This window comes from Zea mays, chromosome 3 (genome assembly GCF_902167145.1).
Source record: "Zea mays cultivar B73 chromosome 3, Zm-B73-REFERENCE-NAM-5.0, whole genome shotgun sequence".
NCBI classification, from domain to species: Eukaryota; Viridiplantae; Streptophyta; class Magnoliopsida; order Poales; family Poaceae; genus Zea; species Zea mays.
In genome coordinates, this window is record NC_050098.1 from 68,200,837 (window position 1) to 68,272,925 (window position 72,089).

A 72,089-nucleotide genomic window follows, 5' to 3' on the forward strand; every position below is an offset into this window, starting at 1 on the left:
AAGCATATTTCTATGCCCATCATAGAGATCACAAGGTCAAGGATTGGTATCTGATTAGATACGTAGGGAAAACAAGCACAAGGTTAAGTTGGTATGCCTTAGATAGGTTTGGGAAATTCAAAGGCATGAAATAAAGAAGATGATCAGGCATAACTTTCTTCATGTCTTGGAGCAAGTTGATGGCGGGATACGCCAATGGGTCCAGTAGATTTGCGCGCGGTCTTTCTGGTGCGCGGCAGCATTTCTCTAAGGGGGAAATCTTATTAGTATAGTTTTTAGCATGATGCATGTGTAATTACAGAATAAACCTTAGTTGATTCACACCTTCTATATGTTGCACTCTTACTATCTGGTCTTTAAGATAAACTCTACAGAAATACTTTAGGTAAGAAGGGAAGAGATTTTCTAGATAAGTCTTTAGAAAATTCTTTTTGAAGATGCCTCATAATATCTGCAGAGAAGGGCTTCGCTCCGATACCAGCTGTGACGGAACCTCCCAAGTCATTAGGACCACCTACAGTTGTCCTTGTCCAGAGGACCTCAGACAACCCTGCAGGTGTTCCCGAATCACTTGACAAGTTCGGTATATGCTTTTCTTACCTTTCCCAAGAGTGTTTCACCCGTCACGCAGACATTACAAGCATCGGAGTTACGAGAATGCGGAAGCAATTACATGAACTTACCTTTATTTAAAAGTAAGATAGAGTTGAATATTTATAGACCAGAATATAACCTACGAGTGCATAGTATTATTATTACATACCAAGGGAGGCAAAAACCCCTCCCGATAAGTATCAAACAAAAGTTTTTATGGAGGATCCATTCCTCGCGCAGCTTTACTCCTGGTTTTCTTATTTTGATACCACCTTAGAACAGAAGCAACAAATGTTGGTTGCTTCCTCACCTAAAAACAACATGGGACAAAGCTCTGAGTACGAAGTGTACTTTCGCAAGACTTACCCGACAAAGTAAAAGACTCTCAAGGATATGCTGGATTTGGGAATCAAGGAGAGGCTTTAGCAAGAATCAACTTAGATACTTTTGCAGAAATAGCTTACTAAAGTGAGTCCTTACTTTCAATATTTTAACGCCAGATTAAATATTAATAGACTCTGTTTTCACCTAGTCTAATTTCACCATCTCATCAATACAACATCATTTTTACTCATAATGTTCACATCCTGACTTAGGTTGTAGGGCAGTGACCAAGTCTTCATAACCGCGAAGGTACGGCGATCCGAATCGATTATACTCAGCTGAGGATCTCCGATCACACGACATATGTAGCACTTAACCCTTGCATATGTCAACTCGCCACCGGGGTTCTTAAGACCAGATCAGGTTCACGTCAACCGAGAGCACAGATACACCACAGTCCAGCCTCTTGCCACAGAGGGTACACGCTACTCCCACCACCGCTCCACTCCCATTGCGTGTTATCTTATTCTGGCCTTAGTCTGCCCGAGGCAAAGCTTACCCATGACGAGGCATGTGACCAGTTAAAGGGTCCTCGATCATCAAGCCTACATACGCATCCAATCCTTAATCAACCTGGGTAGAACATCACCTGTTCCTAGCCCAAGTCTCAATTTAAGTACTTCCATCCTTAGTATTGTTTGTGTTCCTTAGGATGAAAAGAGCATCATAGGGAACTTTGCAGTAAGATCCCACCATGCTCCCAATGAAAATATATTCTTGCAAGTAGAATCCATTCTTCCTCAGGATAACCCCTGAGCTAGGCAGTATTGCAAAAGACAACCTCTATCCACAAGATCTAAGCAGGGCTAAGCATTTTTGTAAATCATATTTTGATACTTCACCAGAAGTATCTATAAAGGTATGGATATCAAGGAAGGCAATGCATCAAAGGGTTTCCAAGCAACTCCTATAAACCTAATGCACATTTCACTAGACTTAAATTGTGCAAAAATTATTTAAAAACACAAGGAAGGGGTTGCATGCACCGGGGCTTGCCTTGGTTTACAGGTGAATAAGGCTCGGACCCGCAGATGTCAAAATAGAAACATCTGCCTGGCTGATGTTCATCAGGTGGTGGTGGCGAAGTCTTCTCTTCTTATACTTCAACTTCTTCCTCGTTTTCTAAATATAACCATATATATATAAGAATGAATGTCATGTAATGCTCATGAAAGTGCAAGAATAGTAGAAGTTGATTTCTAAGGTCTTGAATACAACTTTCCTTCACGGTTTTCCGGAAACAAGGGTTTCCGGAGTTAGTAAAGGAATTCAAAGGGCAGGTTAGGGTTTTGGGTTCTAAGCATCAAACAAGGTTCAAATCAAACCAAATTCTACCCAAGGCTTCTAAATGATGTTTAGAGTGCATATAAAAAGTTTGGGGATTTTTGGAATTATTATCTATTTTCTAAAAATCCAGAAACAAGGTTTTTGGCTATTTTAAATACTCTACAATTCCCTATTTGGACTACAAATTAAGTAATTATTTTTATTAAATACTATAGGAAATTAGAGACTTAGCAAAATTGGTTTGCCATTTTTACCATTTTTCTACAATTTTCTAGAATTGTTTTAGTTCTGGTAGAAAAAGAAAAAGAAAAATTGTGAATAGTGCTGGGCTGGAAGCAGCCCAAGTCGGCCCATGGATAGCAGAAGCGCGCGCCCGCGCTTACGCCTGCGCAACTTTGCAAAAATGCCCACACGATTTAACTATTTCATTAAGAGTCCTAGCTACTATTCCCTGTGTCGCTGACCTTTTCACAAAAACCCTCCACCTTTCTGTTCTTTACATGCCGAGATCCTCGACGGTGAACCGCGCGGGGAGCCGTGCTCCGGCGAGCTAGACTGGGCGGAGCACGCAAGTATTAGTGCTCACCGACGACTGACTCCAGATTCAGACCTAAACCGAGGTTTCCCCTCATTCAATTTCACGAATGGCTACTAGGTTTGCTCTCGCCGCAGTGACCGTGGACCTTGCGAACAGATGAACGTGTTCCCGATGATTCATGGTGGTCTAGTTCAATCCGAGGGGTCGAAGAGCTTGAGGAGGACCTAAGAACACTAGAATGAACGATCAAAGCGCTTGGACTGACCTGGAATAAGCTGGCCGCGGTGAGGCTAAACCGAGCAGAGTTCGGAAGTGAATTGGGGAGAATCCAAAATTAGATTTCTCTGGTGGAGGATTTGAGGTGCGGGTGAGTGCGTTAGCTGCTTGAATTCATGGCGGAGCTGAGGGGGTGCTCAATTTATAGGCCTAGTGAGCTGTGGCCGGGAATTTGGTTGAGCGCGGTGGTGGTCAGAGAAGAAGTGAGTCACCAGCATGGTGATTCGTGGCCCCTTACCGTGGCAGCCCTCCCGGCGATCATCGGATCAGTATGGCACCAGGGTTGCGACATGGTGACTACGGAGGCACGTGGCATTCGGTCGTCGGGCAGCCAACTCTGGCGAGGATAATTTCGACCGACCGCGCGGCAAGTGGGCATGATGGCCGGAATAGTTTACTGGCCGGAGTTATCCATGGCGATGATATTTGTGTGACCCTGAGCGCTATCCAAACAATCCGAGCACGAATCGCAGTGACGACGGCAAGAATCGCGCATGGCTCATCGGCGGCGAGCTGAGCTGTTGATCTGATCCTATTCAGAGTACTGTACCATGGTGAGCTGGGTTCAGACAGCTGACAGAGCGATTTGCAGGGAGATTTGCTCCCCGTTTTAAGTAATAACATGATCATCTCTCTTTAGCAAAGTTATAGCCCAATGATCCAGCTACCATTATGTCATAGCAACCCAAGACAAATTCTCACTAGATCAAGGTTGAATCTTAGTCCAAAGATGGCTCGGTTACACTGTCAGACTGGTTTCAGACTGAAGGCAGCCTGATAGCCTGACTTTGGGTGCATTTTTCTTCATATTTTTCATGACAACCATGTTGAAGCAAAGTTGTTCACCTTTGATAGGTCTATAATATTGATGTGGTGACCTAGGGCAAAAATTTTAAGAATTGGAAGTTACAAAGCTCCAAAGTTGAGTCAAAACACTAATTTTCAGACTTAGTCTATATAGGGTTCAAGTGGTCCTTTTTGCAAATAGACCCAAAACTTAGGGTTTAACTTGCAAATCCATATATTTGTGAACCATAAGACTTAGGATACCTTTTTGTCATGGTTTTTGTACTTTAGTCCAAAAGTGCACTGATTTTACACTTAGCCCCCTAGGGTTTAGGTTTAGAGTTTTTTAGGGTTCCAATTAGGGTTTCTGGTATCTCAGGGGTGTAAATGTAATGTCGGTCCATTCTTAGTAACATTTTATGACTATTTTTGGAGTTTTCTCTTGTTTAGGCCTTATTTGCTCTATTAAACCCAATCCAGGGTTGAGTTCCCTACTCTAAGGTTTGATTCACAAAATGTCATATCAACACAACTTGTTTGAAATTTTTGCCTAGTGAATGCACTCTAGGTGTAACAAACATATGGAATGCCAATTCTTATGATGTTATGCTCAATTTTTACTGACAGTAACACCAGGGGTGTTACAACGCTCGACCTCGGCAGCAACGTCCGTAGTCAAGGCACCCGACGCGATGAGATCGGCGAAGTCGACCGCCTGACAAACAAACCCATGAGATCCGAATCCTCATAAAAACAACAAATATCGAAGTCCAACACAACTTACTTGCTTCAGCTGCTGTGATAGCTGCTGTGACGCCTCCCTTAGTCGCTGAGACATGGAGCCCGCCACGTCCTTAGCGGCAGCGGCAGACACAATCTCGCCACTCACGCAGAAAGTGGCCCACGGGCCCCGCGCGGCACCCTTCGCCCCCACCACCACCGTTGGTGAAGTGGTCACCACCGGAGGCGGGACAACAGCCAGTTGCCCCTCACCCGAACCTGCACCATGATACTGGTTAAGGACTTCGTCGATAAAAAAAGGGGGGGAAGAAGAAGTTTTAACTTACCAACAAGATAATCGTCGACACTGATGTCTGTGCCGAAGTCGGCAATGCGTCGCACCGGCAAAAGTGGCCTTCGCCCTTTCACGACCCCGCCCGGGGGTGGCTTGCTCCCGCCAGGGGCGGCAACCTTCGTACTCACCGACTCGTTGCCGTGCCCGGGGGCAGCCGGTTTCGCAGCCGACACTGGCTTGCTACCGCCAGCGGCAGCAGCCTTCGCGCTCCCCCGCGCCTTTTTCGCCTCGCGCATTGGATCCGTGATCCTAACGACCGCCTGGCGTTTCTGCGCAGTGTCTTGACGGTCCCTCTCCATCACTGCCGATACAACAGCAACAACATTTCGCCCATAAGGAAAAACCTTCAAGTCGCGAGCCATGCAAGACGTAAAGAAGTCTTCGCCAGCCGCGCGGGGGATCGGAACATTCTTGGGCCATCGACCCCCGGTAACCACCATCATTCACGCCGAAGACTCTCGGAGCTCGGGCGAAGACATCCTTCCCCCGAGGGCTGCGCACGTCCCCCATCAAATCCACAGCAAAACTATCAGAGACCCCCACTCCCCCCACTACAGTACCTAATTTTCTCTTCTTAGTGGCCGAGGCAGCCTCCTGCGAAGGCCCTTCCTCAATCACGCCCACTGGTTTCTTCCCGCGGCGGTCGACAGCGTCTTCCCCGGGATAACCATCGTATGGCAAGCAGTTCAATTTGAAGACCCGATTCAATCAACCGTTGGACCCACGGATATCCTAGCTCCCAGACCCTCTGTCCTCGGCACATAGCGCCCCACAATCCTCGCCGCACCGTCTTCCGCTTCATGCACGAATGCGGCGGGATCCCGGCCATGCAAATCCAACGCGAAGGCTGGACTTTGCACCCGCTGCCCGCCCAGGGAGGGCATCTCGCGAGGGCATACTTCACCCAACGCCTAGCCATGTGCCAAGGGCCATACCCCATACCCGATAAATTCCTCAACTAAATCGCGCCCGCTACTCGTGCGGGCAGCGCACCGTAGGGCTCCTTCGTCTTCATCATCCTCTGCCACCTCAAATTGCGGGTACGCCACATAATAATGAGAGCACATCACGGCCACGGGGAGCCCTGGGTGACCTTTGACTTCGCCTTCGGAAACATAAAACCAGAAATCCCACCAGTTGCCCCACTTATTGCGGGCACTGGGAACTAACTCCACGACTTCGATCGAAGTCTTTCCGGTCCTCGGAGTAAACGTGCACGATCCGAACTATGCAATCTTATGTCCAATTTCCCTTTTCTGCCAATGCAGACAGTAATGTTTTGCGAAGACCTCCACCGAAGGCTGACCGCCATACGAGGTTGCCGCCTAGACATACTTCGCAAGGGCCACCACGACATTCGGAGTCAGCTGGTGGACCTGGACCTCAAATCTCTGCAGAACCTCCGCCACAAAGCGATGTGCAGGCAGACGAAGGCCAGCGGTGAAAAACGCCTCAAACACAACCAACTCGCCCTCGGGCTCGGGAACCTCCTCCGCCCCCGGGACACGCCCCACTCCGCTGCCAAAATATCCAAGCTGCTGCATGTCCTGCACGCGGATCGAGGAAATCTGTGAAACGCCAAACTCCACCATGTCACCCGGATGTAGCTCCTCTGTCGCCACGTTGCTCAAGGTATTCTCGGACGACGCGTCGGCCGGTGGCGTATTTGCAGCAGACGAGGAAGAAGACGGCATGGCTACGTACCGTCGGCGGCGGCGAGCGGTCTGCTTGACGCGGGCCAGATCTCCGACGAGCAGGAGCAAGGAGGGCAGGAGAGCGGGCGAACGGTTTCAAAAGGAGGCTAGGGTTTTGTGGCACGCAGAAAGAGAACCTAACCCGCGCCGCCCCACCCCCCTTTTTATACACAGGACGCGACGCTTCGGGAAACCCGCAGTCCAACAGAACCGCGTCCGTCAACGGTCACATCAAAAACCCCCGCGGAACCACTTCGAGCGAGGGCAGCGTCTCCACCATCTAGTGACGTCTTCGGCACCAGATGACTTAGTCGAACTGGTCCCTCGGAGGGCAATTGTTGGGGCGAAGGCAAAGACGCTACCCTTCGCTCCAGCCTTCGCCTTTCTCGCTGCACCAACGAAAGCAGAACGATCGGCGAGGTCCACCATTCGTCTTCTACACTACAAGACAAAGGCCTACGACGACGTCGCCCCATCCCACGTCCTCACCCGACCTAGAGGCCCATGTGGGATTCGACCCATTGTAACAGGCCCCGCACGGAGAAGTGTGTTACGGGCCTGATTTGTAATGGCTTTTCTGTAATGACAGTCTGTAACCCTCCTTTATAGGAATATTCCGGGGATAGTCTAGATGCCTGAGGGTACATGCGTCCTTACATCGAGACACTGGGCACTTAGGCACCTATAAATACCCCCGTACAGTGCCCTTGAGAGGATGGATTAACAGAGCAATTGCCATCTCGAGTTGAAACCTTGTTTACGTTGCTTTTACTCCCCCGTTGGATCAACTTGCCCAGGAGAGCAAGTTCCAACAATCGCTAAACGCCCTATGTCTAGTGATAGTGACAGGGACAACGACAAGAAGGGGAGGAAGAAGGAGAAGAAGAAATACTACAAGAAGAAGGGCGGCGATGCCCACGTGTGTCGGGAATGGGACTCCGACATGAGCTCCACCGACTCCTCCTCGGACGAGGATGCCACCAACATCCCCATCAACAAGGGACTTCTCTTCCCCAACGTTGGCCACAAATGCTTCATGGCAAAGGACGGCAAGAAAAAGAAGGTACAAGCTAGAACCACCCCCAAGTATACCACATCTAGTGATGAGGGTAGTTCTAGTGATGATGAAGATAACTTGCTTAGTCTTTTTGCCAACCTTAACATGCAACAAAAAGAAAAATTAAATGAATTGATAGGAGCTATTCATGATAAGGATGAACTCTTGGATAGCCAAGAGGAATTCCTTATTAAGGAAAATAAAAAGCATGTTTAGGTGAAAAATGCTTATGCTCAGGAAGTAGAGAAAAATAAAAAATTGACTAAGGAGCTTAGCATTTGCCATGACACTATATCCAACCTTAGAACTAAGAATGTTAGTTTAACTACTAAGGTTGAAAAATCAAATGTTTGTCATGATTCAACTGTCAATTTTAAAAATGAAAATACTAGTTTGATTGCTAAGATTGATAAATTGAATGAATCAATTTCAAGCCTTAAGGATGAAAATGCTAGATTAATTTCTAAGGCTAAAGATTTAAATGTTTGCAATGATGTTGTTTCCAATCTTAGAAATGAGAATGCTATTTTACATGCTAAGATTGATGAATTAAATATTTGCAAACCTTCTACATCTAGTGTTGATCATGTTACTATTTGTACTAGATGTGGAGACATTAATGTTGATGATATTCATGATCACCTAGCTTTAATTAAACAACAAAATGATCACATAGCTCAACTAACTGCCAAAATCAATGAGTATGAGATAGAAAATGAAAAATTTAAATTTGCTAGAAGCATGCTCTATAATGGGAGACGCCCTGGCATTAAGGATGGCATTGGTTTCCAATAGGGAAGCAATGTAAAAATTAATGCTCCTAAAAGATTGTCTAATTTTGTTAAGGGCAAGGCTCCCATGGCTCAGGATAACGAGGGTTACATTTTATATCCTGCTGGTTATCCTGAGCACAAGATTAGGAGAATTCATGCTAGGAAGTCTCATTATGTTTCCCATCATGCTTTTATGTACAAGAATGAGGCATCTAGCTCTAGGCATTCTAACCATGTTAAAATGCCTAAAAAGAAAACTCCTACTGCATCAAATGAACCTAATGTTTCATTTAAAACTTTTGATGCTTCTTATTGTACCCAAGGTGCTTGTTTCTAATGTGAAAGGACCCAAGACCGTTTGGGTACCTAAGAACAAGGCCTAAAATTGTTTTGCAGGTTTATGCATCCGGGGCACAAGTTGGATTATTGATAGCAGATGCACAAACCACATTACAGGGGACAAAAGGATGTTCTCCTCCTACGAGAAAAACAAATATCCCCAAAGAGCTATCACATTCGGGGATGGAAATCAAGGTTTGGTCAAAGGACTTGGTAAAATTGCTATATCACCTGACCATTCCATTTCCAATGTTTTTCTTGTAGATTCTTTAGATTACAATTTGCTTTCAGTTTCTCAATTATGCAAAATGGGTTACAACTGTCTTTTTACAGACTTAGGTGTTACTGTCTTTAGAAGAAGTGATGATTCAGTAGCATTTAAGGGAGCATTAGAGGGTCAGCTATACTTAGTTGATTTTAATAGAGCTGAACTTGATACTTGCTTAATTACTAAGACTAATATGGGTTGGCTCTGGCATCGCCGACTAGCCCATGTTGGGATGAAGAATCTTCACAAGCTTCGAAAGGGAGAACACATTTTGGACTAACCAATGTTCATTTTGAGAAAGACAGGGTTTCTAGCGCATGTCAAGCAAGGAAACAAGTTGGTACCCACCATCCACACAAGAACTTCATGATGACCGATAGGTCACTGGAATTACTCCACATGGATCTATTCGGCCCGATAGCTTACATAAGCATCGGCGGGAGTAAGTATTGTCTTGTGATTGTGGATGATTATTCTCGCTTCACTTGGGCATTCTTTTTGCAGGAAAAATCTCAAACCCAAGAAACTTTAATGGGATTCTTGAGACGGGCTCAAAATGTGTTCGGATTGTGAATCAAAATGATAAGAAGCGACAACGGGACGGAGTTCAAGAACTCTCAAATAGAAGGCTTTCTTGAGGAAGAGGGCATCAAGCATGAGTTCTCTTCTCCCTACACACCCCAACAAAATTGTGTAGTGGAGAAGAAGAATAGAACTCTACTGGACATGGCAAAGACCATGCTTGATGATTACAAGACTCCGGATCGATTTTGGGCTGAAGCGATTAACACCGCCTGCTACTCCATCAACCGGCTCTACCTTCATCGAATCCTCAAGAAGACATCATATGAACTCCTCACCGGTAAAAAGGCCAATGTTTCATATTTTAGAGTCTTTGGTAGCAAATGTTTTATTCTTATTAAAAGAGGTAGAAAATCTAAATTTGCTACTAAGGCTGTAGAAGGCTTTTTACTAGGATATGATTCAAACACAAGGGCATATAGAGTCTTCAACAAATCCACTGGATTAGTTGAGGTTTCTTGTGGCATTGTGTTTGATGAGACTAATGGCTCTCAAGTAGAGCAAGTTGATCTTGATGAATTAGATGATGAAGAGGCTCTGTGCGTCACGCTAAGGAACATGTCCATTGGGGATGTGTGTCCTAAAGAATCTGAAGAGCCTCCACAAGCACAAGATCAACCATCATCTTCAAATCAAGCATCTCCACCAACTCAATATGAGGATCAGGCTCAAGACATTGAAGAAGAAGATCAAGAAGATGAGCAACCTCAAGAGGAGGACAATGATCAAGGGGGAGATGACAATGATCAAGACAATGAAGATGATCACGAAGTTCAGGGTCAAAGACCGCCACACCCAAGAGTCCATCAAGCGATTCAAAGAGATCACCCCGTGAACTCAATTCTCGGTGACATTCATAAGGGGGTAACAACTCGATCTCGAGTCGCTCATTTTTGTGAACATTACTCTTTTGTTTCCTCTATTGAGCCTTAGAGGGTAGAGGATGCACTAAGAGATTCGGATTGGGTGTTGGCAATGCAAGAGGAGCTCAACAACTTCATGAGGAATGAGGTATGGCATTTAGTTCCACGTCCTAACCAAAATTTGGTAGGTACCAAATGGTTATTCCGCAACAAGCAAGATGAGCATGGTGTGGTGACAAGGAACAAAGCCTGACTGGTTGCCAAAGGATATTCACAAGTCGAAGGTTTGGACTTTAGTGAAACCTATGCACCCGTAGCTAGGCTTGAATCAATTTGCATATTACTTGCCTATGCTACTCACCGTTGCTTTAAGCTTTATCAAATGGACGTAAAAAGTGCCTTCCTCAATGGACCAATCAAGGAAGAGGTCTATGTTGAGCAACCTCCCGGCTTTGAACATAGTGAGTACCCTAACCATGTTTATAAACTCTCAAAGGCGCTTTATGGGCTCAAGCAAGCCCCAAGAGCATGGTATGAATGCCTAAGAGATTTCCTTATCACTAATGGCTTCAAAGTCGGTAAAGCTGATCCTACTCTCTTTACCAAAATAATTGCAAAAGATTTGTTTGTATGCCAAATTTATGTTGATGATATCATATTTGGGTCTACTAACAAATCCACTTGTGAAGAGTATAGTAGAATCATGATACAGAAATTAGAGATGTCTATGATGGGGGAGTTGAAGTATTTTCTAGGATTTCAAGTCAAGCAACTCCAAGAAGGCAACTTCATCAGCCAAACCAAGTACATTCAAGACATACTTACCAAGTTTGGAATGAAGAATGCCAAGCCCATCAAGAAATCATGGGAACCAATGGGCATCTCGACCTCGACACGGGAGGTAAATCCATAGATCAAAAGGTATACCGGTCGATGATAGGATCTTTACTCTATTTATGTGCATATCGACCAGATATTATGCTTTCCGTGTGCATGTGTGCAAGGTTCCAAGCTGATCCTAAGGAAGTTCACCTTAGGGACGTGAAAAGAATCATGAGATATTTAGTTTATACACCTATGTTTGGACTTTGGTGCCCCAAGGGATCCACTTTTGACTTATTAGGATATTCAGATGCTGTCAGCTTCTAGGGAGATCCCTGGTGTCTTGGGCTTCAAAGAAATAAAACTCAGTAGCTCTTTCTACCGCCGAAGCCGAGTATATTGCCGCAGGTCATTGTTGCGCGCAATTGCTTTGGATGAGGCAAACCTTCATGGACTATGGCTATAAATTGAGCAAAGTCCCTCTCCTATGTGATAATGAGAGTGCAATCCGCATGGCGGATAATCCCGTTGAACACCGCCGCACTAAGCACATAGACATTCGATATCACTTTTTGAGGGATCACCAACAAAGGAGGGATATCGAGATTGCTTATGTTAGCACTAAAGAACAATTAGCTGATATCTTTACCAAGCCATTAGATGAAAAACTTTTAGCAAACTTAGGAATGAGCTAAACATTCTTGATTCTCGGAATTTTGATTGAAACATTGCACACATAGCTTATTTATATACCTTTGATCATATCTCTTTTATGTCTACGACTAATGTATTTTCAAGTGTATTTCTATGCTAAGTCGTAGATTGAAAGGGAAATGGGGTCTTCGGCGAAGACAAGGCTTCCACTCCGCTCTACCTGTATTTTTTACCCCTCGCCGTCACTCTACATCACTCTCACATTGGTATAATCTTCACTCATATTTCATTTACCAATGAGGGAGAAAGTAACAAAGGCTCTCAGACGTCTCCGTTTTTGGCGATTAATGCCAAAGGGGGAGAAATATTAAGCTCAAAGCAAAAGGACCGCACCACCAACTTCAAAAACTTTCAAAATGATGATTTATGTTTGTCTTTTCAATTGGTATCTTATGATAGAAATTTCTTCAATTGATATGATATTTTCAATTGGTATATTTAAAGATGGAATTTCAAAACTAGTATCTAAGTAAAAGTTCCAATTGGTATCTATTAAAACCCTCTTGAAGACTCAGAGGAGAATTTTATTCAGGGGGAGTTTTGTTTAGTCAAAGGAAAGGCATTTAAAACAGGGGGAGAAATTTCAAAACTTGAAAATGCTTCTTGCAATCTTATTCATATACCTTTGACTATTTGCAAAACTCTTTGAAAAGAATTTCCAAAAAGAATTTGCAAAAACATAACAAGTGGTGCAAATGTGGTCCAAAATGTTAAATATATCAAATCAAACTTATATGCTTAGAAATGCTTTCATTTCAAAATAACTTATGCACATATGTCAAAATGCAAACTAGTTACATTTCTCACATTGTATTTGATTTGGTTTGTGTTGGCATCAATCACCAAAATGGGGGAGATTGAAAGGGAAATAGTCTCAATATTTCCTATAATCGATTTTGGTGTTTGGCGACCATCACAAACCTTGTGGACTAACCAGTTTGCCCAGTTGATCATCTCACAGGTGCATAAGTTCATCTACAACTATTCTAAATCGATTGTCCGGAATACCGTAGATTATTCCGGATAGGAGAAGCTTTTTGGAAAAACACCTACGTGCGGACCGTCCCGGCCCTTGCGGCGGACCGTCCGTGGCACCAAGGTGACTCTCGGACAGGAACACTGCAAAAACACAAGTCTACACTACGGACCGTCTGACGGAGAAGCGAGCACCGTCCGAGACCAAGCACGGACCGTCCGGCCTCAGGCGCGGACCGTCCGGTCGATGAAAACCAGAAAAACCCGAAGGTGACAGGTTTGGTAAAATGTAATTTTAGCGTCCTCTCGGACCGTCCGAGCTGCACGACCGGACCGTCCGCGACTGCTTTATCTGACATCTGATGACGCATTTAATGCATAGTAGTCGTTACTGCTGACCGTTGCGATTTCAGTCCTTTATGTATAGGGGCGGACCGTCCGGACCAGGGGCGCGGACCGTCCACGGTCAGCAGAAAGGGGGCAACGGCTAGGAACTGGTTGGGGGCTATAAATACCACCCCAACCACCTCCATTCACAACAACCAAGCACTCCAATCCTTCACATTCAATAGAAGAGCTAGCAATCCATTCAAAGACACAATCAAAGCTTCCAATCTCTCCAAGTTCCACAATTGAGACAAGTGATCATTAGTGATTAGTGACTTGCGAGAGAGAGTGATCTGTGTGTTATTTGTCGCTCTTGTCGCTTTGCTTTTGCAATCGTGCCTTCTTCTTTCTCATTCTTGTTCTCTAAGTGAGTTGTAATCAAAGCAAGAGATACCAAGTGTGTGGTGGTCTTTGTGGGGTCTAGTTGACCCGTTTGATTAAGGAGAAAGCTCACTCGGTCTAAGTGACCGTTTGAGAGAGGGAAAGGGTTGAAAGAGACCCGGTCTTTGTGACCACCTCAACAGGGACTAGGTTCATTGGAACCGAACCTCGGTAAAACAAATCACCGTGTCATCCGCTTTATTTCTTGGTTGATTTTTTCCCTCTCTTTCGGACTCAGATTTAATTCTAACGTTAACCCTGGCTTATAGTGTGTGCTTAAGTTTATAAATTTCAGATTCCGCCTATCCACCCCCCTCTAGGTGACCTTCAAATGGTATCAGAGCCCGATACTTCATTAGAGTCTAACCACTCGAAGTGATGTCGGGAGATCACGCCAAGAGGGAGATCGTGACCGGCGGCGACAAGTCCGCAAGCTCGGGAAGAACTCATTTGAGGGATTTCGGCCACAAGCACAAGGAGGAATCCTCTTCCTCCATCAAGTCACAACGAAGAGGTGACAAGAAGAAGATGAAGAAAGTGGTCTACTACGAGACCGACTCTTCGTCACCCTCCACCTCCGGCTCCGAATCGGTGTCCGTCACTTCTAAGCGCCATGACGCAAGAAGTATAGTAAGATGCCCCTCCGCTATCCTCGCATTTCCAAACACACTCCATTACTTTCCGTCCCATTAGGCAAACCACCGGTTTTTACAGTGAAGATTATTGTATGTGGAGTGATAAAATGAGGCATCATCTAACCTCACTCCATGCTAGCATTTGGGACATTGTTGAGTTTGGAGCGCAGGTACCATCCGTAGGGACGAAGAATATGATTGGGACGAGGTCGCTCAAATCCAGCACTTTGATTCCCAAGCAACCACTATACTCCTCGCCTCTCTATTCCGGACATGAGAAGCTTTTTGGAAAAACAGCTACGCGCGGACCGTCCGGGCCCTTGCGGTGGACGTTCGTGGCACCAAGATGACCCTCGGACAGGAACACAACAAAAACACAAGTCTACACTATGGACCGTGCGACGGAGAAGCGAGCACCGTCCGGCCTCAGGCGCGGACCGACCGGTCGATGAAAACTAGAAAAACTCGAAGGTGACGGGTTCGGTAAAATGTAATTTTGCATCCTCGCGGACCGTCCGGGGTGCATGACCGGACCATCCGCGATTGCTTTATCTGACATCTGACGACGCATTTAATGCATAGTAGCCGTTGATATTGTCGTTACTGCTGACCGTTGCGATTTCAGTCGTTGATGTACAGGGGCGGACCATCCGGACCAGGGGCGCGGACCGTCCGCAGTCGGCAGAAAGGGAGCAACGGCTAGGAAGTGGTTGGGGGCTATAAATACCACCCCAACCACCTCCATTCACAACAACCAAGCACTCCAATCCTTCACATTCAATACAAGAGCTAGCAATCCATTCAAAGACACAATCAAAGCTTCCAATCTCTCCAAGTTCCACAATTGAGACAAGTGATCATTAGTGATTAGTGACTTGCGAGAGAGAGTGATCTATGTGTTATTTGTTGCTCATGTCGCTTGGCGTTTTGCAATCGTGCTTTCTTCTTCCTCATTCTTGTTCTCTAAGTGACTTGTAATCAAACAAGAGACACCAAGTGTGTGGTGGTCCTTGTGGGGTCTAAGTGACCCGGTTGATTAAGAAGAAAGCTCACTCGGTCTAAGTGACCGTTTGAGAGAGGGAAAGGGTTGAAAGAGACCCGGTCTTTGTGACCACCTCAACGGGGACTAGGTTCATTGGAACCGAACCTCAGTAAAACAAATCACCGTGTCATCCGCTTTATTTCATGGTTGATTTGTTTTCCCTCTCTTTCGGACTCGGATTTAATTCTAACGGTAACCCCGGCTTATAGTGTGTGCTTAAGTTTATAAGTTTCAGATTCTGCCTATCCACCCCCCTCTAGGCGACTTTCACTACGTAGTGAAACCTTGTTGACTCACCTTGTTAGTGTTTAAGGGTTTGATTGACCTAAGGCAAAAGGGATCACGACTCATGGGTAAAGTGTGCAACCTCTATAGAGGGTTAGAAACTGTTATATCAGCCATGCTCACTGCTGGGGCAAAGGAGGACTGCCCCCTCGCTCGGGTTATTTATAACAAGAGATAAATCATTACAAAGAAGCGAAGACCCTTAGACAGAGGAGAAGCGAAGGCCCTAAGGCGGAGGGAGGTGTTTAAGGCAGGCAAAGGCTCTACCGGTTGTCGGCGCGGCAAGGAACGGCAAAGGCATCAGGTGACTTCCGAAGACTTGGTGCACAGAACACGTGGGGCCAGTGTCGCTACTCATGCGTTGTTGGCAAAGCAGGCCCGTGTAAAACCACACTAGGCCGCCTGGTCCCACTTGTAAGCTATAGTGTAGCTAGAGTTAATGGTGTATCCATCCGTGTTGTACCTAATCACACTATAATGACCTGTAATGACCCTTGAGAGGAGAATATTCTAGAGATAACATAGGTAATCGGGGGCATAATTGTATTTACCTAGGTGAGATCGCCCCTGGTTACCTATAAATATCCCAGCACTGTACCCTAATGTGGGAGGCTGAAAAACATCGTTGCTCTAATACACTGTGTTGACAAGCATCAAATCACCCCCGTTTCCCTACTGTTTGAATCAGCTTAACCATGTGTCAGCGAGTTCCAACATTTGGCACCCACCATTCGTGCTTCGAAAAACCATTCCTGCGATGGCTCCCAAGAAAGCAACTTTATTAAGAGCAACATTGGGATCCTCTTTGATTAGAGATACTCTAGATACATTTATGATGATGGGTTAATGATGATGGCTATACTTATGGTTTCTGGTATTTTCCCCTCTAATGAGGTGCCTTTTGGGATAACAACTTGGGTCCTATGATAAAAGTTGGCTTCTACTAACAATAAATACTTGACAAACTAAAAGCAACTGCTTTGAACCTAACCCCATATACAGCTAGTCCACTTTAGGCAAATTGGACATTTATTGAGTACGTTGATGTGTGTAATACCAAAAAATGTAAAATGGAAACATAGTTGGACTACATACATGTTTCTACATCTATTTATTATCACATGTGAACAAACACCCCAAAAGCCATTAATTAACTAATGAAACAAAAAAAATAATACATGCATCATGCTAGATTTTATTTGTGTGTGCATTTAATAGCAACAAAAATAATAATAAGACATTGGTATCGACATTGAATTGAGACCCAATCTACAATTCTAGGATTTGAGAAAAGATAAGAAAATACTATACAAATAAAATAAAATATAAATGTAAATGAATTAAAATTCGGATCATATGGTTATGTAAATGTAGAAATTTAACCCGAGTTTGAACTTCACACATATAGATTCAAATTTGAAAAAGAAGAGAAGAGAAAAGAAAAGAAAATATAAAAGAAAAGAAAAAAAATGGGAAAGCTCACCTGGGCCCTAGACCTCAATTCGGCCCACCCGGGGAATCCATCCGCGCAGCTCATCCCATCACTGCGGCGCCGACACGCGGGCCAGCCAGGTCAGTCGCGCGCGTGTTTCCTTCCTCCCCGTTACGCTGACCCGTGGTGCCCGCTCGCCAGTGCTACTCGTGCCCACGAATCGAACCGGTCGTCTCGCTGCGCTCGGGGGCCCACCTATCACCACTTCGTCGCGCGACCGGGACAACGGCGCTCGCAAGATCCACGGCGAGCACCTGCCACATTCCCGTCAATGCCGCCACCAGCTGAACCACCTCTCACGAGCCATATCGCTTTCAGGCGCACCTCTTACCTCCCCTATTCCATTCTCCTGCTCGGGGTCGAGTTCGGGATCGATCCACCGCCGCCGCGCACCATTGCCGAAAAGGGAGAGTCCGTCGCCACACATGCAAACCACACCGGTGTTTGCTGTCGAGCCACGGTGTGTGGCTTTGGAGCATCTGGGACCCTCCACGAAGACACGCGGGACAACGAGAGGCACATGGGGGTACCCCAGGGACAGAAATTCCTCGCCGTCGAAGTAGAGCCACGCATCTCCGTGGTCCGGAGGCGTCACACCGTCAACGCCGGTATGGTCACCTCTATCAAGTTCGTGATGTGCGCCTTTATGTTTTTCTTGAGTTCACGCGCGGGATTGGGCCGTCTGGCCGAAGTCGAGCGAAGTGTCTGGCGATGGACACCGCGCCATGGGGTGGTGACGCCGTGTCTGTGGTCGGGATAAGGAAGAAAGCCTCGGGACCGTTGATCTGTGGATGGATGACCCTGATTAGCGCACGCATACCCCTTTGCTAGGATTCTCCTGGGTCGTCGGATCGGGATCCCGTGGCCCAGGATTGATCTAGGGCGTTTTTAATCAGCATCGTAGATTCCTAAGCTTATGGACATAAATTCATACCGGTTTGCTTCACTCTAGATCTAATCTGGGTTGTTAAATTTTGATCCGACTGCGGGGGAACAACCATACCCCTTCGGCCTGTTCATTTCGCAAAAGAGACCCTAGGCTTGTTAATAATCGACCCGCAGTCCGCGCAGTGGCGCTCTGAGTCTTAGGAAGATTTACACTGAGACTCCTGCCTTTCTCTGAAATCATGCGCGCAGTCCAACAACTAGTAAAAATTGGAGAACTAATTATAGAAAGTAATTTTTAATACAAACATAATGATAGAACTTGTTTAATTCATATAAAATTCATATTAATTCCAAATTGATCCATTCCAGTTCCTATAATTTTGTTTTAATATTTTTTATCACTCAGTAACACTGTTTTAGCATGAAACTCATAATAAAATTTATCTCTTAATTAATCTTGTATCAAATACCTAAAACCTTTAGAAATTCATAACTTAAAATCCATAACTCCAAATTTAATGATTCATGTTCCTATGATCTTATTTTAATATGTAGATTATTAGTGTGCCTATTGTATACATGTTTGGTGTGAGGTTAATTTCCTCTTTATACTATGCTTGTTTGTATTGTGGCGAGTAGAAGAGCTAGTGGCTTAGGATCCCGGTGTTCAGCAGGTAGAAGTTGCTGAGGAGGAGCTTATTGAAGGCAAATTGTGCCCTTGACCACTTTTATTACCCAATAATGTCCTTTATTATCACTTATCAATGCATAGGTTTAATTTTGATGGGACCCAATACGTCACCCTAGACTGGTTATCCTTTTACCTTGTTCATCCCTGAATCATTTGGACAGTTTTGCTATTGCTTTATATGGTTTTGGGTTAATATTACATTATACCCATATTCCAATTATTCTGTTATTTTATTTATGTTCATATCAAGATCATTATTTTTAATTGGAACATGGAGCTTAACTTGAGAAAGACGTGCCACCACAAGGGTGGAATGGGACGCCCTTGGCTGACTAACTAGGAAAGCTACTGGAGGACTACCTTACCCGATAGGGGCAAGGGTAGTAGGGGTGTAGGCGTGTAGGAAGGTTCATGGGTTGATTTTGCTGCGATAGCGGTCAGACGGGGGATTCCTGCATTGCTCTTCCTAGAAACTGTAGCGGGTTTTCTAAAGCTAGTGGAACTGGGTAAAGGCCTTGTAGTGTTGCCCTGCCTCGCTTCCTTGGTAGAGGTCTATGGGAGTCGAGATCCCTTGGCAGATGGGTGACATGACTTGTGGGTACAGGGTACAACCTCTGTAGAGTGTAAAACTGGTATACTAGCCGTGCTCGCGGTCATGAGCAGCTCAGGACTCTCGCATGATTAAACTATAGAATTAAATTCAATTTATCATTTGCATTGCATGAGATTATTTATTAATGTTGTTCTATTCTTATTATGGTTTGGTATTTACTTACATTTAGTAATTGCTAATAAAATTTGACCAACTTATTAAAAGCAATGCTCAGCTTTAACCCCAATTGTTGATCAGCCTTATACATCACATGAACTCCCACCTTTGGTGAGTTTATGCACATTATTCCCCACAACTTGTTGAGTGATGAACATATGTGAGCTCACCCTTGCTGCCTCACAACCCCCCCAGCAGAAGAATAGGAGGCCCAGGAGGAGCCGCACAACGAGGAGTCTGACTTGATCTAGGTGGCGTCTCCCAGTCGACTTTATGGCGCCAAGGATGGACTTTAGTTTGTTTTATATTTATCTTTTATTTTGCAAGACTTCCGCTATGTAATAAATACTTTTATGATATTGTGATATTTATCTTTATACATTTTGTTATTATATGTGTTGTCTTCTTTGGCGCATATTTGAGATGCACCCGACTTTATCTCTTAAATTCGGGTGTGACAGAAGTAGTATCAGAGGAAATATCGCCTGTAGGACGAAACCTAGATAGAAATGGACAAAACCATTACCTACTTACCTTACTCTGATTCTTTCTACACTTATCTTGATCATATCTCACCTTTTGTTGTTATACTATGATTATTCTTATCTTTTCTACTCTAAGATAAGATGGATTTCACACCTTGGAATCCTACATTTATGTCCTTTTTAAGCGATAGGAAACCTAAGACAAAATTAAAACTATTTTCTCTATTTAAAATTGTTGGTTGATTGTTCTGATGATAAATGTCTGATTTGCTTCTTTGATTGATTGAAACATTATAGTTGGGCATCTTACCATGTACCACCATAAGGTAATGTATTAGCTTTAGTAGGTAACAAACTAATCTACTTAGCTAATAAATCCCCCAAAGTAACATGCTTCATAATTACTTGCCTTGTCTACAATTCTTTCTTACCATATATTTCTAACTCAGATGGTCAATACCAGGAAGGGTGGTGGAATTGATCTACCCCCCAATCGACACAATCGGAGGGTACTTAGACAGCAACAACAAGCAGAGATGGATCCTCTAAATCCTCCACCAGCCGGGGCTGATCCAGCAGTTGCAGCTCAGATGCAGATAATGCAACAGATGGCTGATACTACGGCGGATATGCACGCGCAGATGTGGCAGGAACGCCAAGAGATGCGCCAAGAGAGGGAGGAGATGCGCCAGGAGTGAAGGGTGCAACAACAACAAGCACCACTGCCTCCACCACCACCACCAGTTCCACCCTGGGACAAGCATCGAGAGTTCATGAGCCACAAGCCACCGACATTCGCCAGCTCTCTGGATCCTCTACATGCTGATGATTGGCTGATGTCTGTGGAGAAGATGTTGATTATTGCCCAATGCTCTGACCAGGAGAAGGTTCTCTATGCTTCTGGTCGTCTTACTGGTCCTGCTGCTGATTGGTGAGATTCTTACACTGCTGCCCGCGATGCTGCTGATACTATCACATGGGCGGAATTTGCTACTCAGTTCAGAAACTACCATATTCCTGCTAGACTGATGAAGATTAAGAAGAAAGAGTTTCTGTCGCTAAAGCAGGGGAGCATGTTAGTCAGCGAGTACCGCGATAGATTCATTCAGCTCTCAAGATATGCACCAGATGAAGTGGCAGAAGATGAGAGGAAGCTGGAACACTTCATTGAGGGACTCAATGGGCCACTACAGTATGCACTGGTTGCTCATACATTTCCGTCGTTTCAGAGGTTGCTCGACATGGCCCTAGCCATTGAACACAAGCATGTTCAACTGGGGGACCTGAAGTGGAAGGCGATATCCTAGGGTCAGGGGAGCAGAAGCGTTCATCCTCGCTATGTTCCACCCTAGGGTACACCAGTTTGCACTGGAGGAGGCCAGCGTCCAGCCCAGTACACACCTCAGGGGACTCCACCGACACGTCAGGCTGCCCCACTGGCACCCTGGCGAAATCTCAGGACAGAGTGCTGGTACCACATGCTATAAGTGTGGTAAGACGGGACATTATGCTAATGTTTGTCCTTAGAGGATTGCTAATACACTTGAGCAGAACAAGTAGCATACTCTAGGATCTAGCAAGGGATTCACTATTGCTAGGGTTAATCAAGTCAGCGCTGATGCTACTACTGAAGGGGCTGACATCGCACTTGATATGTTTTATATTAATGCAATTCCTGCAACAATATTATTTTATTCTGGTGCTACACATTCATTTATGTCTGCTCGATATGCCAACACAAATGAGTTACCACTGCAAAATATGAAAACACCAATGGTAGTAATTACACCTAAAGGGCCTGTTGAGGCAAATTATATGACACATAGATTGACATTGACAATTATGGGAAGAGAATTCTAGGCTACCCCTATAATATTAGAGGAAAGAAGTATAGATCTGATCCTTGGTATATCATGGTTAAGAAAGGCAAAGGCCGTTATACAATGTGGTAGGGGTACTGTAGAACTCACCAACCCTAAAGGAGAAATATTTGAAGTTGAAATTACAGAAACTACCTCATGGTATTCTTAGTAGATGGGAAGTTTATTGGTGACAACATCCATGTGAATAGGGATTTCCAGATGTCTTTCCAGAGGAGTTACCCGGGATGCCACTGGTGGGGGTCTGCTTCGTGGCCGAAGGTCCTGAAAGAAGAAACACCTTCGGAAGATCAACATGCAAATAACGCCGAAGCTACCTTACAGGGAACTTCGGCATAACAACATGCTTAAGATGAAGGATTGCACCGACTTAAAGATGAAAAGACAGATTGACCCATGATAGTTTGTGTCATGATTGTAATCAATTGTAAAGGGTATAAATGTAATTTCACACAGGTTGCGCCCTGTGCCTATAAATAAATGAACAGTACCCCCATACTGTTCACGCTGACTGGTATTCAGTTGTGCGTCATGCTTGTGCCTTTACCTTCTTTCAACCCGAAGGTACATTTGTAATTCAATATTGTTTCTGCTTTTCATGATAATATAATGAGAATGAATTAACAATGTTATATGCTTGTTTATGTTGACTCTTATATTTCATATGCTTCTCCTTTTATTAACATATATCACAATCTACGAAGGTACGTCCTTCATGACCTTCGTCTGAAGATCATTATATCATAAGGGAAATAATGCTTCGAAAGACGAAGAGCATTAACGTTTAACATTTTATGTTGCCTTGGTCTTAATTCATAGCATTTGAGAACAAGTTCCCAACATTAGCGCCCACCTCTGGTGAACTCACTTCCACTTTTGAGCTGATGACTTCATTCAGCAATCAAGCCGAAGCATCTTCGGCTACGAAGCTGGTGTTTCCGATAAAAGGCGGCTCAGGTTCAGAGTCGGCTAACAAGAAGCAGAAGAAGGAAGCACAGAGAAGGGTGCAACATGTTGGGGTGCAGGGACCCTTCATCAAGTCAAAATGGTCCCACATCCCAATCACCTTCTCCCAGGAGGACCTTCAACTCAAAGATTACCCTCATAATGATGCTATGGTCATATCTTGTGTCATCAAGGGATTTTTGGTCCATAATGTTCTGGTTGATACAGGCAGTGCAGCGGATATCATATTTTCTAAAGCCTTTAGACAGATGCAAGAACCAGAGGATAAGATTCATGATGCTACACATCATCTATGTGGCTTCGGAGGAAGGCAGATTGTAGCACTCGACAAAATCACAATGCCGGTGACCTTCGGTTTTGTTCATAACACAAGGACTGAACAGGTTGTCTTTGACATTGTTGACATGGAGTATCCCTATAATGCAATCATTGGTCACGGAACACTTAATGCTTTCGAAGCGATACTTCATCCAGCATATCTATGCATGAAGATACCTTCGGAACAAGGGCCCATTGCTGTTCATGGAAGTCAGGAAGCTACCAGGAAGACCGAAGGAAACTGGACAGATTCAAAGGCGATTCATAACATAGATGGAGCCGAAGCCTGTGAGCAATATCGATACAAAAGAGAGAAGGCTGCTTCGGCGGATCAGCCGAAGCCTATGCTCCTATGTGAAGACATAGCAGAGCAAAAAGTATTGGTGGGGTCTCAGTTATCCGAAGAGTAGGAAAATAATTTGATAAGATTTCTATTCAACAACAAAGATGTCTTTGCTTGGTCAGCCAATGATCTTTGCGGTGTCAACAGAGATGTCATTGAGCATTCACTCAATGTGGATCCATCTTTCAGGCCAAGAAAACAAAGGCTTCGAAAAATGTCTGATGACAAAGCTGAAGGTGCTCGCAACGAAGTGAAGAGGCTTCTTAGTGTTGGAGTTATCAGAGAGGTCAAGTACCCAGAGTGGCTAGTTAATACTGTTATGGTGAAAAAGGCCAATGGTAAATGGAGAATGTGCATTGATTTTACAGATCTTAACAAGGCTTGTCCAAAGGATGAGTTCCCATTGCCAAGAATAGATTCGCTAGTAGATGCAGCAGCCTCGTCAGAGCTCATGAGTTTGCTAGATTGTTACTCAGGCTATCACCAAATCTGGATGAAGAAGGAAGATGAGCCGAAAACTAGCTTCATAACCACCAGTGGCACATATTTCTATCTTCGGATGCGTGAGGGGCTTAAAAATGGTGGAGGAAGCTTCAGCAGAATGACAGCCAGAGTCCTTCATTCTCAAATAGGCAGGAATGTACTGACTTATGTCGATGACATCATAGTCAAAAGCACGAAGCAAGAAAATCACATTGCTGATTTGAAAAAGACATTTGCCAACTTCAGACAAGCTGGTTTGAAGTTGAATCTAGAAAAATGTGTTTTGGGGGTAAAGAAGGGCAAGTTCCTTGGTTGTCTAGTGTCAACGAAGGGAATTGAAGCTAACCCAAGTAAGATTGAAGCTATCCTTCGTATGGAACTGCCAAGCACAAAGAAAGGAGCTCAACGGCTGGCAGGTAGATTAGCATCATTGAACAGATTTATATCCAAATCAGCAGAAAGAAATCTACCTTTCTTCGAGATACTAAAGTCAGCCGAAGCCTTTCAATGGGGCCCGGCTCAGCAAAAAGCCTTCAAAGTGTTGAAGCAATATTTGATTGATTTAACAACATTAACTCCACCTTCGCCAGGGTCTCCATTGCTCTTATATGTTGCAGCTTCGCATTCTGCAGTAAGTGCCGCACTTGTATAAGAAAAGCTAGACGGCCAAGTCAAAAAGCAAGCTCCAGTGTACTTCATCTCCGAAGTTCTAACTCTATCAAAGAAAAATTATACAAAATTGGAGAAGGTGCTATATGCTGTCTTAATGGCTTCCAGAAAACTTTGGCATTACTTTCAAGCATATCAAATAATTGTTCCTTCGTCACAACCTCTCAAGGACATTATGAGGAATAGATAAGCTACTAGAAGAATTGGGAAATGGGCTACAGAACTCAATGAATTTAACATTGACTATGTACATAGATCCTCAATTCAGTCCCAGGCGTTTGCAGACTTCATCGCTGATTGGACACCAGGGGCTCACGAAGAAGAAATAAACAAAGATGCCGAAGCTTGGACAGTGTTCTGCGATGGTTCTTGGGGAACCTTCGGTGCAGGAGCGGCTGCGGTTCTAGTGGCACCTTCAAAAGTATAAACATGTTATGCAGCCAAGCTTGATTTCAGTTGCACAAATAATATTGCTGAATATGAAGCACTTCTGTTGGGGCTTCGGAAGTTAAGGGCAGTGGGAATAAAAAGGGCCATTCTAAAAACTGATTCTCAAGTTATTTCTAGCCATGTGGACAAAGTAGCAAGGCAAGAGATCCGAAGCTTGAAAGATATCTGGATACAGTTCGAAGGTTAGAGGCTTCTTTCGAAAGTTTTTCTATTAAAAATATCCCAAGAGGTGAAAATGAGAACACAGATTTACTAGCCAAATCGGCAGCCCAGGGGCTCCCCTTACCTTCGGAAGTATTTTTTGAAACAATAAAGGCACCTTCGGTTGAACTCATGAAGAGAGAGCAGTGCTTACTATTTCTCCAGTACATAGTGAAGATTGGAGGACTGAAATTATATCTTTCCTCCAAGGTAATTGTCTTTCAGATGATGAAGCTTATAATAAGAGAATGGAGGCAAGAACAAGACCATATGTGATAATAGAAGGGGAGTTATACAAACATGGAGTCTGTTCTCCACTTCTCAAGTGTTTATCCAGAACCGAAGGTAAAGAGCTGTTGAAGGAAATACATGCAGGTTTGTGTGGATCTCACATTGGGTCTAGGCCTTTGGTAGGGAAGGTCTTCAGACAAGGATTTTATTGATCGAAGGCAGCTTCGGATGCTGCAGATCTGGTTCAAAAGTGCGAAAATTGTCAAAAATGTGCAAGAGACCAGAAACAACCTTCGTCGCTAACTCAATTAATACAGCCAACCTGGCCATTGCAAAGATGGGGCCTGGATTTGTTGGGTCCACTTCCACCAGCACAAGGCAATTTAAGATATGTTGTGGTGGCTGTAGAATATTTTTCCAAGTGGATTGAAGCGAAGCCTTTAGCCACAATAACTTCGGTCACAGTCCAGAAATTCTTCTGGAAAAAAATTGTTTGTCGCTTCGGCGTGCCGAAGGCTACAACTGTGGACAACGGAACACAGTTTGATGCCGAAGCTTTCAAGGAATTTTGTGATCAAGTTGGCACAAAGATTCATTTTGTGTCAGTCAGACATCCAGAGTCAAATGGACTTGTCGAAAGTGTGGGGGACAGATATCCCCCGGGTCCACTAGAAGGATAAAATACCTCACGAAAGGCCCAAGGGCCCCATAATTCGTAAGGTCATCCCCTCGTGGGCCTGGGAGGAACGACCAGTGGAGCGGATTAACACAAGGCCGGGTCGACGCAAGCCCAGACGGCCAAACAAATTCGAGCAGTAATCACAACAGTGACCCGACCTTCCAGCGCAGGAGCCCCGTACAACGGAACCAAGCGAGGATGGGTCTGCTAAATTATAGGAGGATAAACTCAGATGGTTTGCTATTTCTTACGCACACGTTGTTATCATATATGCATGTAATGCCCCTCGGTCGAGTATATAAGGCCTAAGGGGTACCCCTTGAGACAATCACTCATTACTTAGCCATCCACCCTGCTCTCTACGTTTTCCAGCACTAGAGAACTCCCTTGTAACCCATCATATAAAGCACTCTCGCCAGGACGTAGGGTGTTATGCATCTCAAAGCGGCCCGAACCTGTACATCATTGTCCACTGTTTCTCGTGCGCCCAGCACGAACCATCGAGTTACAGTCGGTAACACCGTCCTACTCCTAAAAGCACCTTGAGGGGTAACCCCGGGTGCGCGGTCGGACCCAAAACATCGACAGCAGGCGCGCTAGGTAGGGGTGTGTCATCGATCCAAGCGAGCTCAATGGCCGTCACCTTCCAGCACAAGATCATCCTCCGTCCCGGATCCATGTTCTGCTTCGGAACTATCTCATCTGTAGCAGATGAGAAGGGAACTCTGCATCGCATCGCGGATCCGCCAGAGAGAAAGTTTTCCTCAAAGATCTCCGAGGAAATCGGAGCAAAGCAAGAAAAAGCGAAACCTCCAGTGCTCCGAAAAAAGATCACCTTCAGCAAGCTAGGAGCCGAGGGTCCTTCAGCCCGGAGAACTCCGCTGTCCACCTCTCCGACGGAGGAATGGACACAGATCACAAGGAAAAAGGAAGCAAAGGATCATCAAGCTGGTCTTTCTGTGCCTCCGTCCTCAAAGGTGGCAGCTGCTCCATTCTACCCCGACGTCCTCTTCATCAGGAGAGTGGAATCGCCCCCCATCTCCGACGACAAACCGACCGCACCCGGAGAGGAACCTCCTCTGTGGGAATCCCACCGACGAAGGAACCGACGCCGAAATATCCGGCGACATCACGAGGCCGGAAAGCGGGACCCGGCGCAACCTGTATCGCGAGACGAGGTCTCGGAGATGGGAGAAACTCCGGAAGAACGTGTCTTTAGGGAAAGAAGGAATTCCCGACGACGTGATCGTCGACGGGCTCAAGAACAGGCCGAGGAGGATACAAGGCAACGTCGGGAAAATCCACTCTTCGGGCACAACCTGAACCCCGACTTCGCCCGAGCCATGAACACGCCAAGTGAAGTCGGTGGAGTATTGGCTCGGATAGCTGATGGCCTCCCCCGGACTCTCGACGCCGAGGGCTACCGGCGGCTATTCACTTAAGCAGCCAATCATCTTCTACCCCTCGCTCACCCGCCGAACGATCTGCGACACGCCATCAACAGTCGGCGGGACGCACGGAGCTCCATCAACGCTTCGCGCGAACGACGACATGAGAACGAGATCCGTCGCCGGGAAGAGTACGACCGGGATCACGTCATCCCAGCACGGAGTCAGGCTACCAGGACCGAGTCAGCCACGGCTTCAACTGGTGGCACCACCCGAGGATGGTCGAGGCACCACGACAACCACTCCCCTCCCCGGGACAGACAACATCATCGACGACAGGAGGACACGTGTGGAGTATCGGCACTTACTCCGCGCCTCAGGGCCATTCAATGGCCCCCTAACTTCAAGGTATCCAACGTCGACAAATATGAACCTAAGCAGGATCCGGGAGGTTGGCTGGCCATCTACACCACCGCTGCCCGAGCTGCTGGGGCAACCGAGGACGTAATGACCGCGTACTTGCCTATCGTCCTCGGGCAAGACGCGCTGCAATGGCTGCGACACCTACCCCGACACTGCATCGATGACTGGGGCGACTTTAGTCGATGCTTCACCGCCAACTTTTAGTCTCTCTCCGACAAACCGGCGCAACCATGGGACCTCAAATCTATCAAGCGCCGAGGGGACGAAACTCTTCGGTCGTACCTCAAAAGATTCCAGACCATGAGAAATCGTATCCCCGAGGTCGCGGAGGCAGCAGTGATCGAGGACTTCTACAGGGGATCCAATGACTCGGCCTTCGTCTGAACCATACTATAGAAGGCGCCGACCACCTCCGAGCAGCTGTTCCGGGAAGCCGATCTCTACATCACCGCCGACGAACGAGCTCAGGACCTCTTCGGGGGAGCGAAGCCTGCGCCAGCGGCACCGCAACGTGACACGAACCAGCAACCTGACAAGCGCTGGGAGAAGAGGCCTCGAGAAGAGGTCCACGCCGCCGGACCGCCCGCCTCTCGCGCCCGAGGAGGACCTCGAGGAGGCGAACGCACGCTGGACGACATCCTCGACGCCCAGTGTCCGTACCACAAGGACATGCGCCACACCCTCCGGAACTGGAGGGACTTCAAGCATTCCGTCGGGCACGGTCGACCCTTCCAACCTCTACCTCCTCCCCCGCCGCGAGGAGGGCCAGGAGAACCGCGACAGCCCCAGCAGCAGGAGGAGGGAGGAGGTGGAGCCTTCCCGCACGTTGGCAGAGAAGTCAACGTCATTTTCGGCGGACACGGGTCATGTAACACCCTGAATTTTAGGGTATAAAATTTCTTTTCTAATATCCACCAAATTCAGGTGTTACCCTCTTCTTCACTTGCTTTCCTTCTCTCTTTGTTGTTTCTAAATAATGCATATTAATTCTATTATATATATATATATATATATATATGAGTTTTTGGCGTAATAAAATAAAATCCTCGAGAAACTTCGATTGTTGCATTCATTTTGTTGCATAGCGTTTATGAGTGCAAAGGTAATTCAAACTATATCGAATTATCTTGATCTTGTTTCCGGAATTTGTTTTCGGGAACCTTCGAAACGTTTCTTCGAGTACTAAAATATGAATTTTAGTTTTTCTAATCTTAAATAAAGTAGCTAAAATTCAGTATTTGTGAAAACTACAAAACCTTGGAAAGTCGATAATATATATAAATGATTCCTCTCGTCAAGCCCGTTCTAGATCTCGTGTACTTTTTGTGGGATCATTAAAATGTCTTTCCTCGCAAACGTCGTGCTGCTCGTGTTTGTCGTCGTCGTGTTCGCAACCGCCTCGTTCGCTCGGTCGCGACGCATTCTGCGACAATTTGGGCAACCATTCCCGCGCTCGTTTTTTATATAAACCCACCTCACTGTCGCATAACCTCTCGTCTTCCCTCTGATCCAGATCGCGCTGGAGCAGACACCCGGCGGTTACTAGGCATCGGTGAGTCCCCTCCATCTCCTTCCTCCCCTACTCCTCGCCCGTCCGTTCTTGGCGATCGGCAGCGACCGTCCCTGTGCGACCAGCAGCCCGCCCCAGCGCGGCACGGCCAGCCGACGAGGCCTCGGCCAGCCATGCCCGCGACCCCAGCCCCTGCTCCCTCAGCGCGTCTGACCCCCTCTGCCTTGCCCCCTTCCGCGAGCCCAGCACTCGAGGCTGTCACGGCCAGCCCCGGCGGCCAGCGCCCCGACGAGCTCCACTCCCGGCCAGACCTGGCGCTCCCTGCCCAGCCCGCCTCTCTCACGCATCCCTGCGCGCGAGTTCCTGGAGGTTCGCCCCGGCTCGCGCGGTGGCCCGGCGGCCAGCCTCGGACAGCCCCTGTGTGGCGTCCAGGGCCTGGTTGAAGCCCCTCCCCATCTCTGCTCTTTCTTTTCGCAGGCTCGACTCCTTTTCCCTCTGTCGTCGGCTGGCAGCAATGGCGCTCGGCGTGGCGGCCAACAACCCCGGTGAACGGCCAGCGGCTCCGCGTCTAGCTGCTCCTGTCCTCCCTCGGTCGAGCCCTATGGCCGATCCCCTCTCCTTCCTTCTCCCCATGCTGTTCTCTGTTCTTTTCCCTAAGATTGAAGAAGACAGAGAAAGAGTGGTTGTGCGGTTCATGCTAAGGAGATGAGAAGAAACCAGCCGTGCAGTTGGAATTTGGGAAGAAGCTAGCCACATGAGATCCCACCTCTCTAGATCCTATGTGGTTGTTTTCCATGTGGTCATTCGTGTGACTTCGGCTCGACCAATAGAATCGCGCCACGTAGTCTAAATTCGAGAGATGCTATTTATTCATTATAATTTGCGTCGTAAATCTGTCGTGACTCGTTTCAGTCACCTTAACTCCGTAACAGCATCAATTTCGTATTAGTAACATTATTTTGGTATGTCACAGATTTGAAGTAATTAATTATTTGTCCATTCGATAGTGGTTAAGGAACGACTTTTCAATTAAAACTAATTTATAGTTCTAACTTGCGCTTTACAAATACTCGTTAATTTGATTAATGCTAACTCAAATATTTTACATTAATATTCGCTTAGTGTATGTGTGTCACGTATTTTATGTATGTCGCGCATGCTATTCCGCGCGCAATGGCGTGTTGGGTCGAGCGTGCTGGTTTGCGCGCATCTCCACACGTTGTCTTCGCGTGTCGCGCGTGCGGATCGTGCACGTCGCACCGTGTTGTCCGCGCGTTGAGTCACGTATGTCGCGCGGCGTCTGCGCGTGATAATAAATTATTTTTGCTTATCTATACTACTTATTAAGACTCTAAGGGGTAGGCTGCCCCATTCCTGGTTCTGCCATTCCCATTCCCATCTTCGCTTTCGTCATTCCCATATCTCTTAGTTCGTCGCTCCTCCCTCACGGAACACTCGCGCAACCTCTACTCCCATCCCCGTCGTGGTTCTCCTCTCCCAACACGTTAGCAACCGCTCCCTCCCTCCGCCGCCGCACGTATCGTCCCCCTCGCCCTGGGCCTCCCCGAAGACATCGAAGACCTTCACGCGGTCCTGCTTCCTAGCGCCTTAGCCCGTGCTCGGCTCCCGCCATCGCCACCTCTCCTTTCCCTTCTCCTAGGGTTCCTCCGCATTTGCCCTCCCCCGCACCATACCCCCGTCGGAGAGAGAGATGATGGCGTCCGCGAGGCCCGGGGAGAGGGCGACCAGCTTCGTCGTCGCGTGCAGCCTCCTCAGCCGCTTCGTCCGCCAGAACGACGTCGCGCCCTCCCAGCTAGGCCTCGGGATCAAAGGTGAGCTGCGGAATCAGGCGGCGGCGCCGGCCAGGCCTGCCCTGTTGTCTGTTGAGATCGGGATCCTTCTGGGTGCGCGGGGGTGGGGGTCGGTCCAGTTTCGATTCCTGTGGGGGACTGTTCGTTCTGGTGCGAGATCTGGGCGGGCCCTTTGTTATATCTGGTTTGGAAACGACGTTTTCGGCCTCCGAATTCGCACTCCCTTATCTGTCTCTCTCTCTCTTTTTTCCTTCTCAGGCGAGGTCGAGCAGCAAAGGACGCCGGCGACAATTAACTTGCTCCCCGGAGCGGACGGCGAGGAGACCGAGAGGAGGAAGGAGACCATGGAGCTTTTCCCGCAGAGCGCCGGGTTCGGTGTCAAGGATCCCACTGCTGCCCCTAGGTGCGTACTGCTGCTTCACATCATGTAAATCCCATTTCGGTTTTGGTTTGTGCAACGCTTCCTATGCCACCGTCTCCCACTTCGGCCCTGGTTCCCCAAGCAAGCAAGATGCCATGGCGGCCGCCAAGCTGAGGGAGCAGCTCAACGCCCTCCTCTCCTCCATGATCACCTCGGTGAGTCTAGCCTCTTTTCTATTTCCCGTGTTGATTGGTTGAATTGGGATGACGATTTTAGTGAAACTGTTTTTTAATTTTGGTGTCTGTGTATATGTCGTGGTTGTCGTGTAGGGTCTGGTGTATGAATAGACAATAGTTCCAGCAGTTGAAGACGTTGTAGGAAGACAGGGGCATGCCGGGCTTTATCGCCAATGTCGTCACCCTCTTTTGTGACTGGATCATTTCTGACCTCGCCTCCCTGCTGTACACCGTCTTCATCCCTGACTAGCATTTCTGTTATTGCTGTTGCAGGCAATTCCTACCTTGTACCCTATGTAGACAGACAAGATCAATTTGACTTGATCTTGCCCCCCTCTGGGATTTGCCTTGCTTGCAGGGAGCATCTTATCACGGACTTCGATAAGGTGGACCCTTACGTGCATCAACTCAAAGGGAGTAGCGCTAGGTGATCACCCCACGTCTGAAATTAACCAAAGTATTTGTGCACTTTCCTTTTTTGTGATGCGGATTTCATCCCTCAGCTCGGTGCTAGCCGTTGGTGTGCGACTGTATGTTCCTAGATGTAGACCAGTAGACTTGCACATTGACGACTCTGTGTACCATGTATTATGCCTTGTGCCTAGATGAGTAGAAGTGATGTTTATGCATAGCATTTGTACTATTGATGTTGTCATAGGCTAATGGCTAGGAGGATCATACAACTGTTCAACATTTCTCACTAGATTTCTGAATGTTCTTGGCACTTTCCATGTCACTATTCTCATTGTGGTTTTGTAATCTCATGATGAACACGTCTAAGACTCGAGCTGCTGTCGTCGTAGGTCGTGTTCTCAGATAACTAGACTGCTTTTACTCCGGAAGATCAACCATGTAGGGCTGGTGCATATGGGCTAAACTTATTAGTAACAGAGGTGATTCAGAGGTGTTTGAATGCACTAGAGCTAATAGTTAGTGGCTAAAATTAGTTGAGACATCCAAACACCCTAGCTAATAGTTCAACTATTAACTATTTTTGGTAAATTAGTTAATAGTTAGTTAGTTATTTGTTAGCTAGCTAAATCCACTAACAATTTTTTAGCTAACTAACTATTAGTTATAGTGCATTCAAACACCCCCTCAATCTTGCCCTGCTGTTCACATGCCTTCTCATTCATTTTTTTTGGTGACCTGTCCTATTCTAAAGCATTATCTAATCCTTGCTTAGCCATCTGATATTTTCTCTGATGGAAATAAATCACTACATTTATGGCTTATGTATTCCTAATAAATGAAGCATAGGATAGCATCTCTAGAATTGTCCACCGGTACAACGGTGCAAATGTTGATATTCTCGTGACCAATCTATACTACTCTATTAAGTATGTAGTGTCAGCGTCCACACATGCAATGCCCTCGCCTGCCCCCGCCCGCGTCGTGCCCCCGCCTCGCTTTTGTCACCTTCTCCGCCCCCACGCCGCTGCTCTGCCTCCGCCTGGCCTCTCCCAGGTCAGTCCTCCTCCTGAAGCCCGCGCCGCCTGCGCCGAAGTTCTTTGATCTAGACGGCGGGGGTGTTTGGGTCCGCCTCACCAATGTCGGCGCAGTTGTCACCTCGTCTCCACCTCCGAACGAAGTGAAGAAACATGGCCAACATAATGGCTCCAATAGCAAAAAACATGTGCATCCTCTTGGTAATACTGGTGCATCCTCAACCCCATCAAGTCATCCTCAGCCGAGACCACATTTTTGTAGCTTTCTTGTTTTATCATCCTCATTTTTATGAGGGGTTGTATTTTTACTGGAGAAATTGATTGGATGTACTTATGGGTTGTGCGTTGAGGAAGTATTATTGTTAAGAAAAGGCTGATGAAGTTACCTATTTTCAGAAGCAAGCGTTGAGCTGAAGGAGAAGGAAAGCACAAAGTCTATACCAGACTTGTAGCAACAGGAAACACACCCAAAGTCTTGAGTTCATTATTGAGCTAATTCTTAAGTACAACTCTAGGTATATAGCTAACTTAGTTTTCAGATCAAAGAAGTCTAACTTAATTTTAGCTTCTCACATTATTGAGTTCATTCAGGTAGAGAGGAAGTGGGAGATGGATGAAGCAATAATCCGAAGTGGGCTTTCTGAACTGAAGAACCCAAAGGATCCCCTCTAAAATTGAATAACCCAAAGGACCCCCTTCTAAATTATGGACAACAACATACTGCAATTAATAGTGAGAGTTGTTATGCTTCGCTTGTCCTTTTATCTGGCTAGATACTAACTACTGCTATTTTTAATATTTCAGTGAGATGCAATGTACCAAAAGCCAAGAGTACGCAGCAGAGCATGCCTAATGGTGGACATGGATACATTGTGAAATGGACGGAGTATGTTATAAGGTTATTAGATAATTAATTTTAACTCGTTTGGTCGATGTGAAGTAAAATTTGTTTGATATATTTTCATACCTGTTCGAGAGATACCGATAGGAATCCTTGTGTTGCATTGCATTGGTGGAGAAGCAGGGAATTTTATAGTCAACACATGAATTATATGGTATACACACACATGTTAATGCATTATTGTAATGATCAACTTCATTTCTTTTACAAACTTTAAGCTCTCATGACAATTCTTCAGACTCTGTTGATAGTTCTTTAGAAAAAGAACACATACGCACTATGAATTATTGGTGGAGAAGCAGAGAAGTTTTGAGTCGACACATGGTTTCCTTGTTATATAGACATCAATGCATTACTGTAATTATCTCTTTTACAAAATCAAGCTCTTCTGATAGTTCTCCAGGAAAAAAACATATGCACATGGGCCTGATTGGATTGGTGCTAAGATGATCAATAAGAATTTGCTAGCTTATAGAACAAGGAGCTTAAAATATACGTCCAAATATCAGGACCTTCTATAAAAAATTGAGCTTCAATTTCTGCATCAATGATTAGAATTGTGCATAATCACATTCCTTCTTTTATTTTCCTTTATTTTCAGAATCCATGATGATGAAAGCAAAGTAACATTAGCTCCTGCTACTAATGACTATGTTACTTCTGTGGCAAATAGAAATGTAGAGAATCTTGATACTGTACAACATTCTTAAGTCACTAGAGCCAATTTTCTGAATGTCAAGAGAAATACTAAATACAATCTATCACCAACCCCCTTAATATCCAACTTCAAATGCAGCACTGCAACTTCACATAGTTATCTACAGGTCCATAATTTAATTTAACTGATTGACCTAGCACTACAAGTTTCAGCTCAAGTATTTGGATCATTTGGCTCAAGTGACCAGAGGTTGCACGTCATTTATACTGTTAAGAGTGATGTGTACAGTTTTGAAGAGGTAATGTTAGAGCTATTGACAAGGCTAATGAAACTGCGCTCACCAGGTTCCTATCATCCCTCATGGACTACAACCCCACGGTATGGTGCCGTCGCTTCCCTCTCGCCTTTTCTACTTTCTGTGAGAGACTTATCCTGGATTCCCTGATGCTTTGTTTGGTGGTGAGAAAGATTCCTGATGAGCTGGTGGAGCACTACCTTGGCCACCGCAGCGGGTTTCACTGCCCCGACCTTCGTTTGTGAGTGCTTGGCCTTTTTCCAATCTCTCTTCTTGGTGGATAGTAGTAAGCTGAGACATGATCAGTGCCATGGATTAAAGTTAGAAACATAAATTGTTTGTTTTCTCTCTCACATAATATAATTTCATGTTTTACAGAACGAGACTGGTTGTTGTAACTACCCAAGAGTTCCTATCAGACATTTTTAGGGGGTGCATTTGCATCCCCACAGAGAATGTAGTTTGGCCCCTGATTAGAAAAACATATATGCACATTTCTATAGTTCTGGTAAGCATCATTTCCATTTTTATCGAAAATTAGAAGTACAACTAGCAGTGTGCTTACTCATACATACTCCCTCTGTCACACAATATATGGAATTCTAGGATTAAGATGTTTTATTATATTTTCTCTCTTAATATTGCTCTCTTTTATAAGACTAGAAACAAATGATAATTGATAGATTACGAAACAGAGTGAGAAGAGTCTGATGGTAGCACTAAATATTTTTTGTTGTTACTTGATCTCTTTCTCCGCCCTCCAATGTGAGTTCATCTCCTTCCTGCTACTCCATTGCCTCTTCTATAATTACGATGTTAGTGTTCTTTCCTGTGTGTGGCTGGATTGTCACAGTTGTACAGCTTCCCGAGCCGCCATGCCAACTTCATGGAGGAATTTGTGTGGGCAGCTGGTTATACTGATTTTCATGCAATGATGGAGATCCCAAATTGAATGGATGTGAAGGGTTTTCCACAAGTGTTTCATTGTCACAAGTATGGACATCCTTCCAGTGTTCATATGCTTGCTTCACTGCTGCACGTGCTTCGGCCTGAAAATAGGCAAACAGCAAACATGTAAAAACACATGGTCCAGGTCAGAAAAGGTGGGCATATAAGGAAAATGGATGAACTTGTTTAAAGAAAACCTGGAAAGCGATGCAACATGGTTACCTTCTCCTTTTCAGTAAAGTCATCAACAAAAACATATTTATCAGATATTAACCCTCTTACTTCTCCAACTACATTGAATACAACACCAGCTTTGTTTAGACCATCAGGATAGTAGTGATGCACTTTGTCAGTTAGAACACATGTTTTTGCATGTTCCACACTGGCCTCCCACATCTTTGTTGACATGCCACTACCTAATATCTGCACAATTTGGACATAAAGCAGGGTTAGTAATACACATGGATACTTATATTTATTCTTGGACATTTTTGTATGTGATATCTTTTTGTTCAAGCAGTTTTTTGTGCTTTATAATTTCAAAGTGTGCAAGAGTGTCCAGAATGTCTTCACATGGCCTCACTTTATGAGATACTACTGCTTTTATGCAATATACTTTTGTTGTGTTGTGTGCCTGATAAGTTGCACCATAATATTTCTTACTTTAAGGACAAAGGTTCTGATGAGGTTGTATTCAAGGCCATGGGGAGGGCTATCAATAAGACTGTCATGGTTGTGGAATTGATCAAGGTACTCCTTATGGCTCTGGTGCTTGCTAATATTACTTATCACTTGATTCTAATTGTTACTGTTATTACTGTGAAGAGGAGGATTGTTGGCCTCCATCAGAATACCACCACTGGATCTACTGATATTACTGATATGTGGGAGCCATTGGAAGAAGGCCTACTTCCGTAAGTGACTTGTTTTTATTCCGGGATAGAACTATAACTGCACATGAACCCGTAATTTTGGAGTTCAAGATTATATCTCTCTGCAGGCTTGAGACAACAAGACATGTCTCCATGATCACTATAACTCTTTCAAAGAAGGAGCTGGACACATCATATATCGGGTATGCATACTGCACTGTTTTGTCAGCTGCATTTAATGACTTTCTTTGCCAGTTTGTCTTAACCAAATTCTATGGTTTTCTATGCCATGAACTCACATCTCGCTGTGTCAAGTCTGTACTAACTATTAAGGGGGCAGTGTAGACTGCCCCTCGCCTCCCCGCCTACGAATCCCCCGCCGCGAAACCAGCCGTCACCCGCACGCCCTCACGCTTCGCGAATCCCCCGCCGCGCCTCAAGCTCCGCGTAGCCCACCCACCGCAATCCTGTTCGCCTTTTTTCCGCCGCCAAACCCGCCCCTCCCCTGGCATCGCAGCTTCTCTCGCCTCCTAAGACGCATCCCTCGCCCCCATCACAGCCGCGGGCTCGCGCAAGCATCGCCCCTCCCCTCCACGGCATCGCAGTCGCGGGAGCCCGAGGCACCCGCAGGAACGCCATCCATCTGGGTTCAAGAGGGCCGCCGCCCCATTATCGTCCTCATCACCGACGCCCTGTTATTCTCTTCGCCGTGAGTGCCTTATTCGATTCGTGGATGCGGCTGCCTGCAGGAGCTGGAACTGCTGAGCGATGGGGCCAACGTGTACAAGCTCATCGGACCGGTGCTGGTCAAGCATGACCTCGCTGAGACCAAGGCCAACGTCAAGAAGCACATCGAGTACATCTCCGCAGAGCTGTCAGTCGCATTCAGCTGTCCTACTTTGCGGTTTCATTCATCAGCTCATGGTGTAAAATTCGTGTTCTTGTGCTCACCTTGTGGAACTGCCTATTTTGCAGGAAGCGGATGGATCGGGCGCTCAAAGACTTGGAGGAAAAGCAAAACAAGAAGAAGGAATCAGTATGTTATTGCCCCTTATTTTTTACTGTAACTTTTACTAGGTGGTATACAAAATTTGGTGTCTGCAATTAATTATCTGTTCAAATCTGTTGAATTATGCTCGAGTTCAGTAGCCGAGTTGAATTGTATGTTGAATTAATTATACTTGTGCTCATCTTTGTGATTTTGTGATCCACTATAATATCTGTTTATTCAAAACATTCTAGATGTTTACCCTTTTCAGAATCATAGTTGGCAGTACCATTTCTGTTATAATATCCTTTATGTGGAAATTAAAGTATGCTCCCGAAAATCCCAAATTTGAGCGCAGTTGTTATAATCTGCAGGTGGCCGTGCAGATTCCGGGTTGTGCTCCGCCGGCCTGGCACCCATGCGAGTAGCGGTGCGAGCAGCGGTAGTAGCCCTGCTGAGCCCAGTGCTGAGTAGGCTAAATGCATGGTCTGATGAATTCTGGTGGTCCTATTCCTTCATCTGTATCACTACAGTTTGTTGTTAATTGTTTCTTAACCTGTAGTGTGGCAGCAGATATTCAGACTATGCTAGAAGAAACCCAGCTGAAATTTGAGGAGGAAAGGTATTTGGTATTTGAACCACTCAATTTCCCCCATTAACTTACTGAGAGCATCTAAAGCCAGTTATAATTGCTGGGAGCTAAACAAAAATATACATCTTCTGTGAGAACACACTAATCTGTGTTCCTATTTGTGCATGCAGACAGAATTTGTTAAAAGTACTGTCTAACACTTCCAAAGAGGTATTCATAACAACTTGTACTCCAGGGTTTTATTTTCTTCTAAAATGACACGGATTTGTACTTCAGCAGTGTGAGGGTTCACTGAACGAAGAGTACAACAAGTTTCAGGAAACATATGATATGTTCTGTAAAGAAAAGGATGCTCACATGCAGACTTTCAGAGGTAGGTCAAACAAGAGCAGTATCAATTTCTTCACTTCCATATGAAGCATGGCTCTCTTTTTTTCACTTCCAAAACAAACTACTAGCTAGGATACTTGATTTAGTAATTCACGATTGAATTTAGAGTACACCTTGGAATGAACCTGTGTGCTTTTCTGTACTAACTATTAAGGGGGCAGTGTAGACTGCCCCCGTCTCCCCGCCTACAAATCCCCCGCCGCGAAACCAGCCGTCACCCGCACGCCCTCACGCTCCGCGAATCCCCCGCCGCGCCTCAAGCTCCGCGTGGCCCACCCGCCGCAATCCTGTTTGCCTTTTTTCCGCAGCCAAACCCGCCCTTCTCCGCTCGTTCCGTTTCGTTTCCACTAGCCATCCAATAATGTTGCCCCACCATCGATGTACCGAGCAGCATATTCGGGCCGGTGCAGGACGTGCGCATCCCGTACCAGCAGAAGCGCATGTTCGGCTTCGTCACCTTCATGTATGTCGAGACGGTGAAGGCCATCCTGAGCAAGGCAACCCGCACTTCGTGCGCGACGTGCGCATGCTCGTCAAGCCCTACAAGGAGAAGGGCAAGGTCCCCGGCAGGTTCAGGTCCGTTCTCCCTTCTTCTCTGTTGCATTGCCGGCCCATTGCCTACCTGCATGCATCGCATTCTCATCCACATCCGCGCTTCTCTTCAGTCACATTGCAATTGCACTGTACTGCACGTTGGGTTGCATTGCTTGTTTGTTTCGATAGCTTCAGTTGCCACCTAAAAAAAGCTTCTTTTTCGGTTTTATCGTTTTGTCTGGTTGCAGGAAGCTGCAGCACGCGCACCATGGCGGAGCCGAGTTCGCCGGTTGCGCGTCGCCCACTGGATTGCTGGATTCCAGGGACCCCTACGCCCTCCTGCTTCTTTCAGGTGCCCAGGTAAACGTTCTCAGCAGCTAGCTTAAATCTTTTCTGCGTGCTATTTCTCTTATTGCAAGCAATTCATGTGGGGTGAGCAAAAGAAATCAAAGATTATTGTTTTTTTGTTGTTACATCTGTTCGAAATTTCTCCAGGTTTTCTTCTGGGCATGAAGCCATTGGGCTATGATGTGTGAGGTGCACAAAGCAAAAAAAGGGGAGGGGCCCCCTCCATTCCTCTAATCTAGGAGTAAGTGTCAACAACAGCCCTCCGTGTGCCTGTCTTTCTGATAGTGCTGTAACCATTAATAATAAGCTAGCTGCTACTCCCATGACCATGATGCATGCATATGCCAGCATAGATCCTGAATCATGATGGTCATAATCTGTGTGTTGACGGGCTGTTGTGCGCAGGGGACTACTAATATGGCTACATGATGGCCGGCCCCATCAACCGAGCATAGAGAAGCTTTGACAAAGAAAAAGGAAATACCTTTGAAGAGGTGTAATCTTCTTCAGAGTGGGAGGAGGGGATAGTGAAGACGGCAACAGAGAAGAAACAAGTTCAGGTTGTTTTTAGCTCTTAGGCCTATGATAAGTATATGAGGTGTTCACCAGTGAGGTGTTAAAGGTTGTAGAGGATGGACTGAGGGAAGCTAGCTTTGAGATTGGACTTGATGATCAAAAGGTGCACAAGGAGATGGACGAGATCTATACCGTGGTAAGTTTAATTGATTTTACAATACATGTATCTGGCAGTTCATAAACATCTCTACTCCTATTAATGTATACAATAAGTTGTTTGTTTTGCAATCAACACTGCAGGCAACTATAATCTCGAGAATACCATGGAGTCCCAGGTCAGGCTTATTGAGCTAAACATCTTGTCAAAGCCCTAATGTAGTTACTTTGATAAATGAGTTTTGGTTCCATACTCTACTTAGATGTAGTGGTTATGATATGAGCATTGGGTATCCACCGGCGAGCCTACTTGTGTCTATCTTTTGATGGAAGTTGTTATGATTCTTTTTATTTTTTGTTATCTTTTGATGGAAGTTGTTATGATTCTTTTTATTTTTTGTAGTGTTGGTGTATGTTGTATCGACCCTTATCATTCAAAATCTTAAGTGGATTGAAACACCGTGTTGTTAACATCATGCAAGTTTTATATATACCCAATTTAGGTCGAGAAGTCTCATGCTATGATATGTTGTTTGATTTACAATATCGTGTGTATAAATATTTCATGTTTTTCACTTTGTTTGATTTGCGGTACCACACATATAACTATTTCATGTGTTTCCCGTGGCAACGCACGGGCATAGACCTAGTAAACACTTATGTTAATAATGTTAATTTGTCAGGATGCATATTTTAGATAGTTAACTTAAGGTTTACTCAACTAATATTTGTTAGATTAATATTCTAATTAGATTAAAAGTATAGTGTTCAACTTGCGCTTTGATAATAAACATTAACATGGTTTATATTAACCTAAATACCTTTATTTATTTAATACTTGTTTAGTTTAAGCACGACATCTAATTAGTTTTTCTCCGCCTGTCCCATGGCCTGTTCCGCATGCGGTGGCATGTTGTTTTGCATGTCCTTCGCGTGTTGTTTGTACGGCGTCGTTCGTTCGCGCATCCACGCCACACGTATGGTTCGTGTATTGTCACGTGCTGTTCGCGTGCGTCATCATGCGTCAGTCGCACATGGTCACGTGTTGTCATGCGCGTTGTCCGTGTGCTCCTTCACGCGTGTCGTAGGGTTGTTTCGCGTGACGTCGCGCGTGCTAATTCACACGTCGTTCGCTCAAGTCGCCGCTCGCATAAATCGCTATTCAGACGCTTTGATAAAATCGCTTCGTCGCATCGTATATGTTAAATAATTATTTTCTTGTTTAGCGCCGGTTAGTTAAAATAATAGTTCGATCGAACCTGTTAAGCGATTATGCCGACTTAGACGTTATATTCAATATTCGTTTTATAATATAATTTAGTGGTACCCGTATATCGGGTCGTTTATTAATTTATTATATGTTTAAATATAGCGAGTCTTATATGTCATGTTCATAAATATAATCCGACCAGTTTAAAAATGTGGGTTCCGATCGAATTACAATCTCGATTAATGCCACATTAGATATTTCTTTAGAGTATCTTCCGCAAATGATTTATATTAATTAAAATCGACCTAGAACAAAGGTTACACGTTTATTATGTAAACCTTCCGAAAACCATACCGTCTCAACCATAGTTTTGATTTCAGCGCTTATTTCCTCGCGTGACTGTAGAAGCGATCTCTATTTTTTAGTACATGTTTTTATAATGGTTTCCTTTGTATGGTGTAATGTCCTTATGCATGTATATGGTTGTTTGTCTATGCCTGTTCGTATTGGCTGCGCGTCGCGAATAGATCGTGATTCGTTTCTGAGCTTCGAGGAATCGACGTCAAGCGTTGGCGACCAAGTGATCTGGTTCTTCGAGTTCTACGAGATTGAAGACCCTGAGCATCTGTTTAATGAAGGCAAGTGTCCTCTGACCCATTATGTCCTATCTATTTATAATTCACTGTCCTGCACTACTTAATTGAAACCAAAGGATTTACTAGCTTTCTATTTACCTGGTCCTTGATTTACCTTTTGGGTTCTTATGGTTAGCTACATGCTAGCGCTTTACTTTAATCAATGAACATGATGAGATACAATGATGATACTATGATTTTATTCTGGATATGATGATATACTTGTGGCATTTAGGGGACTCGGGCTGTTTCCCGAGTACCTCTCCATAAGGACCTGTTCGTTGAGACACCACCCGGGATAACAGTGCAACCATGAGGGTGAAATGGGATGCCCTTAGCTAATTAATTAGAGGAACTAGAGGTGTAGTTGCTTCGCCGTCGTGCCGTCAATGGGGTCCAGGCACAGTGCTTGCTCTGCCGAGGCTGAGTGCCGAGGTTCTTTCGTTCTGCTTTTGTTAGTCACCCTCCTGCGGGGAGAGGTACTGTGTTTATCAAACTGGAGAAACCTAACGGGCGGCTATGACCTCTAGGGAATCTTTGTAAAAGCTACGTAGTGATACCCTGCCGGACTACCTAGGAAGTGATCAATGGGGAGTCATGATCCCTAGGCAAAACGGGAATCACGGCTCATGGGTAAAGTGTGCGACCTCTGCAGAGGGTAATGAAACTGATATATCAGTCGTGCTCACAGTTAAGAGCGGCCTTGGGATCCTCTTTGATTAGAGATACATATGATCTAAGATACAATGGTTATATTTATGGTTTTGGTTCGATGATGATAATGATGTTCCTCGATGAGGAAATGATTCACAGGTTGGTTATATGATAAAACTTGGCTTCCACTAATAATAAATACCTGACCAACTAAAAGCAACTGCTTGAGCTAAACCCCACATAAAGCTCGTCCACCTCAGCCAAACGGGACATTTGCTGAGTACGTTGATGTGTACTCACCCTTGCTTTCACAAAACACCAGGTTGCCTTTGGTGCAATCTATGCTCAGGTAAAGAAGAAGGCGTCGAGGCAGATCTCTAGGAGTTCCAGGACTTCGACGAGTTCGAGGATTAGGCTAGCGACCTCCCCCAGTCAGCTGCCTGTGGTGGGTTGTTTACGTTGGCTACATTTCGATTCTGTGTACTTTGATTTATGTTATGTAAATGGCTCTAGTCTGTAATATTATTACTTACTCTTTATTGTTATACGAAGCATTGTGCTATGATGAGTCATTTATGTAATCGCTATGTATATGAATTTCTGATCCTGGCACGTACATAGTTCGCATTCGGTTTACCTTCAAAACCGGGTGTGACATAAGTGGTATCAAAGCCGTGCTGACTGTAGGACTGCTGACCTAGAGTAGCATTGGCCGTTTTAAGAACTTAATGATTATTACTTCACCTCATCCTTGATTCTGCTTCAAAATATTAGTCACCTCCACTAATTCTATGTTGTGCTCCTATATGCCCCCTTGCTAAAAGTATTTTATTCTAGTATGATCTATACTTTTCTCAATCTATTAGATCTGATCTCACCCTTGTGCTTGCGACATCTTTGTAGGTGTCCCTTGACCATAACCTCTTGGTCTTTTGTGATTCTTTCCTTATCCATCGTTAAATTTCTACCATTTAGCGATCCCTATTCCCTTTGTATTAACATTCTCGTACTGTTAGACTCTTCAATACCCTTATCCCTTAATTCGAATACCTACTTCTAAAAACTCTGTACCCCATTTAAACATTTCAGTTTATATGTCCATGATCTTACTGTCTTTTGAGACCCTTTCCTATTCTATTGTTAAGTCGTTATCTTTTTGGCAATTTGTACTCTCTTGGTCTTGGTATGCTCGTACCATTGGAATCTTGCATACTCTTATTTTTATATATGCTTACCTTTATGTCCCAATATCTGTCTGAGACATTTCAGTTAACATGCCCTTGACCACCCTTGTTTCCGAATGATCCATGAGCGGTCATTTCATTTTGCACATCCTTGGTGATCTCGTTATTCCTTGTAACTTCCTTCGTTAATGAGTTTTTACTTCAACTCTTATGTTGGAATCTCACTTATCTTATCCTTGATTGTTTTCTCCACCTTGTTACTTTGCGAGTCTTGCCTTAACTCTGACCATGAATTATGCTTTACATCATTATCACCTTTATCCTTATCACCTCTATATCTTACCTTGATGTTTATCTTATACCGACCTTTAAAATATCCTCTTTTCCATCTCAATCTGAGCATCGTACTTTACCTACTTTTCCCTTGGTCGTATCCTATTCATCATCTGCGAGTTTTTAACTCTATCCTTTGTTGTGTTTTGTTTGTTATTTCCTTTACCCTTCTCATCACTCTATCCTACCTTGTGATTACATTATGTCTGTTATTTAAAATCTCCAATCTCCTAACCAAATATTGAAGAGCAGTGTTTTACTTATCTTAACCTTGGCAATATCCCCTTCTTTACCGCGTGTAAACCTTGACACAACTCCATTCTCTGTTGTAATTATGCCATTGACTATTCTATGCCTTCATCTGTTCTCGCATACCCTTGTCTGTTATCGCCTTTGACCTTTGCGATATTTATGTATTCTACCTAAATGCTTACTTTGAATTTATCCTTTAAAAAATCTCCCCTTTCTTTCAACCCAGTTTGAGAGTTGTGAGTTACCTATCTCTCCCTTGATTTCTTTTCACTCCTTGACGCCTTACAAGTGTTGTCTTAATTCCATCCTTTGCTGTGTTTTTATTTGCTATCACCATCACCTTGTCATCCATCGATCTTGCCTTGATACTCATCTTTATTCATACTTAAAAAAATCTCCCCTCTTCCACCTCAAATTGAGAGTGGCTATTTACCCATCTGGCCCTTAGACGTACCCTCTCCTTTTCACTTGCAGATCATGTCTTAACTCCATCCTTTATGGTACTTATATCTTTTGTCCTATGCCTATTTACCTCCTCTCCTACATCCTTGTCCGTTATTACCTTTAAAACCCTCGTGATATCTATGCCCTTACCCTCCTGCTTATCTTGAACCTATCCTTTAAAGTCTCCTCTTTTCCATCCCTGTTCGAGGATAATGCCTCATCTATCTCATCATTGACTGCTCCCCCTTCTCTGACACCTTGCAAGCTTTTCCTCAAATACATTCTTTGTCGTGTGTTTGACCGTTATCACCTTAACCCTTGTCATCCCTCGATCTTCACCTTGATGCTTATCATGCACCCATATTAAGCTTCCTTTCAAGAGTGTTGTCTTACCTCTCCCCGCTCTTGTTTTTCCCCTTTTTGCTCTGTCGTGTGGCAAGTCTTGTCTTAACTCGATCTTTTGATGTGCTTTCGCCTATTACCCCTTTACCTTTGTAATCACTAGATCTTTCCATGATGCTTTTCTTATGCCTACCTTTTGGATTATCATCTTTCTCATCTTGATTTGAGAATGGTGTTTACCTACCCTGCCCTTGGTTGCATTTTCTCCCTTGTTGATTACAATCCTTGCTTAAAACCCATCCTTTATTGTGCTCGTGTCCCTATCCTACATGTCTTATTCTTCTCCTCCTCCTTCAATAACCTTAGGGAGTAGTTATTTTTTTAAGGAAAGATCACCATCGAGTTAACATTAACGTATAGCAACGAGATATTTGTTGTTGTATGCTTGTGCTATTTGTCTTTGTGTGATGACTGATTTGCTTCTTTGTGATGAATGTTGATGTGTTGTGGCCCTTGGTCCGCAATGATATCAGTTCACTAAGTGAGTGCCATATAGTTGGGTTCTCTTTTCCTGCTCTCTCCCTTTAATCCGTCTATGCTTACCTCTTTTCTCTCCGTACCCTTTTCCTCTTGTACCTGCTCAGTTGGAGAGTCCGAGTCGAATCGAAGAATCTATGTGCCAACCTTATTTTCTTGCTAGTCTTCCCTTGAAACACAATACCATCAACCTATCCCTATCAAAATACAACACCATCCTTGTTTCACGCTAGCTGTCACTCCCTTTCTATTATAAATGTCTAAATGTCCTTGTTTCATATTTGCCCTTAGTATATATCATGAACCTTGTGAAACCTTGTCTCACTCTCCCTTTTTCCCCTACCTAGATGATGAATCCCAATGAAGATAAAGTGAATAATGTCAACGACAAGATTCCAACCTCGATAGTGGTGAAAAGGAAGGATGAGTCACATAGATATCTGCTGAATGGAATGAAGAACAACAAGAGGACCAGAAAAATGTTTGGGTACAAGATTAAACCACCTCAACCGCAAGCAGAAGCACTAGAGCTAATGAATACCCAAACAGGAGAATCAAATCAAGCTCAGTTGTTCAGCATGCAGGCAACCGGTCATCCATCATCTGCTGGCAATCAAGCAAAGCTGACTCACAGAGAGGTCAAAGTAAGAGGTGCTTGTTTCTACTGCAAGGAAGAAGGACACTTCATTTGCCAATGCCCCAAGAAGCGTCTAGACCGGCTCATGAAGAAGGCCTTCAAGCAGAACTCAACCAGTGATGATCCAGAAGAAAATGTCTTCACTCGCTCAAAGTACAAAGTAATTCAAACAACTGATAAAGGCGGGAGGTTGCTGAACATAAGAGTTGAGCCGAGAGAGTGATGAGTCTCTTGTTAGTGGGTAGATCTATTTGTAGGGTCTTGTGAACAACCGATGAACCGATCTTGTTTTTCTTGCTAGCTTCTTCTTGAATCTCGGGGCGAGATTCCTGTTAAGGTGGTTAGATTTGTAACACCCTGAATTTGGGGGTATAAAATTTCTTTTCTAATATCCACCAAATTTAGGTGTTACCCTCTTCTTCACTTGCTTTCCTTCTCTCTTTGTTGTTTCTAAATAATGGATATTAATTCTATTATATATATATATATGAGTTTTTGGCGTAATAAAATAAAATCCTAGAGAAACTTTGATTGTTGCATTCATTTTGTTGCATAGCGTTTATGAGTGCAAAGGTAATTCAAACTATATCGAATTATCTTGATCTTGTTTCCGGAATTTGTTTTCGGGAACCTTCGAAACGTTTCTTCGAGTACTAAAATATGAATTTTAGTTTTTCTAATCTTAAATAAAGTAGCTAAAATTCAGTATTTGCGAAAACTACAAAACCTTGGAAAGTCGATAATATATATAAATGATTCCTCTCGCCAAGCCCGTTCTAGATCTCGTGTACTTTTTGTGGGATCATTAAAATGTCTTTCCTCGCAAACGTCGTGCTGCTCGTGTTTGTCGTCGTCGTGTTCGCAACCGCCTCGTTCGCTCGGTCGCAACGCATTCTGCGACAATTTGGGCAACCATTCCCGCGCTCATTTTTTATATAAACCCACCTCACTGTCGCATAACCTCTCGTCTTCCCTCTGATCCAGATCGCGCTGGAGCAGACACCCGGCGGTTACTAGGCATCGGTGAGTCCCCTCCATCTCCTTCCTCCCCTACTCCTCGCCCGTCCGTTCTTGGCGATCGGCAGCGACCGTCCCTGTGCAACCAGCAGCCCGCCCCAGCGCGGCACGGCCAGCCGACGAGGCCTCGGCCAGCCATGCCCGCGCCCCCAACCCCTGCTCCCTAAGCGCGTCTGACCCCCTCTGCCTTGCCCCCTTCCGCGAGCCCAGCACGCGAGGCTGTCGCGGCCAGCCCCGGCGGCCAGCACACCGACGAGCTCCACTCCCGGCCAGACCTGGCGCTCCCTGCCCAGCCCGCCTCTCTCACGCATCCCTGCGCGCGAGTTCCTGGAGGTTCGCCCCTGCTCGCGCGGTGGCCCGGCGGCCAGCCTCGGACAGCCCCTGTGTGGCGTCCAAGGCCTGGTTGAAGCCCCTCCCCATCTCTGCTCTTTCTTTTCGCAGGCTCGACTCCTTTTCCCTCTGTCCTCGGCTGGCAGCAATGGCGCTCGGCGTGGCGGCCAACAACCCCGGTGAACGGCCAGCGGCTCCGCGTCTAGCTGCTCCTGTCCTCCCTCGGTCGAGCCCTATGGCCGATCCCCTCTCCTTCCTTCTCCCCATGCTGTTCTCTGTTCTTTTCCCTGAGATTGAAGAAGACAGAGAAAGAGTGGTTGTGCGGTTCGTGCTAAGGAGATGAGAAGAAACCAGCCGTGCGGTTGGAATTTGGGAAGAAGCTAGCCACATGAGATCCCACCTCTCTAGATCCTATGTTGCTGTTTTCCATGTGGTCATTCGTGTGACTTCGGCTCGACCAATAGAATCGCGCCACGTAGTCTAAATTCGAGAGATGCTATTTATTCATTATAATTTGCGTCGTAAATCTGTCGTGACTCGTTTCAGTCACCTTAACTCTGTAACAGCATCAATTTCGTATTAGTAACATTATTTTGGTATGTCACAGATTTGAAGTAATTAATTATTTGTCCATTCGATAGTGGTTAAGGAACGACTTTTCAATTAAAACTAATTTATAGTTCTAACTTGTGCTTTACAAATACTCGTTAATTTGATTAATGCTAACTCAAATATTTTACATTAATATTCGCTTAGTGTATGTGCGTCACGTATTTTATGTATGTCGCGCATGCTATTCCGCGCGCGATGGCGTGTTAGGTCGAGCGTGCTGGTTTGCGCGCATCTCCACACGTTGTCTTCGCGTGTCGCGCGTGCGGATCGTGCACGTCGCACCGCGTTGTCCTCGCGTTGAGTCACGTATGTCGCGCGGCGTCTGCACGTGATAATAAATTGTTTTTGCTTATAAACACTTATGTTAATAATGTTAATTTGTCAGGATGCATATTTTAGATAGTTAACTTAAGGTTTACTCAACTAATATTTGTTAGATTAATATTCTAATTAGATTAAAAGTATAGTGTTCAACTTGCGCTTTGATAATAAACATTAACATGGTTTATATTAACCTAAATAGCTTTATTTATTTAATACTTGTTTAGTTTAAGCACGACATCTAATTAGTTTTTCTCCGCCTGTCCCGTGACCTGTTCCGCATGCGGTGGCATGCTGTTTTGCGTGTCCTTCGCGTGTTGTTTGTACGGCGTCGTTCGTTCGCGCATCCACGCCACACGTATGGTTCGTGTATTGTCACGTGTTGTTCGCGCGCGTCATCATGCGTCAGTCGCACATGGTCACGTGTTGTCATGCGCGTTGTCCGTGTGCTCCTTCACGCGTGTCGTAGGGTTGTTTCGCGTGACGTCGCGCGTGCTAATTCACACGTCGTTCGCTCAAGTCGCCGCTCGCATAAATCGCTATTCAGGCACTTTGATAAAATCGCTTCGTCGCATCGTATATGTTAAATAATTATTTTCTTGTTTAGCGCCGGTTAGTTAAAATAATAGTTCGATCGAACCTGTTAAGCCATTATGCCGACTTAGACATTATATTCAATATTCGTTTTATAATATAATTTAGTGGTACCCGTATATCGTGTCGTTTATTAATTTATTATATGTTTAAACATAGCGAGTCTTATATGTCATGTTCATAAATATAATCCGACCAGTTTAAAAATGTGGGTTCCGATCGAATTGCAATCTCGATTAATGCCACATTAAATATTTCTTTAGAGTATCTTCCGCAAATGATTTATATTAATTAAAATCGACCTAGAACAAAGGTTACACGTTTATTATGTAAACCTTCCGAAAACCATACCGTCTCAACCATAGTTTTGATTTCAGCGCTTATTTCCTCGCGTGACTGTAGAAGCGATCTCTATTTTTAGTACATGTTTTTATAATGGTTTCCTTTGTATGGTGTAATGTCCTTATGCATGTATATGGTTGTTTGTCTATGCCTGTTCGTATTGGCTGCGCGTCGCGAATAGATCGTGATTCGTTTCTGAGCTTCGAGGAATCGACGTCAAGCGTTGGCGACCAAGTGATCTGGTTCTTCGAGTTCTACGAGATTGAAGACCCTGAGCATCTGTTTGGTGAAGGCAAGTGTCCTCTGACCCATTATGTCCTATCTATTTATAATTCACTGTCCTGCACTACTTAATTGAAACCTAAGGATTTACTAGCTTTCTATTTACCTGGTCCTTGATTTACCTTTTCGGTTACTATGGTTAGCTACATGCTAGCGCTTTACTTTAATCAATGAACATGATGAGATACAATGATGATACTATGATTTTATTCTGGATATGATGATATACTTGTGGCATTTAGGGGACTCGGGCTGTTTCCTGAGTACCTCTCCATAAGGACCTGTTCATTGAGAGACCACCCGGGATAACAGTGCAACCATGAGGGTGAAATGGGATGCCCTTAGCTAATTAATTAGAGGAACTAGAGGTGTAGTTGCTTCGCCGTCGTGCCGTCAATGGGGTCCAGGCACAGTGCTTGCTCTGCCGAGGCTGAGTGTCGAGGTTCTTTCGTTCTGCTTTTGTTAATCACCCTCCTGCGGGGAGAGGTACTGTGTTTATCAAACTGGAGAAACCTAACAGGCGGCTATGACCTCTAGGGAATCTTTGTAAAAGCTACGTAGTGATACCCTGCCGGACTACCTAGGAAGTGAACAATGGGGAGTCATGATCCCCGGGCAAAACGGGAATCACGGCTCATGGGTAAAGTGTGCGACCTCTGCAGAGGGTAATGAAACTGATATATCAGCCGTGCTCACGGTTAAGAGCGGCCTTGGGATTCTCTTTGATTAGAGATACATATGATCTAAGATACAATGGTTATATTTATGTTTTTGGTTCGATGATGATAATGATGTTCCTCGATGAGGAAATGATTCACAGGTTGGTTATATGATAAAACTTGGCTTCCACTAATAATAAATACCTGACAAACTAAAAGCAACTGCTTGAGCTAAACCCCACATAAAGCTCATCCACCTCAGCCAAACGGGACATTTGCTGAGTACGTTGATGTGTACTCACCCTTGCTTTCACAAAACACCAGGTTGCCTTTGGTGCAATCTATGCTCAGGTAAAGAAGAAGGCGTCGAGGCAGATCTCTAGGAGTTCCAGGACTTCGACGAGTTCGAGGATTAGGCTAGCGACCTCCCCCAGTCAGCTGCCTGTGGTGGGTTGTTTACGTTGGCTACGTTTTGATTCTGTGTACTTTGATTTATGTTATGTAAATGGCTCTAGTCTGTAATATTATTACTTACTCTTTATTGTTATACGAAGCATTGTGCTATGATGAGTCATTTATGTAATCGCTATGTACGTGAATTTCTGATCCTGGCACGTACATAGTTCGCATTCGGTTTACCTTCAAAACCGGGTGTGACAGGTCATAGGAAAGCAAGAGACAACAAAAGCTCAACGATCGTCAGATACTGGTGGCGGCTACCGGTCCTCCCGCCCCGTACCGATGGTCTGAGCACCCGATCACCTTCACCCGGGCAGATCAGTGGCTCAACTTCGACCACCCAGGCAAATACTCGCTCCTCGTCGATCCGGTGATTCGAGAGAGCAGGGTAAAGAAGGTATTAGTGGACGGGGGAAGCAGCATCAACGTCACCTTCCCTGGACACTCCAAGGCTTGGGAGTTCACCTCAAAGAGCTCCACGAGTTGGACACTCCTTTCTTCGGCATCGTGCCGACTGAAGGAGAATACCCGCTGGGCCACATCTAGATGCCGGTCACCTTCGGAACTCCAGAGAACTACAGAACCGAGTTCCTGAGGTTCGAGGTGGCAAACTTCGACTGCGGATACAACGCCATCATTGGGAGGCCTGGATTAGCGAAGTTCATGACCATTCCACATTATACATACATGATATTGAAGATGCCAGGACCACAAGGGATCATAACTGTGCACGCTGACTTCTAAGGCGCCGCAGAATGTTTCCGAGTGGCCATTCAGGCGGCCCTCACCACCAAACCCTCGGCGACTTCTTCTGCGCAGGCGAACTCAAAGCCTGAGGAAGACCTCGCGGTACCCGCGAATGAAGCTCAAGCCATGACCTCTATGCAGCCGACTGAAGAAACCAAAAGGATCAACCTCGGGTTCGCTGATGAGCACAAGACCGCCATCATCAGCTCCAGCCTGGATGACAAATAGGAAGGCGCGCTCGTCTAGTTCCTGCAAGATAACCGAGACGTATTCGCACGGCAACCTGCGGATATGCCGGGAGTCCCGAGAGAACTGGCCGAGCATAAATTGAAGGTCTACCCCCAGGTGAGGCCGATTCGACAAAAATTACGTCGCTTTACGCCCGACAAGAGAGAAGCCATCCATGCTGAGCTGGCTCGCTTGGTCGTGGCCGGATTCATTAGAGAGGTGTTACATCCTGAGTGGTTAGCCAACTGTTGGGGGCCTTCGGCTTCCGAAGGTCCTCAAAAACATGATTTGACAATGTTTTCCAAGTGAAATATGTGAACATGTATCTTCAGAATCGGGTTATGAGTATACAAGAGCATGGTCAGGACGAAGCCTGAGCGAGACGAAAGGCGATTATGACGAAGGATAAGATGGTCACGAAGCTGTGCGCAGAAAAGCTTCGGCATGATAGCAAAGAAGGGGAACCGACTTAAAGATGAAAAGGCAAATTAGACCTCGAAGAATTACTATAGAGTTATTGATAAGTGTAAAGGGCATTAATGTAATTCTACACGGGCTGCGTCCCTTGCCTATAAATAGATGAACAGTACTCCCGTACTGTTCACGCTGACTTGGCATTCGCTTTTTGCATCACGCCTGTACCTTTACTTTCCGTCAAACCGAAGGTACATTTATAATTTGTTATTTTGGATATGATAATGCAAATAAAAATAAGTTGATGATAATACCTATATTGTCCTTTGTATTTCGCATACGAATTCTTTCTTATCATCTATTGTACTTACGAAGGTTTTTCCCTTCAAAACCTTCGTCCGGAATTCATTATATCCGAAGGGACATAATGTCTTGAAGGACAAAGGACTTTAATATTTAACACATTTTATGTTGCCTTGTTCTTAACTCGAAGCATTTGAGAATAAGTCCCCAACATTGGCGCCCACCTCTGGTGAACTCACTTCCACTTCTTGAGTTTTTGAACACCTTCGGCAAGCATAGACCTTCGTCATGCCGCCGAAGAAAGCTTTAGCAACAGGGACTGCAGCTCTGCAACCACTGGATCCTAACCAGGAGACTCTCTCTCTTCGGGAGGCCCGAAGCCAGAAAAGGAAGGCTACCAGTCCAACGCCCCAAGAGGACGACTTGGATCAAGAAATCCAAAACTTGGAGGTGCTTGATCAGCAGGTCCAACGGAAGAAGGAAAAGATGGCTCGTCTAGCTGACTTGCAAAGGCAGATAGACGAAGCCTCTGAAGAAGTTCGTCATCTTGCTCAAGATGAGCAGAATCGAAGGCCTCCACACACAGAGCTTCATCAGAAGGGCTTCTACAACGAGGATGACTGGTATGAAGATTTCCATCATGGAAATTTTGCTTTTGATGATACCTCTCCTCTGTCAACAGAACTGCAGGCTACACCTTGGCCCCAATCTTACAAGCCACCCCAGCTCCCAATGTATGACAGACACTCAGACCCGAAGCAATTCTTGATGAGTTATGAAGCAACCATATCTTCGTATGGTGGCAATACTGCAGTCATGGCAAAATCTTTCGTCATGGCTGTCAAGAGTGTTGCACAAACCTGGTACTCCTCTCTTCGGCCAGGAACAATCACCTCATGGCAAAAGTTGAAGGACATGCTGATAACCAGCTTCCAAGGGTTTCAAACGAAGTCGGTCACTGCTCAAGCTTTATTCCAGTGCACCCAGGACCACGAAGAATACCTTCAGGCGTATGTCCGAAGGTTCCTGCGTCTAAGGGCACAGGCACCAACAATGCCCAATGAAATTGTCATTGAGGCCATGATTAAGGGGCTTCGGCCGGGACCTTCAGCTCAATACTTTGCCAGGAAGCCTCCTCAAACTTTGGAGAAGCTGCTCCAGAAGATGGACGAGTATATTCGAGCTGACAATGACTTCCGCCAAAGAAGGGAGGAAGCATACAGGTTCTCTGAAATGACCAGGGGCTTCGGATGAAGATTCCATCCGAGGCACGTCAGGTCAATTCACAACTCTACTCAGAGTGATGATAGAGGGAATCAACAGCAAAGGCCACAGTACTCCTCGCAAGCTTCGGGGCAGCAGCAAAGCTCTTTCCGGCCGCCAGCTCCAAGGGGGCAGAGGCGCCAGGGGCTTCGGAGGAAGATTTGGGGATCAGCCAAGGAAAATTTTCTTGTCTATTCTGTGGTGAGGACAAGGGCCATACCACCAGGATGTGCCATGTTACCATCCAGAAGCAAAAGGAGATAGCAGAAGCTGCAGCACAACAGAGTCAGCCGAAGCAAGTCATGCATACTGCTTCGTACCATTCGCCTTACATTCCAGAATATGTAGGCAACCACCCTGTAGTTTCTGTTGCTTCGGCAAGCCAACCTCAAGCATCTTGGCAACAGCCTCCACCTCCACCACCAACGCAACGAGCCCAACAGCCAGAAGGGAGTCAGCACACTCACCTTCAACGGGACTTCAGAGAAGAGTCCGAAGCTCGCACAGTCAATAGCACTGTGCCAGAGTCGAAGCATATTTACTGACAAATATCCTACCACGACAGCAGTTTTTCGCATTCAGTATTATTTTTCTTTTTAAGGAACAATTATGGGAGGCTTAAGTGCTTTTTGTCGTTTTTAATCTCTTGTAACAGTTTCGCTTTTTACCATAATGAAAATATATCTTCTCCATAGGCTTAAGTTGCCGAAGCATAAGAATTTATGGTGGCAAGGAGGACCTTCGAATTATCAAAAATTTTGTTCTAAGGAACGCAGCGTAATTTCTTCGAAGCAGCAAAAAGTCGTTCCTAAGGGAGCGCAGTGTATGTTTTCTGCTCAAAAGTCGTTCCGAAGGGAATGCAGAGCTTACAGTGAAAAATAAACGCTGATTCCGCTGAAAGTAAAAGGCAAAGAAGCTCCTAAGGGAGGCTTACAGCGAAAAATAAACGCTGATTCCGCTGAAGTAAAAGGCGAAGAAGCTCCTAAGGGAGGCTTGCAGTAAAAAAACGTCGATCTTCGGCAAATATCATTTTGCACAACATCACATCATTACATCATTTGCACAGCATAACATCATACATCATATTGCATCAACAACGCAAAAAGGGGGTCTCAGTATTGATATTCAAAGATTGTTTCGAAGAAACAGTGATAGGGCACAAAAATAACTATCGAGGAATTATACCTTCGTCAAATTTTGAAATGAAAAGATCTATTGATTATTGATTTTACGAGGATTGGTTACTGATTCTATGAGAACACGGATATTCTTTACGAAGCATGAAAAGAAGGGAAGGTGTTTTTTCGCCGAAGGCTCAAAAACGGTATGTATATAAAGTTTCATGCATCGTAAAGAATAGAACTGTAAACAGCTAATATATTACATTCAAAATTACAAAATATTACACATATTTCTCAACAAATGTTACATTCTAAATGTTTTTTACAATAACAGCTAATCTTCCCTTAGAACTATTTCTGCAGCTTCGTTTAGTAGCTGATCAACAACTTTATCCATGATGGCTTCGGCCATTTTCTTAATTTCGTCGTCCCCCTTCACGTGGGGGTCCGCAGATGGCTCGGCAGGTTCTGGGGGAGGAGAAGATACGGCTATATTACTATTACAAACTGTGAACAAGTTCGAAATCAAAAAATTACAACAAAGAGTCAAAAACCACTAGTCAATACCTATTTGCCCTTCGGGCTCTGCACTTTTCTCAGCGGCCTCTGCTACTTTTCTAGCGTCATGGATACCTTTTTCGCTTTTTCGTATAATTTCTTGGGCCATTTCACGGCCACCGTTGTCCCAGATGTCGGTGAAAAATTTTCCACCGACCAGGCTCGCTTCGGCCGAGGGGTCTTTTATATCTTCGGAGGATAAGGCGGCTTCGGATTGTGCCAAAAATTTCACATGGTCACAGCCTTTCCTCTCCAAAATGGTAGCAATCCCCCTGGCATCCGAAAAGGCACATATGTCTCCGCGGCTATTCAAAATCTCTTCAAAGGCCTCAACTGCTTGGCTGATCCATTCGATTGAGCCTTCGGGGTCACCCCTTATGAAGTTCTCTTCACTCGAAAAAGCACCAACGCTGGCGAAGCTGGTTTTTACTTTCTTAACACATTCTATAGATTTTTCATAGCATCTTTTCTTAGATGCACGAAGCTCTTCAACGCTTTTTTCCAAATGGTTTGCCCATTGTTCACTGATTTCTCGTTTTGTTTCTTCCAGTGTGCGTTCCTCTTTAGCTCTGGCTAGTTGTTTTCGGAGATCTTCAATTTCATGCCTCTGAGCTTCAGCTTGAAATTTAAAAGTAGCTTCGTCTTCTTTTATTCTATTTATCAATGAATGCAATATTTTATCTTTTTCGAGACCTTCGTTCCTTAGTTCAATTACTTCGGAACGAAGGTTGTTCAGGGCCATAACACACCCTTCGTCTTCGGCATCTTTTTAGGCCCTGAGGGCATTACTAAGTATAAGGCCCTGCAAAGAAAAATGTGTGTGCGTCAATAAATTTAAGCAAATGAAAAATATTGGTTTCAAGAAAAAATACAAAAACCTCATTTTTGCACCTTTAAGCTATTATACGCCAAGCTGTCGGCTAGCTCGTTTTTCGACAGCACCGAGAGCCCGTCTTCTAGTGCTGGGAATCCGAAGCTCTTCCTCATCTCCCGACAGACAGAAATCTCCTTGCTGTCAGGGAGACAATACAAAAAGTCTTCTTCTCCACTGTCGTTGAATATCAACGCCCCCTTTGGATATTTCAATTTTTGGGCGTAAAACTGGGCCTCTTGCTTTTCTTTTTCAGTCAATTTTTTCGCCGAAGCATGACATAAAATATAATCGAAGGCTTCAGAAGATGCTTCGGGGGCAGCAGTACCAGTTTCTTCAGCCGGAATTTGTTCTGCTATTTCTGTTTTTTCGGTTTCCAAGGATTTCACCTTGATGGGCTCTGAAGGCTCAGCTTCAGTCTCAGATTGATGTTTTGAAGCTTCGGCATCGAATGCTTCAATATGCACTTCGGAAGTTTCAACAATTTTCTTCGGAGTTGTGCTTGAAGACTTTATTGTCTCCAATACATCCAGTACATTAACCATTCTTTTTCTCTTTGGGGTCATCATTGGCATTGGCATTGGCACCTCAATTTTTGCTGAAGGACTTAGAATTTCCGATGTCTTTGTTTCTTCAGCCCTTGGTTCTTCTATTTTTCCTGTCGCCGGCACTTCGGCCAGCCCTTCAATATTCGGTAGGGGAGTTGGTTCTTTAGCTTCGGTGGCCGAAGAGGTCTCACTGACAAACTCAGGCACTGTGGCCAGTTCAATATAACGTGGCCGGTGTGTGAGAACCTTTACCCTTTTCCTCTTCGGCGCCGGCTCGCTAGGAGCGGCTGAAGCAACTTCCTTCGCAGAAGATGTATTCTTTCTTTTTTGACCCCGCGTTGGATAACGGTAGTCGGGGTAGACAAACCCAATTGCATCAAATACTCGGTTGAGTCTCTTCTTCTTTCGGCCTCCGAAGGCCGCTGATAGTGCAGTGTCTTCGGCCGTCGAGTATAATCCAAGCAATTCATCACTTATGGCCTCAATAGTTTTTAGCCAGTCATCATCTGGCTCGACGAATTTATCTCCATATTGGAATGTGTATTTTAGCCTAACTAATCCACCTTCGTCAGTTTCTCTAATGGTCTCCTTCGGCATTTCCCACTTTTCTACAAGTGGCCATATTCTGAAGGCAATGTGTTCTTGGACCAAATCCCTTGTCCCAATAAAAGAGCAAACCGCGCTGAAGGCTCTCTGGCATTCTTCGGCTGCTTCATTCATTTCCACCTTCGGCCTCCGGAGGCCGAAGCATTGCCAGATAGGGCGCATAATGATATCTTTAATATCTTCCCGTGTTTTTAAATCATTCTTCACATAAAACCATTTCGTCATCCAGTCGCCGGGCCACCTCTTTCGAAAGGTTGGCACGGGACAGCTTGACCCAGACCGGGCACCGAAGCTGTAGCAGCCAAAATTGTTGTGATACTGCTCTTTACCCCAGGGTTTTGTCTCATACAATAGCTCATGAATGTTGCAGAAACTTTTTGCATTTGGTTCTAAACCTTGACTCCTCACGGCCCAGACGAAGATGCCCATCCTTATGATTGCTTCGGGGGTAAGTTGATGAAGGCAGATTTCAAATATCTTCAGTACTTCCACGACAAAACTGCTCAAGGGAAACCGCAGTCCAGCCTTTAAGAAGCTTCGGAATATCACGACTTCATTCTCCTCGGGAGTCGGACAAGTTTTCTCTCCTTCGTCAGCCCTCACAATAGACAAGTCCCGAAAATATCTACCCCTCATATTGACAAGATGGCTTTGTTTAATACTTGATTTACCAAAAACCGCATGACTTGGTCGCCAAGGTCGATCTTCGGAATCTTCACCACCACTATCCACATCATAACTGTCACTATCACCAGTTTCTTCAGATAAACCCTCCAAAATCTCCCTAGTGATCTTCTCTGTATTGGTCTTTGCTATTGATTGAAGAAAGCCGAGATGCATCTCTTCAGAAAGACTCAGCTTCGATTCAGCAACAACTTTCTTATCTTCAGACATCTTCGCAAATGCTGAGAAAGTGCTCTCGAAACCGAAGCTTAAAAATTTAAAAAGCCAAGCAAGTGTTGTTGCGCACATGCTAAAAGTCGAGTGAGCAAGAGCAGATGGCAAGAAAGCGTGCCAAATAAACTCGTGGTGAGCTCTTATTTATACACCTAGTGCGTTGAAAACTAGAGGGTCCCGCTTGTCAATGACTGTTGCTATTCTAGCAAAGGGAAGGTGTTTTTTCGGACCTTCGGCTTAAGGCCTTCGTCCATGTCGCAATATGAATTTATCATTCTAGCAAATTAATATTGCGAGGGGCTACTGTTGGGGGCCTTCGGCTTCCGAAGGTCCTCAAAAACATGATTTGACAATGTTTTCCAAGTGAAATATGTGAACAGGTATCTTCGGAATCGGGTTATGAGTATACAAGAGCATGGTCAGGACGAAGCCTGAGCGAGACGAAAGGCGATTATCACGAAGGATAAGATGATCACGAAGCTGTGCGCAGAAAAGCTTCAGCATGATAGCAGAGAAGGGGAACCGACTTAAAGATGAAGAGGCAAATTAGACCTCGAAGAATTACTATATAGTTATTGATAAGTGTAAAAGGCATTAATGTAATTCTACATGGGCTGCGTCCCTTGCCTATAAATAGATGAACAGTACTCTCGTACTGTTCACCCTGACTTGGCATACGCTTTTTGCATCACGCCTGTACCTTTACTTTCCGTCAAACCGAAGGTACATTTATAATTTGTTATTTTGGATATGATAATGCAAATAAAAATAAGTTGGTGATAATATCCATATTATCCTTCGTATTTCGCATACGAATTCTTCCTTATCATCTATTGTACTTACGAAGGTTTTTCCCTTCATAACCTTCGTCCGGAATTCATTATATTCGAAGGGACATAATGTCTTGAAGGACGAAGGACTTTAATATATAACACATTTTATGTTGCCTTGTTCTTAACTCGAAGCATTTGAGAACAAGTCCCCAACACCAACCCTGTTCTTGTACTCAAAAAGAATAAAGTGGATTGGCGCATGTGCGTCGACTATACAGATCTCAACAAACACTATCCGAAGGACCCCTTCGGGCTTCCTAGGATAGACCAGGTGGTGGACTCGACCGTCGGATGTTCTGTGTTGTCTTTCTTAGATTGCTACTGTTGGGGGCCTTCGGCTTCCGAAGGTCCTCAAAAACATGATTTAACGATGTTTCTGGAGTATAATGTGTGAACAGGTATCTTCGGACTCGAATCGGTACCACAGTGGGAGAAGCCCAAAGAATACGAAGGTTGACACAGCGCCGAAGCTGTGAGCAGGAAAGCTTCGGCGTGATAGCAGAAAAGGAAACCGACTTAAAGATGAAAAGGCTATTCAGACCTCGGTGGATTACTATAGAATTACTACCAAATGTAAAGGGCATGGATGTAATTTTATATGAGCTATGTCCCGTGCCTATAAATAGGTGAACAGTGCCCCCGTACTGTTCACGCTGACTTGGCAATTACTGTTGCGTCACGCTTGTATTTTTACCTTCTTTCAAGCCGAAGGTACATTTGTAATTTGATATCATTTCTATTTTTCCATAATAATAATACTATAGAAATGAGTTGATAATTATATATAATTGTTTACGTTATATTCCATATGATTCCTTCTTCATTATTATATGTTGTATTGATGAAGGTATGTCCTTCATAACCTTCGTCCGAAAATCATTATATCCCAAGGGAAATAATGTTCCGAAGGACGGAGGACTTTAACGTTTAACATTTTTTTGTGTTGCCTTGTTCTTAACTTATAGCATTTGAGAACAAGTCCCCAACATTGGCGCCCACCTCCGGTGAACTCACTTCCACTCTTTGAGTTTGAACACCTTTGGCAATCATAAACCTTCGCTATGGTGCCGAAGAAAGCTTCAGCAACTGGGGCTGCAGCTCTGCAACCGCTGGACCCCAATCAGGAGACTCTCTCCCTTCGGGAGGCCCGAAGCCAGAAGAGGAAGGCTGTCAGCCCGACACTGCAAGAGGATGAGCTAGACCAAGAAATCAGAGACATGGAGATGCTTCATCAACAGGTGCAGAGGAAGAACGAAAAGATGGCCAGGCTAGCTGAACTACAGAGGCAGATAGACGAAGCCTCTGAAGAAGTTCATCATCTTACTCAGGATGAGCAGAATCGAAGACCTCAGCAAAAAGACCTTCATCAGGAGGATTTCTTCAACGAAGATGACTGGTATGAGAATTTCCACCATGGAAATTTTGCTTTTGATGATGCTTCTCCTCTGTCCGCTGAGCTGCAGGCTACACCTTGGCCTCCGTCCTACAAGCCGCCCCAGCTTCCTATATTTGACGGCCATTCAGACCCGAAGCAGTTTTTGATGAGCTACGAAGCAACAGTATTTTCGTATGGTGGCAATACTGCAGTCATGGCAAAATCTTTTGTTATGGCTGTCAGGAGTGTTGCTCAAACCTGGTATTCCTCCCTTCGACCAGGAACGATCACTTCATGGCAAAAGCTGAAGGACATGTTGTTAACCAGCTTCCAAGGGTTTCAGACGAAGCCAGTTACTGCTCAAGCTCTATTCCAGTGCACACAGGATCACGAAGAATACCTTCAGGCGTATGTCCGGAGGTTCTTGCGTTTGAGGGCACAGGCGCCAACAGTGCCCAACGAAATTGTCATTGAGGCCATGATCAAGGGACTTCGGCCAGGACCTTCAGCTCAGTACTTTGCTAGGAAGCCTCCTCAAACTTTGGAGAAGCTGCTCCAGAAGATGGACGAGTATATTCGGGCCGACAATGATTTTCGTCAAAGAAGGGAGGAGGCTTTCAGGTTTTCCGAAATGACCAGGGGCTTCGGAGGAAGATTTTATCCGAGGCACGTCAGGTCAATTCACAACTCTACTCAAAATGATGATAAGGGGAGTCAGCAGCAAAGGCCACAGTGCTCTTCACAGGCTTCGGGGCAACAGCAAAGCTCCTTCCGGCCGCCAGCTCCAAGAGGCAGAGGCGCCAGGGGCTTCGGCGGAAGATTTGGAGATCAACCAAGGAGAACATTTTGCTTGTTCTGTGGTGAAAACAAGGGCCATACCACCAGGATGTGCCATGTTACCATCCAGAAGCAAAAGGAGATAGCCGAAGCTGCAGCACAACAGGGTCAGCCGAAGCAGATCATGCACACTGCTTCGTATCATTCGCCTTATATCCCAGAATATGTAGGCAACCACCCTGCAGTTTCTGTAGCTTCGGCGAGTCAACCTCAAGCTTCCTGGCAACAGCCTCCGCCTCCACCACCGCTGCAACAAGGCCAGCAGCCAGAAGGGGGCCAATATGCTCAACACCAAAGGGACTTCAGAGAACAGTCCGAAGCTCGCACAGTCAATAGCACTGTGCCAGAGTCGAAGCACATTTATTGACAAATATCCTACCTTGATAGTAGTCTTTTCCATTCAGTTTTATTTTCTGTGTAATAAAGGACACTTTTTAAATCTCACATAATGGTTTCGTTGTCTGCCACAAGGAAAATATATCTCCTCTACAGGCTTAAGCTGTCGAAGCTTAAAGATTTGCGATAGCAAGAAGGACCTTCGAATTATCAAGAGTTTATTTTAAAAGGCACGGCATGAATTCTTCGAAGCAACAAAAAGTCGTTCCAAGGAACGCAAAGTAAGTTTGCTGAAGTTACAAAAAGCCGTTCCAAAGGGAGCGCAGTGTAAGTTTTCTGCTCAAAAGTCGTTCCAAAGGGAATGCAGAGCTTACAGCGAAAAATAAACGCTGATACCGCCTAAGTAAAAGGCGAAGCGCGAAAAGTCAACGCGAATACCGCCGAAAGTAAAAGGCGAAGAAGCTCCTAAGGGAGGCTTACAGCGAAAAATAAACGCTGATTCCGCTGAAGTAAAAGGCGAAGAAGCTCCTAAGGGAGGCTTACAGCGAAAAGTCAACGCTGATTTAAAAAGATTATGTGTTTTATTGCAGGGATGTGCGTGTATCTTCGGAATAAATACCATTTTACATAGCATAACATCATCATATCATTTCGCATAGCATAAGCATCATACATCATGCATATGGCACAAGAAGGGGACACAATATTGATCTTCGGAAGAATGCTTTGAAAAAGGGAAAATCATGCTAAGTCACAAGGAGATACAATATTGATCTTCGGAGTGTAGCTTCGGAAAATATTTTCACGAAGCTTGGATATTCTTCATCAGAACACTATGGATATCGTTGTGATAAATGAAAATTCTTCTTCACGAAGCATGAAAAGAAGGGAAGATGTTTTTTTGTCAAAGACTCAAAAACGGTACGTATGTAAATTTCATGCATCGTAAAGAATTGAACCATAAAAAACAAGTATATTACATTCAGGGTTACAAGATATTACGTATATTACATTTCAGATGTTTTTACAATAGCACCTAGTCTTCCCTAAGTACTACTTCCACAGCTTCGTTCAGGAGTTGATTGACAACTTGATCCATGATAGCTTCAGCCATCTTTCTAATTTCATCATCATCTTTCGGGTGAGGGCCCGGAGGCGCTTCAGTAGGATCTGAGGGAGGACAGGATACGGCTACATTGCTATTACAAATTGCGAACGAAGTTTAAAATCAAAAATTATAACACAATAAAAACCATTAGTTAATACCTATTTGCCCTTCGGGCTCTACGCTTTTCTCAACAGCCTCTACTACTTTTCTAGCGTCATGGACGCCTTTTTCGCTTTTTTGGATAATTTGTCGGGCCATTTCTCGACCACCATTGTCCCAGATATCGGTGAAAAATTTTCCACCAGCCATGCTAGCTTCGGCTGAAGGATCTTTTGCATCTTCGAAGGACAAAGTAGCTTCGGATTGCGCTAAAATCTTTATATGCTCACAGCCCTTTCTCTCCAAAATGGTGGCAATCCCCCTGGCACCCGAAAAAGCGCATATGTCTCCGCGGCTATTTAAAATTTCCTCAAAGGCCTCAGCTTCGTGATTAATCCATTCGATGGGACCTTCAGGGTTGCCTCTTGTAAAGTTTTCTTCGCTCGAGAATGCGCCAATGCTAGCGAAGCTAGCTTTCATTTTCTTAACACACTCCATAGATTTGTCATAGCATCTTTTCTTGGACGAACGAAGCTCTTCAACAGTCCTTTCTAAATGATTTGCCCATTGGTCGCTAAGTTCTCGCTTCGTTTCTTCAAGTACGCGTTCTTCTTTAGCTCGGGCTAATTGCTTCCGAAGATCGTCAATCTCGTGCTTTTGAGCTGCATCTTGTGCTTTAGAGGCAGCTTCGTCCTCCTTTATTTTATCCACCAATGTAACTAGAATTTTGTCCTTTTCCAAGGCTTCGTTTCTTAGTTTGATAACATCTGTTCGAAGGTTGTTGAAAGCAATTTCATAGCTCTCGTCTTCGGCATTCTTTTGCGCTCTCAGCGCGTTGCTTAGTATTAAACCCTATATATATAAAAGAGTTAGTATAAGAATAAAAGAATAGATTTCAAATCATAAAGTTTCCAAATGCGCAGATCTCGTACCTTCAGGCTATTATACGCAAGGATGTCCGCAAGATCGTCCTTTGTCATCGCGCAGAGGCCAGCCTCCAGTTTCGGAAACCCCATGCTTCGGGCCATTTCCCGGCAGACGAGTAATTCTTTGTTATCCGGGAGGCAGTATAGGAAATCTTCTTCATTTGTACCATTGAACACTAGTGCCCCCTTCGGATATTTCAATTCTTTGGCATAGTGATTAGCTTCAAAAACTTCTTCTTCTGATAACTTTTTCCCTGAAGCATGTCGAACAATATAATCAAGGACTTTGGGGGATGCTTCGGGGGCAACAGCACTGATTTCTTCAACAAGAATTGGCTCTGTCATTTTTTCTTCCTCGGTTTCCAAGGGTTTTACCTTCGTGGGCTCTGAAGGCCCAGCTTCAGTCTCAGCTTGTTGCTTTGGAGCTTTAGTATCAAAGATTTCAGTTTCCGCTTCGGAAGTTTCAACAATCTTCTTCGGAGTCGTGCTTGAGGATTTAATTGTCTCCAGTACATCTAGCACATTGACCATTCTTTTTCTTTTCGGGGTCACTGCTGGGCCCTTTTGGTTTTTTATTGTCTCAACACTTGCTGAAGGACTCAAAATTTCCAATATTTTCGTTCCTTCAGTTCTCGGTTTTTCTGCTTTCTCTGCTGAGGGTGCTTCAGTTTTTTCTTCGATCTTCGACACTGAAGTTGGTTCTTTAATATCGGTGGCCGAAGAGGTTTCACCGGCGAACTCAGGCACTGTAGTTGGTTCAATGTAGCGTGGACGGTGTGTGAGAACCTTTACCCTTTGTCTCTTCGGCGCTGGCTCGCTGGGAGTGGCTGAAGCAGTTTCTTGTGCAGAAGTTGCGCTTTTTCTTTTTTGGCCCCGCGCTGGATAGTAGTAGTCGGGGTACACGAACCCAATTGAGTCAAACACTCGGTTCAGTCTTTTCTTTTTCCGGCCTCCGAAGGCTGCTGACAATGCAGTATCTTCGGCCTTTGAATAAACCCCAAGTAGTTCATCACTTAAATTTTCAATGCTTTTTAGCCAGTCATCATCTGGCTCAACGAATTTATCTCCGAACTTGAAAGCATACTTCAGCCTGATAAGTCCACCTTCGTCAGCCTCTTTTATGGTCTCTTGCGGCATTTCCCATTTTTCCGCAAGCGGCCATACTCTGAAGGCAATATGCTCTTGGACCAGATCCCTCGTTCCAATAAAAGAGCAAATAACTCCGAAGGCTCTCTGGCATTCTTCGGCAGCTTCATTCATTTCAACCTTCGGCCTCCGTAGGCCGAAGCGTTGCCAAATAGGGCACATAATTATACCTTTAATATCTTCCCGCGTTTTCAGGTCATTCTTCACATAAAACCATTCTGTCATCCAGTCGTCGGGCCATCTCTTCCAAAACGTTGGCATAGGACAGCTTGACCTAGACCAAGAGACAAAACTGTAGCAGCCGAAATTATTGTGATATTGCTCCTTACCCCAGGGTTTTGTCTCGTATAACAATTCGTGTATGTTGCAGAAACTTTTCGCATCAGGTTCCAGACCTTGGCTTCTCACGGCCCACACGAAGATGTTCATCCTTATGATTGCTTCGGGGGTAAGTTGGTGAAGATAGATTTCAAATATTTTCAGCACCTCTACGACAAAGCTGCTCAGGGGAAATCGTAATCCAGCTTTCAAAAAGCTTCGGAACACTACGACTTCATTTTCCTCAGGGGTCGGACAAGTCTTCTCTCCTTCGTCGGCCCTCACAACGGACAAGTCCCGGAAATATCTTCCTCTCATGTTGACAAGATGATTTTCTTTGATACTTGATTTGCCGAAAACCGCATGGCTTGGTCGCCAAGGGCGATCTTCGGAGTCTTCATTACCGCTATCCGCATCATAACTGTCGCTGTCATCAGTATCTTCAGATAAACCTTCTAAAATCTCTTTGGTGATCTTTTCTATGTTGGTTTTCGACATTGCTTCAAGAAACCCCAGGTTTTTCTCTTCAGAGAGACTCAGCTTCATCTTGATAGCAGCCTTTTTGTCTTCAGACATCTTCGAAAATGCTAAAAAACTGTTTTCAAAGCCGAAGCTTAAAAACTTAAAAAGCCAAGCAAGTGTTGGTGCGCAAGAGCTAAAAATTGAGTAAGCAAGAGCAGATGGCAAGAAAGCGTACCAAGTGAGCTCATGGTATGCTCTTATTTATACGCCCAGTGCATTCAAAATTGGAAAATCCCGCTTGTCAGTGAATGTTGCTATTCTAGAAAAGGAAAGGTGTTTTTTCGGAGCTTCGGCTTAAGGCCTTCGTCCATGTCGCAATCTAAATTTATTATTCTAACAAATTAATATTGCGAGGGGCTACTGTTGGGGGCCTTCGGCTTCCGAAGGTCCTCAAAAACATGATTTAACGTTGTTTCTGGAGTATAATGTGTGAACAGGTATCTTCGGACTCGAATCGGTACCACAGTGGGAGAAGCCCAAAGAATACGAAGGTTGACACAGCGCCGAAGCTGTGAGCAGGAAAGCTTCGGCGTGATAGCAGAAAAGGAAACCGACTTAAAGATGAAAAGGTTATTCAGACCTCGGTGGATTACTATAGAATTACTACCAAATGTAAAGGGCATGGATGTAATTTTATATGAGCTATGTCCCGTGCCTATAAATAGGTGAACAGTGCCCCCGTACTGTTCACGCTGACTTGGCAATTACTTTTGCGTCACGCTTGTATTTTTACCTTCTTTCAAGCCGAAGGTACATTTGTAATTTGATATCATTTCTATTTTTCCATAATAATAATAATATAGAAATGAGTTGATAATTATATATAATTGTTTACGTTATATTCCATATGATTCCTTCTTCATTATTATATGTTGTATTGATGAAGGTATGTCCTTCATAACCTTCGTCCAAAAATCATTATATCCCAAGGGAAATATGTTCCGAAGGACGGAGGACTTTAACGTTTAACATTTTTTTGTGTTGCCTTGTTCTTAACTTATAGCATTTGAGAACAAGTCTCCAACAGCTACTTTGGATATCATCAGATTAGTCTGGCAAAAGAAGACGAGGAAAAACTACATTTATCACCCCGTTCGGAGCCTTCTGCTATACCTCCTTGCCGTTCGGCCTCAAAAACGCTGGAGCGACTTATCAGAGGGCTATTCAGACATGCTTAGCCGACCACTGGGGCAAGCATGTAGAAGCTTATGTGGATGATGGGGTGATCAAGATAGACAACTCAGAAAATTTCATTGAAGATTTACAGCTGGTCTTCAACAGTCTACGACGATACCGATGGAAGCTTAATCCTGAAAAATGTGTCTTCGGAGTACCAGCAGGAAAGTTGCTCGGGTTTATTGTCATCCACCGGGGAATGGAAGCCAATCCAAAAAAGATCGAGGCTATCATGAGGATGGAAGCACCGCGATAACAGAAGAAAGTACAAAGACTCACCGGATGTATGGCAGCTCTGAGCCGGTTCATATCAAGGCTGGGAGAAAAAGGCTTACCATTCTATAAGTTGCTCAAGAAGGTGGACAAATTCCAGTGGACTTCGAAAGCACAGGAAGCTCTAGATGCGCTGAAAAAGTTCTTGACAACACCACTAGTGTTAAAACCACCGCGCCGAGCCACGCCGACTCAACCAGCTGAAGATCTGCTATTATACATTTCTTGCACGACTCACGTGGTAAGCACCGCGTTGGTAGTCGAGCGAGCAGAAGAGGGACATGCATACCCAGTGCAACATCCTGTCTATTTCATCAGTGAAGTTCTGGGTACCTCGAAGAAGAAATACCCTCAAGTCCAGAAGCTGATATATGCAGTACTTCTAACTGCACGCAAGCTCCGTCACTACTTCGACGACCACAAAGTCATAGTAGTCACTGGATTTCCAATAGGAGATATTCTTCACAACAAAGAAGCCATCGAGACAATAGCCAAGTGGGCCTGTGAGCTGGGATCTCATGACATTGAATTTCGACATCGCACTGCTACCAAAACTCAAGCACTGGTTGACTTCGTATCAGAATGGACTGAGCAGCAGGTGCCGGATAACCCAGAAACCGCAGAAGTGTGGCGAATGTATTTTGATGGCTCGTTGAAGCTGCAGGGAGCAGGCGCATGAATCCTCTTTATTGCACCTGGAGGTGAACAACTCAAGTATGCTTTTCAATTGTTATTCCCGGCATCTAACAATGCAGCCGAATACGAAGCTCTGATTCATGGACTGAACATTGCCATATCACTGGGCATCAAGAGACTGATGGTATATGGAGATTCTCTGGTGGTCATAAGTCAGATAAACAAAGAATGGGACTGCTCGAATGACGCCATGGGAAAATACTGCACTGTTGTCCGCAAACTAGAAGACAAATTTGAAGGTTTGGAATTTCATCATGTGGAGAGAGACAGCAACGCGGCAGCTGATGCATTGTCTAAACTAGGATACAGTCGGACTCAGGTCCCGCCTGGAGTTTTCGTCCAAGAAGTACCACGCTCGAGCATTTCAATGGATCGGGTAGAAGAATGTAACACTCTGAGCCAACCAGAGTCAAATTCTGATGACTGGAGGGAGCCGATCATCAGATATATAAAGAATGAAGAGGAACCAGATGACAAAAATACAGCTGAGCACATTGCAAGGCAGTCGGCTCACTATACACTCATTGGGGAAACGCTATACAGAAGGGGCGCATCAGGAGTCCTCATGAAATGTATTCTCTCAGCTACTGGAAAACAACTTCTGGATGAGGTCAATGATGGGCAATGTGGAGTACACGCAGCATCTAGGACCCTGGTTGGGAAGGTCTTCAGGTCGGGTTTCTACTGGCCAACAGCAAAGAGTGATGCAGCCGAGTTAGTCCAGAGGTGCGAAGCCTGTTAATACTTATCAAAACAGCAGCATCTACCAGCACAGCAACTTCAAACCATACTTGTAACTTGGTCGTTTGCGTGCTGGGGATTGGATATGATTGGACCTTTCAAGAAAGCTCAAGGAGGATACACTCATGTACTGGTTGCTATCGACAAATTCACTAAATGGATAGAGTTCAAAGTCATTGCTTCTCTAACTTCAACTAAGGTCGTAGAATTCATACAAGACATAATATTCAGGTTTGGAATACCGAATAGCATCATAACCGACCTAAGATCCAACTTCACAAGTTCAGAGTTCTTCGATTTCTGCGAGCAAAAGATCATTCAGATCAAATATGCCTCGGTGGCGCACCCAAGAGCCAATGGGCAGGTCGAAAGAGCTAACGAGATGATATTGGAGGCGCTCAGAAAGAAAGTCTTCGACAAGAATGAAAAGTTCGCAGGAAAGTGGCTCAGAGAGCTGTCGTATGTTGTTTGGAGCCTGAGAACTCAACCTAGTCGAGCTCTACATGGAAAAACACCTTTATTCATGTTCTATGGTTCAGAAGCAGTGCTACCTGCTGATCTCAAGTTCGGGGCACCAAGGTTAATCTTTGAAAACATAGCTGAAGCTACTAGGCTGGAGGATGTTGATGTACTCGAAGAAGAGCGACTGAACACGGTGATTCAATCAGCACGGTATCAGCAAACTCTGAGGCGCTATCATGATAAGGGCATACGGCATCGATCCTTCGTAGTGGGAGATCTCGTCCTCCGACGAATTCTAATGGGGGAGGGACGGCACAAATTGTCACCTCTATGGGAAGGACCATTCATAGTAGCTGAAGTCACTCGGCCGGGATCATATCGTCTCACTCAGATGGACGGCACGGAAATTGGGAACTCATGGAACATAGAACACCTCAGGAAGTTTTACCCCTAGCTACATCCCAGAAGCTATTGGGATGACGATGTATTCTGTAAATTGAGAAATATATCATCAATAAAAAGACTTCAAAGGCACTCAAATTGTTCACTGTCAATCGACATACTTACTTAACTCGGGGTGACCACTATGCCCTACTAACGGAGCAATAGGCTTAAGTCGGCAATGACTTAAGGCGGTGCGACATGCTCACGCTTACTAAACTCGGGGTGACCACTATACCCTACTAACGGAGCAATCGGCTTAAGTCGGCAATGACTTAAGGCGGTGCGACATGCTCACGCTTACTAAACTCGGGGTGACCACTATGCCCTACTAACGGAGCAATCGGCTTAAGTCAGCAATGACTTAAGGCGGTGCGACATGCTCATGCTTACTAAACTCGGGGTGACCACTATACCCTACTAACGGAGCAATCGGCTTAAGTCGGCAATGACTTAAGGCGGTGTGACATGCTCATGCTTACTTAACTTGGGGTGGCCACTATGCCCTACTAACGGAGCGGTCGGTTTAAGTTGGTACTGACTTAAATTGGCACGGCACACTCGGCACGTTTACGATCACCCATCTTAGGGCAACCTCTATGCCCCACGAAGAAATTTCAAAACCATCAAACTGCATTTACTTCTACAATTGTAGATACTGTTGAATTCTAACAATGGGAAAACAATAGTAGCATTCAGTATTAAAAAGTGTTCTCTAACAAAACATCTGAGCACATTAACCACACATTCAAAGCATTCAGTGTTTTCTATTTAGTAATGTTCTTCTCAGGAGCAACTGACGAAGAGGGACGACTCGAGGAATCAGGAGCGGCATTCACGTCTGCCACTATGTCGTCAGGAACAACCACGCTGGGTCTCCTCATCAGGATCCACCCCGCGCGAATAGCTTTATCCATAGCTTTGTCGCGCTGGGCCCTCAGAGTAGTAGAAGTCTCTTCAGCAGCTTTGACAGCCAACCGAGCAATTTCTAGCTCCTTGAGGACTGATTTCTTGGAAGCACGCAGATCCTTGATGACAATATCTTTGGTCGACACCAACTGCCTGAGGCGAATCACATCATCCAAGGACTCTTGCAGCTTATAACGATGATTATCCAACTCTTCCCTAGTGAAGCGATGACTCCTCTCCAAGATGGTCAACGAGTTGCTGGCATCGCGGTATAGCTTGTCAAGGTTGTCACAAGAAGTGGCAAGGGCACGCTTTTCCTCCTGCAGACAAGAATCAGTTTCTCCAAACGTCAAGCAAGCAATAAGAACACAGCAAACAAAGCCAAGATTCACTGGTCACCTTTTCAGAGTCGAGCTGAGCACGGAGGGGGGAGCTCAGCGTGTTAGCATCATTCAGAGAAGCAGAAACCCGGGCCAGTTCAGTCTGACCTTGAGAATATTTTTCTTCAAGATCAGAATACCGCCGAGCCATATCTGTCAAGAAATAGTCAAGCAAAGGTGTTTAGTTAAAAAACAGAATTAATCAAATAATCAAAGAAGAAACAAAGGGCACTAACCAGCATTTGCCATCTCCAAATCAGACACCCGCCGCTGAAGCAGCACTGGATTCCAATGTGCCAGAGATAGAGCCCTTTCCAGGACAGAAGCACCCTGTGACCTCAGCTGACCAACCATTTCATCAACCAACGCCTGACATTAAAAACAAATGAGTATCAGAACAATATCACACCTGGGGTACAGCTAGATCAGTAAAA

At 44.9% G+C, this 72,089-nt stretch overlaps 2 protein-coding genes and 1 pseudogene across 2 annotated transcripts; 2 read left to right on the top strand and 1 right to left on the bottom strand.

The window, feature by feature from the left end:
• The first annotated feature begins 31,334 nt into the window (after window positions 1–31,334).
• LOC103650174 (protein TIFY 10b) lies at window positions 31,335–31,880 on the top strand. The gene is made up of 2 exons (XM_008675814.2): window positions 31,335–31,455; window positions 31,693–31,880. The coding sequence occupies exons 1-2, from the start codon at window positions 31,335–31,337 to the stop codon at window positions 31,863–31,865; spliced, it is 294 nt and encodes a 97-aa protein (XP_008674036.1). The 3' UTR covers window positions 31,866–31,880.
• Window positions 31,881–31,892: 12 nt separating this feature from the next.
• LOC109945154 (histidine-containing phosphotransfer protein 2-like) lies at window positions 31,893–32,487 on the top strand (annotated as a pseudogene).
• Window positions 32,488–36,217: 3,730 nt separating this feature from the next.
• Window positions 36,218–36,700, bottom strand: LOC109945018 (calmodulin-binding protein 60 D). Its single transcript, XM_020550795.1, has 2 exons — window positions 36,504–36,700; window positions 36,218–36,382 (listed from the first exon to the last, which is right to left on the bottom strand). The coding sequence occupies exons 1-2, from the start codon at window positions 36,687–36,689 to the stop codon at window positions 36,218–36,220; spliced, it is 351 nt and encodes a 116-aa protein (XP_020406384.1). The 5' UTR covers window positions 36,690–36,700.
• Between the last annotated feature and the right edge of the window lie 35,389 nt (window positions 36,701–72,089).

Excerpts from the sequence above, each read along its gene's own strand:
- LOC103650174 (XM_008675814.2), top strand. The coding sequence starts at position 31,335 with ATGATGGCGTCCGCGAGGCCCGGGGAGAGGGCGACCAGCTTCGTCGTC. Across the intron at positions 31,456-31,692 it reads GCTAGGCCTCGGGATCAAAG|GCGAGGTCGAGCAGCAAAGG; the intron begins GTGAGCTGCGGA and ends TTTCCTTCTCAG.
- LOC109945018 (XM_020550795.1), bottom strand. The coding sequence starts at position 36,689 with ATGTCAACAAAGATGTGGGAGGCCAGTGTGGAACATGCAAAAACATGT. Across the intron at positions 36,383-36,503 it reads ACTTTACTGAAAAGGAGAAG|GCCGAAGCACGTGCAGCAGT; the intron begins GTAACCATGTTG and ends GCCTATTTTCAG.